Here is a 72,089-nt window from a genome sequence, read left to right on the forward strand (position 1 = left end):
ACCTAAGTTGACAATTTTTAGAAAAGAATAAAAGAGAGAAAAATTGGTGTCAAAAGGGAATAGAACAGAGTGAAAACTTGGTGGAAAAATATTTACGTTATAACTCCTTTTTCATATATTATATAGATATAGGTAGGGATGGCAATCTACCCGTGGGTAATGGATATCCGCGAAAACCCGAACCTATTAGGGTGGGTTTGGATACCATTTAATATCCACGGATAGTTTCGTGGTTGCAATTCACTATCCATTTAGTTCGTGGGTATGGGTTTGGATACTTACTATCCATACCCGCGAAACCCGTTTACCCGCGAAAAATACCCGCCAATTACCCGTCAATTATCCGTGAATTACCCATCAAGTATCCACAAAAAAAATTCATAAAATATGGGCTTTGAATATATATTTTGAGATTATGGGCTAGCATATCATATCTTAAAATAGGCCCAAACAGAAACTGAACTAAAGCCCAAATTCTAATAGTCTAATTTAAATTTGAATTTTGTTGAGCAATTATAGAATTTTGTTGGATTTTATATTTTAGTTGATGAATTTGAATTTAAACATTGTTCTTTGTGGATTTCAACATATGGATTTGAACTATGTTATTTGTGTTGATTTTTTTTTTCTATTAAATTTGTTGTAAATTTATATTTAAATTTTGTTTCGTGAGTATCTGGCGGATAGTAGGTGGCGGGTATCTGGCGGATAGTGGGTATCCGGCGAATAGCGGGTGACGGATACCCATTGAATAGCGAGTTCGTGGATACCCGACGGGTAGCGGGTATCCGCGGGTAGCGGATTTGGATACCATTTGATATCCATGAATAGTTTCGTGGTTAAAAACCACTATCCATTTAATTCGTGGGTATGGGTATGGATAGTCACTATCCGTACTCGTCGTACCCGATTACCATCCCTAGATATAGGAGGAGGTTTAAAAAATATATTTAGATTGAAAATGCGAAAATCATTTTTAGTCATTAGATCGTGAAGATCTATAGTAAGAATATAACACCTAAGTTCAGATCTTATGTGACAAAAATTTAATTTTTTCAGAGCATATAATTTTACGATTAATATTGCGACATTATACGTTCAATCAATGGCGGGGTAATAGAACATAGGTCTTGTACGAATTCTTAAATTTGGGCTCTATATTGATAGTTGGAAAAAATTATAAATAAAATATATTTAACTAAATAATACTTCATCTGTTCATGAAAGAACTTCCTACCTTTTCTTTTTGGGACGTCCACAAAAGAAATTTCTACCTATTTTTGGACTATATCCCACCACTTTTAAATATATCATTTACTCTTACTTTTCACATTTTAACTACTCTCAATACTAATTAAAACATTTCTTTCGTGGACGGAGGGAATACGTCTTTTTGTCAAATTACATAATAAGCACATAAAAATTAAGTCATTCACTTAACAAGTGTTGCTTTGCTTGTAATTTTTGAAATAAAATCATTAACAACAGTTTTATCATTAATTTCTTCCAAAATTGAATCAATTGTTCTACTATTTTATAGTACACTTTTCATATCCATATTGACAATTTCTAATCAATTAAGTTTAAGCACAAATATCAAGTGCACAACTAGATAAAGTGATTAAAAAATAACCAAATACTAAAAAGAAATTGTAGAAAAAAGATCGCACCAATAATCTCATATAAATATTAGTGTCATAGACTCATAGAAATTAGAATTTTTGTCAATTAAAACTATCATCAATAAATCAATAAGCAATGAAAACAAAAATTGAAAATATAAAACATAATTGAAAATTTTAGAGAAATTAGCATGCTATAGACTTAAGAGGCCGTTGTAAAAAACTTAAAAAATAGAAGATGAAAGAGAGAGAGACGTTCGGTTTGACAATTTGACCGTGTAAAAAACAAAGGAGAGGTTGAGGCACAAAGGATTGAGCTTGAGAGCAATTCTTATTTCATAAAAAAATGGAAAGTATTTAGGTCCAAGCTACTAATTGGAAAGTATTTGGACCCTAAACCTTAAACAAAAAAATACTGACAAAAAAATGCAGCCAAGGAGAACTAATCTCGAGTCAAGAAAAAATAATAAACACTTCACCAAATAAAAGGATATTGAACAATAATAGCAATCGACCACTTCGCAAGGCTTAAAAAAGTTATAGTTCTCATAAGAACCAACTATAAACATATTTTGATAGTTATAGTGAGATTTTTATTTGAAGCGGTTAAGTGTGATAGAATTACAGTTTAATAATGACTAGCGATAATTACCAACTAATGTCAAATATTATATAACTGTGGATAGTTTCTCTAAAAAAACTACGGATAAATTGATATTCATATATGACCAACATGTTTATATACTAAGGTTTAAATATCAATCATTAAAAAAATATTGTGCCCAAAAATAACAGCCTTTTGAGGAAAGGAACATAAAATACGAGAATAACACTTGGAACGTAGAACTTTATAATGCATAAGGCACTGACGGTAAACAATGATTGTTGATGATCTTACTTTAGGGTTTTACCTATATTTATAGGCAATAACTACGAATTCTACTAGAAATAAGATTCTATTTAGACTTTGAATAGAATTATAATTATCCATATCTATCTTCATATTTTTCGTGTTGATCTTCTTAAAGTCATTTTGACCCCGATTTCGGTCTTGATTAGCAGCGGCTGTCGAACTCTTTCGATGATGGGTTATGTCTCCAAAGAATAGGGCTCACATTATCGTAGACAATATCATGTGGGCCTCGATCAGAATGGTTTGGAAATCAACGGACTCGGTGGAGTTACGTGGGTCTTTTGTAATTGGGCTTTTGCTTATCCTATGCAGCGGCGTATTGGATTGAGCAGCGCTGCCTTCTTACCATTCATGTTGTTTCTCCTCTGGTTCCTTTCCTATTCCATGCTTTCAGTTTCGGATGTCATGCATGGAGATGCATATTTTTGTCCTCATCACAAAAGTCCTCCAAGTGAAATTATTTCACGACCTTTTCTTTTAAAGAGTGAAAGGTCATCAATAAATGTAAATACACATCCAAAGAGTCCAATAATAACTATTCATTAATTCTACTTTTAGGGGTATTTTTTAATACACATAACTAAACGGAACAACCAAAAATAAAAATTAAGTCACTTGAAGTGGGACAGAAGGAGGACAGAAGGAGTAATATCATAGGCAATTCATCAACTATATATGAAAATCCATAAGCAGACAATAATTTCGTAAGCAAGGATAATATGTGATAACTATTTCAACTTTATTTTAATTTATTGGTGAAGTAAAGTTGAAATAGGATGGAATTCGTCAGCACGATCTGTTTATCTGCGCAAGATTCTACCTATTCGTCAACATTTAGTCACAAACATATTTATATGTTTTCAATAAAAATAAGATAAGTCTATATATTATTGAACTTAATTTGGCCGAATTTTAATTTCACACATTAACTTAAAAAAAATGTCTAGTAATTATTAAACTTTTAAATTCATCTAATTTTGACAACGAGTTAAATTTCTCCCCAATATAATGCTGACACTAAAATCTGAAGTGGCAAAAATAGTTAATGAATACAACAGTTTTATTGTTACTTATCAAAACATCGTCTGTAAATTAATGACATTTTTGTTGTAATTGGGCAAATAAATCGTGAGGAATTATGCTTTCATAAACAAAATCTGATTTAATTAAAAATTTAATATATATAATGCAAATTTTAAATTAACGTGAAAATCAGAATTTAGTGAAAATTAAATAAGTTACAAAATATTGTCCCTAAAAAAATAAATACTTCTTGACTTTGTTGGCTACGAATTGGCGTTCTGAGTTAATCCCATACCATATTACCATATTATATTCCCATGCGTCATTCACAATTACACCATCCAATCACGGACAAATAGTCAACTATCAATTTACACCGTCGATAGTTAACAATCAACGGCTCTGATTTGACAACACATTCCCATTTCTCAACGGCCCATATTTATTGATAAATACCTGAAACAGACATTTTCTTATTTGGTAAAAGTTTTACCCTTTATTTTTCTTTTTACTTTTCACCTACACATAAAATACTACTATCTTAATTTTTGTGTCCAAAAAAAGGTCTCGAGATAGTCGTAAATTCGTGATGGAGGGAGTAAAAAAATTGTCCTATATACTTCATTTGTCTTAATTCATGTTTCTTTATTGGGATGTTCCATTTCAATTAAATGTAATTCACTACAAGAAATCACGCGTTAAACGACCGAAAAATTTGGTCGTTAATTTTTGCGGCCTTAACGACCAATATACGATCGTTTCACGATCAATTTTTTTTTAATTTTTTTAATTTTTTAACGATCAAAAATTCGGTAGCTAATTATTTTTTTAATATTTTAATATTTTATTTTTTTTGACGATCGAATTTTTGGCTGTTAAAATTAGTTTATATTTATTATTATTTTTTTATATTTTAATTTTCGGTCGTTAATATATGTTTTAAATTTTTTTAGTTTTTTTTTAAATTAATTTTTTTAACGACCGAATTATTCGGTCGTTAATATTATTTATTTTTAAAATATTTTTTAATATATATATATATATATATATATATTATATTTTTAAAGACCGAATTTTCCGGTCGTTAAAATTATTATTTTTTATTTTTTTATTTAATTTTATTTATTAACGAAAGAATAATCGATTGTTAATATTATTTTTTCAATTTCTAAAATTTTTAAATTTTATTTTTCAAATATTAATTTTATTAATATTGATTATTTGATTTAATATATTTTCATAATAAATTATTAGATTAATTATAATAAATTATTAGATTCATTATTTTCAAAATATTAATAATTTTATTATTTTTCAAATATTAATTTTAATAATATTGATTATTTGATTTAATTTATTTTCATAAATTATAAAATTTATTAGATTTATTATAATAAATTATTAGATTCATTATTTTCAAAATATTAATAATTTTATTATTTTAAAATAATAAAATTATTTTTCAAATATTAATTTTATTAATATTGATTATTTGATTTAATATTGATTTTATTGTATATTTGATTGTTATTTTTCATACTCATAATTTCTTTTTTTTATTACAATAATATTAATTTTTTATTATTTTAAATTCGATCGTATATTTAACAACATTGTTTCGCCGGCACCACAAGTCTTAGATATCATCTCGACATATTATAAGGTTATGAATGATTAATGATATTGTATATTGAAACAGAGTTTAAATAAATTAATAGGTACTATATATGTTAGGTCCGGAGGGTCACGAATAGGTGTATGGGAGGAGGAGGAATACACCTATAGGCTATTTTTCTCGATGAATTAAAACGAAACTTCAAACACAAACTGACTCAACTTGTTTACTGAAAAGAGTTTTGACCAAAACAGGGTTGACGGCTGATACTGAATACTCTTCAGTAAGGAGTTATCAGTTAAGTCAAAGACGTTAACTGATACACGTAAGGCTTCAGTCGAGTTTGATAAACAAAGATATGTTATGAATCTTACTGACTATCAGAAGATAGATCAGTTAGACTGATAACACACGCAACGGAAAACTTGTTTCGAAATAGCCTGTGTAATTAAACACGTTGTCAGTCGTTAGGTTTCTCTTTGCAATCAATCAATTTTCAGTTTAAGAAGATAAGAGCGTAAGTAAGAATATAAGTACTGAAAGCTGTAAATAACACAGAGATTTTTACGTAGTTCGGAAAACACTTCCTACATCCACGGTCGATTGATCAGACCAACAACTTCACTGAACAAGTGCTTACGGGTGCACTGCAAACCGATGCTAGTGCTTACGGGTGTACAACAAACCTGAACGTGTGCTTGTGGGTGCACACAAACCGAGACGACTGAAGATCCTATCTCCAGTACCAACACACCTGGTTGGATTTCTCACTCTTAGTGCACACTGGGCACTAGGACCTCACGGAGACAGAACACCGGTCTGAACTCCTTTTCGACACAAACACTCAATTCTGTAGGTTGAAGAGAGGTTTGAAAACTTGTCAACTAAACCACAAAGAACAAGTTCTTTGCAGTCAGTTTTACCTAGGCTTTGGATATGCAATATTTGTCTAAGGTCTAAAAGAATGTATGTAAATAGTCGGTAATTACCGAGGATTGGCGTGCCCTCAATAATTTTTCTCGGTATTTGCCCCTTCTTTTTGCAGTGTGTACTGTTTCAATTAAAGAAATGAACAATGAACATAGAGGGTTAATTATATTTTTCCTACTATTCTTCCTAGCTAACGTAATGGAATATGTGTTGATTTATTAACCCGAAAAGATAAATTAACTATATGTAAATATGGGGACTGAAATTAGAAATTTGTCAATTGGGGATGAAATTACTTAAACCTATCAAAATATGTAAGAAAAAATGTCATATCTTTTCATATTTTATTTTCAGAAATAACTTTTTCACTTGGTTTCAACTATAAAAAAGTAAAAAAAAAAACTATATAAGAAAAAGTTCACTTAGTTTCGTTAAATAAAACTTTTTCACTGAACTAAAATAGATATATATATGGATTTAAATAAATTTAGTTGGTAGTTTCGTTAAACCAAAATAAACATTTTTTCATGGAAAACACTAACTAAAAATTGAAAAAAAGAGATAAAATTACCACTTTTATCAAAAAGATTAAAGAAAACAAAAATAGTTATAGGTTTTTAGTACTCGAATGGATAATAGGAGTTAAATTTCTATAATCTTGAACAAGTACAAATATTATCAAAATAGTTTTTATAATCTTGAACAACGAAATTTGGAAATTTAGTTGGGGGCAAAGCATCGCTTTTGCAAAGTTTAGGCAATAAAATACCAAAGTTTTCAACTTATGTAATAAAATGCTAAAATCTGAATAAATTCGGGAGATAAAATGTAATTATTTACATTGAAAATTTAGCAAAATAAAAACAAATTTACAGTCAAAAGCAATTTCATTAAAAAATGAACCAATCTATAAGAACTTTGAAATAAAAGGTCAAAAATGTCGATAATAACAAAAATCGGATTTTGTTTCGGATCTAATTTTCTTTTCCTTCATTTTTCTTCTTCTTTCTCGGATGCTTTTTCAATTTATTTTTTCTTCAAAATTAAATTCTATATAAATTCCGAAAGCTAAACCAGACATTCTGCAAAAAAAACTGCTTTGTATCGTTCTCTCTCTCTCTCTCTCTCTTCACCATATCCATTTTCTCAGCTACTTTCTTCCCATCAATTGATTGCCATTTGACTCTCCCTCTCTCTCTAGCCTGCAACTGAAGAACTTGTAACCTTACTGGTTCTTTAATTTCAGGCTCATTATATACATATATATGCGATATATACATGCTTGTGTATATGTAGATATATATATGTATGATCAATTTAGAGAGACGTAGCAATTCCGCGAAGAAAAAAATCGTTCAAAAATGGCGTATCTAGATCATGCTGATGGCATCGATACAGATAAATTGAGCTACGAAATTTTCTCAATTTTAGAGAGCAAATTCCTTTTCGGCTACGATGATCCCAAGCTCTGGGTGCCGAAGCAGATTCCGGAGCCTAAAAACGGCGTCATCCCCATCGGCGAGGCGGAAATCCACGCGATCAAGAACCAGAGGGGGAAAATCTGCATTCTGAGCGTCGACGGCGGCGGCGGCATGCGAGGCATCATTCTCGGCAAGGCGCTGTCGTATTTGGAGGCTGCGCTGAGGAACAAGTCCGGCGATCCGGACGCCAGAATCGCCGATTACTTCGACGTCGCCGCCGGCACCGGCGTGGGCGGGATATTCACGGCGATGCTCTTCGCCGCTAACGATCAGAGCCGCCCGATTTTCTGCGCCGACGACACGTGGAGATTCCTCGCCGCCGAGGGGAAGAAATTCTACCGTTCGCGGCGCCAGAAAATCGGCTTATTAAAGCGAGTTTTCCGCCGAACCGGGTCCGCCGGTTCGGCCAACACCGGTCTGGAGAAGGCGATGAAGGAGGCGTTCAAGGAAAAAAAGACAGGCCGGAGTTTGACGCTAAAAAATACGCTAAAACCGGTTCTAATCCCTTGCTACGATTTGAACAGTGCGGCACCGTTTCTGTTCTCGAGAGCTGACGCGTTGGAGTCGGATAGCTTCGATTTTAATCTGTGGGAGGTGTGTCTCGCCACGTCAGCTGAACCGGGTTTATTCAGCCCGGTTTGCATGGAGTCGGTAGACCGGGTAACCCGGTGCGTCGGTGTCGACGGCGGGTTGGCGATGAGCAACCCGACGGCGGCGGCGATAACGCACGTGCTGTATAACAAGCAGGAGTTCCCGTTCGTGCGAGGGGTGGAGGACATTTTGGTACTTTCGCTCGGGGCGGGCGGGCAGCTGATGGAGGGCACCTTCGATTACGAGCAGGTTCGGAAGTGGACGGCGGAGGATTGGGCTCGGCCGTTGGCTCGGATTTCCGGCGAGGGGTCGGCGGAGCTGGTCGACCACGCGGTGGCGATGGCGTTCGGCCAATGCCGGAGTAGTAATTATGTCCGGATTCAGGTCACAAATCTTTTCTTAATGACTCTTTTTAGATGGAATTATTTTCTAGTTTTAAAACTATGGATAATAATTAAGTTGAGTCTTGATTGAAAGTGAATTTGCATTTCCCTTGTAGATGTCTGACAAGTCAAAATTCATGAAACAGGTCATGATTCGTGCATTAGACCTTATATTAATTTTTTGATTCCTCAGTCAAAGTATATATGTAGCATGTAGGTAGCGTTAGTTCTTCTTTAAGTTCTAATACTGTAAGTCACACACACATACGATGCATTTGTATTTGTAAAATAAGCCAGGAATAGAATGTCTCAATTTATTTCATTGGTGTAGTATCTATTGTTTCATCATGGGCTCTTATAAATGGGGATATATAGGGCAGGTGGATTTTTGGGGCCATGCAATTTAGTTGTGTCTATATGAAGGGGTGGGTGGGGTGGGGGTGACAGTAATTATATATAATCAATATTCTGACTTTATTTACTTTGTTCTCCACTTTCACTCTTTTTGAGGATGTTTATTATCTGACGAAATGAAATAAATTCTATATACTCTTGTCACCTGCGGAATGTTTCAACCTTTAATATTTCATGCTAATAATGATGTTTTTCCACTTAAAAGGTTAGTTGGATTTTCAAATTTTTTACATGAAAATATACCTGCAGAAATGATTTATTTTGCTTTAAATCCCGTCAAATTTCCGGCAATCCTATTCAATTTTCATATATTAAAAGATTTGTCAAGTAATAGATTTACATGATTTCTCGTAGTTTGGGATATCACTGGCCAAAGATGTTAGAATTGAAAAGTGTGTGATTCTTTGGAATATATTTGAATATTTAACTTTATGTTTTCTATTCCAATTATTTCAAGATTTACTTCATTTTTGTTGATGAGCATGCCTTATATGTATATGCATATTAGATAATCAGTTCTATAGTAGAAGAGAAAAGAAGATTAGACTTGAAATATTGAAAATAATTGGGGTTGGGGACATAATGGTAAGTCTTTTGCAGTTTGCAGTAGGCAGTGTGCATATGTTTTTTTCTTCATTGTTTTCTTGACTGTATGCCATTGCCAACAGGCCACAGTAAAGTCACATGTTTTGACTGTATGCTGTTAAAAGTAGTTTTCACAATATCCATGCATCATTTTACCAGAACTAATAGAAACTGGTCTTCAAATCTCATGGGCCCACATTATATATTTGTATATATATATATATATGCATGTATATCCATGATGCATCTTCTGTCCAGATTACTGGAGTGAGAAAATGATGAGAGAGAAAGGAAATGGCTAAACTGAACACAGCTTGCATTCTTGTCTGTTTTCTAGAGAGATAGTGTGTGAGAGCCCTTTTCTCATGCCTGAACAGGAAATTGATTGCATATACTATAAGTGGGATATAGCAGTGGAGACTGTCGAACCCCCCAAAACAAAAATATAAATAAAAATTGCAATTATTTCCCATAAAAGACAATATTATAACATCATCATTTCATTTTTAGTATTCTTTTGTATCACCTAACGTGGAAGACTATAAAATGTGAATATTTTTGGAGGTTTTGATATACTCCCTCCGTCCCGCGAAACGTGACCCACTTTCCTTTTTGGGTTGTCCCACGAAACTTGACCTGTTTCTAAAAATGGTAAAAAATTTACCCTTTATTCACCTTTTCACTTTTTCACCTACCACACTTAACACACAAAATACTAATTTCTTAATTCCCGTGTCGAAAAGAAATGGGTCACGCTTAATGGGACGGAGGGAGTACATATTTGGGGGATGATTATGATATTTGAGAATTCCCTTGAAACAATGAGTACTGTTGAAGCATATGATTAGTTATGGATGATAATTTAGTTAATTAGGGCCTAGTTGTCTTCTTCAAATCTGTGGCGTGGATATTGGATAATGCTGATTGCTGAGTATAATTTGGAAGTATATTAATGCTAATGATGTGCATCTCAATTGTTGGTTAGTTTTCTTGAAATGTGAGCCACTAGTTGTGTAGGTATTGGTTAGGTATTGATCCCAGCCTAATATATTTTTTATTTTTGTTTCATGAACCAACAGGCGAACGGGTCGAGTTTCAGTAGGTGTGGGCCCCACGTTGATTCGGACCCGAGTCCGAGCAACGTAGACCTACTTACTGGAATAGCAAATGAAACACTGAAACAGAAGAACGTTGAGTCCGTCCTCTTCGGAGGCAAGAGGCTCGGGGAGCAGAGCAACTCCGAGAAGCTTGACTGGTTCGCCGAGCAGCTCGTCCTCGAGCACCAGAGGAGGAGCTGCCGGATAGCTCCGACCGTCGCATTGAAGCAACCCGTCTCGAGACCATCTTGATCGATCACCACAATATGATCTAAAACTAGCCTTTGGGAGCAAGAAAAAGGAAACGGGTAAGCTCTCTCTATTATGATGCATTACAATTAATTAAAATGTCAACTAGCTATTTATGAGAGTAATAATTGCTACATAATGTTTGATTGATATATGGGTTAGTTTCCTAAATGAATCAAGAATTTGTGACGAATCCTTATCGCTAGGACTAGGAGTCTAGAACACACCAATGTTGGTTTGGTCATGGTCCCATGTTGGCCTCCAACGGTGTCGTTTTCGGCATATGCAAAGCAAAGGCAATGGGAAACCTAACAATAACAACTCTTGGTTGTTGAAATAGTTTCACATTGTTGTCTGCCCACCGACACCAGTACTTGGAGGCTTGCAAGGGGCATATTGGTCATTTTAGACGACCAGGTAGGGGGTGGGGAATAATCCCATGTTTGGTTTTTTAACAACCTAATTCTAAATGTTCATGCCTTTCTAAATAGGGTAATTTGTTGGGATCTCGAGTTCAATCATAGCCGTCCGTCCCTCGTATGATACATAACATAGACGTTTCTCATATGTAAACATGTTGTCTAAGCACTTAGCTAGCCTTATGAATGAAGAGTGTCAAACTATATATATATATATATATAAGGGGCGCGCTCTAGTGAGACCCCCTATTTTTCGTGTAACATGAGGACAATGAATAAGACATATTACTAATGAGCAAAATGTATATCTAACGAACAAGATGTATATACTGATGAAAAACAAAATTTAAAAAATTGGTAATGAATAAGACATATATACTGATGAACAAGATAATATATACTATGAATAACAAAATTTAAAATATTCTGCTCCCTCTAGGATTCGAACTCTGTGAAAAAAAATCACCCTCCAAATACAATATCAGCCATAGGATTGATAAAATAAACGCACCAGAGCGTGTATCATGTTACACGAAAATTAGGGGGTCTCATTGGAGCGCGCGACCCCTATATATATAGGAGTGCGCGACCCCCTATTTTTCGTAGGATTGATAAAATAAACGCACCAGATCGTGCCTCATGTTACACGAAAATTAGAGGCTCTCATTGAAGCGGCCCCCTATATATATATATATATTCAAAAAAATGAAGTCCTTTTCTCAAATGGGTCTACCATATTTGTCATTTTGAAAATGTAGGTGGGGGAGTAGGGTTGCCTTGTAAGCTTTGGCAAGTTTCTTGTCCATACAAAACCTTGGCATGAGTTTTGCAGGTTATTAAAGACAACTCTTGCCTATGTTTCAATCTTGTATTTTATTCATCATTGATCAATATATGAATATCTATGTAGCATTGAATTTATAAGTTCATCCACGAAATAGCGTCCCGTTTAAGGATAGACACGAGTTTTAATAAAATTGGTATAAGTAGAACGAAGATGCAATTTATAAGGGTATTATTAGTACAAAAAAGTAGAATAAACGTATAATTTTAGTTTTAAAAAAATAGAATAAAAATACAATTTATAGTTAAATATAAGAGAAATATATGATGTGATAGTTCAAAAAATTATATAAGATTCTTCTATGTGGAAAAAAAGAAAAAGATATTTAACTATATCTCGTGTGAGCAATGAAGCTTCAGATTAGCCTTCCTACTGTATGAGAGCAGTTGGTTGCTCCATTAGTGTCCAAACAAGTATGATCAAATCTTTCCAATAATGCTCTAAAAAGGACAAGACAATTTATGTGAAAATGTGTGCTTGTTCATAAATCATGATATCTAAGAAATTCATATAAGTTCGAAAAAAAGTAAAAGAACATAAGAATGATTAAAATGAAACTGCCCTTGTTTTAGTTCCCTTTCTTGAAAATATTATTGAGTAAAATATTATGCTTCAAATAATCCCCCAAAAAATATTACACTTCAAAACTTTAATTCAATGATCATATTAAATCTTTTATGAAATTTAATAACTTTAGCTCCTTTTTTAACATGTCAATTTGTACCTTTTTATGCAGGTAAAATGTGTATGAAACTAGGTACAAAGTTCCAAAGAAAGAAAAAAGAAAAGAAAAGAAATGGAAGAAGAAAAGTACTGTTTATGATAGTGGCTTGAACTTTTCTCCTTTTTTCCTTTGGGGTGGGGGGAAGTGGGGTAATGTGTGAACAAGAGAGAGAGAGAGAGAGACAAAGTGGTGGATCTTTGTGGGATTCTTTGCCGGCCAGCGCCCGGGATGGTGGCCGCCGCCACCTCTCCCACGGTGGTCAAACAAATCATTATTAACTATTCACTTTATTTGTACTTTGTCTTTGGGGAAAGTGTGATTTCTTCAAATTCTTTTGAGTCTATACTTATTAATATAACCATCGTAGTTGTTCTTATAATTTTAATTAATTAATATTATTATTAATATTACTACTTATTATTGCGCCTTTATGATCTCCAGAGAATATTTTTAATCTATTTACGATAACGTATAACTGAGTAAAGAAAAGAAAAAAAAAAACATAAACTTGGAGGTTTCATTTTAAAATTTTGAAATTCCTTATTAGTACTCCTTCCGTCCCACTTCAATTGGCATTTTTGAGTTGGGCACGAAGATTAAGAATAAAGAGTTAAGAGTGTAAAGTAGGTAGGATTCACTTATTTTATGTGAGTAGAGAAAGTAGGGACTACATACTATTTTAGGAAAGTGTCAATTGAAGTGGGACAAACAAAAAAGGCCAGTGTGCCAATTGAAGTGGGACGGAGGGAGTATATATTTGTCCCCAAAGGGACACCAAGCGGTGCGACCTCCTGTGTGTGAACAGTGAGGTCGTGGGTTTAAACCTCGTTGCTCTCCCTCCCCAACTCCCCAAAGTAAAAAAAAAGAAAAGAAAAGTATTGTTAATTTACATGTGTATTAAATTATATATAAAATATATAAGTGATTACTATTTAACCAATTCATAGGCTTGGCGATAGCAAGTGTAATATGATTCCCTTGGAATTTCTTCCTTGCCAAGTTAACGGAAATGATCGTGGCTTCTCTTGCAGTTGTAAACCCCAAACTTGATCGAAACAAAAATATTCCATCCGTAGGGACGTCATGATTCTGAATGAGCGCCACATATTATTGAGTTGGAAGAAACCCATCTCAAGTATCTCCTCTTCCATTCCAAGCTGCAGTAGGTGTGATACATTCCTTACCGTGCAAAACCCTTATATATGTTCTCGTCAGCATCCTTCAATAAGTCAATGCATCCACCTTATACCCTTTCGATCTTAGTTTTGCATTCAAGAACCAAATAGCTTGCTTTGAGACAATGGAATCTGGATACTGAATAACTCAACACTCTTGTTTTGAATCCCAATCCCCTCTTGCCTTTGGCTTGCACATCGAATCCCATCATCCCACCAAAAACCCTCACATAATTTGTCAATGTCTTCGCAAATTGTATCCGAAAGCATTGCATAGCATATGTAGGAATGACAAACATGGTTTTCGTACATCATTTTCGTGTGAATTATTGTCATTTCCCTTCATGTTTTGCTTATGAATGATTGTTTGTATCTCAATATTGTGCTTTGTTGAGATTTAATGCTTTGGTATGGTTTTGGAGTAATTTCAGAGAAAATCAAAGAAAAATTGGAGGATTATGGAAACATAAAGTTGAAGTACATCTCGAGAGAATCCGTGAGCGCAAATGGCGACGTAATCGGAGCTCGAACGAGGGAGAACGGAGCCGACAAAGTTGGCTACACACAGGACCCCACGACCGCGGTCAATGAGCAGTCGAGTCAATTCGCACCATCGGTCAGGCCACAGCCGCGGCCCCGATTGCGGGCTCCTCCCCCTTCCCCCCTCCCCCATGCATGTTCCATGCTCATAGCATAATAAAAAATGATCTAAATCCAACGACAAAAGATATGAGGGAAGCCAAATGCTTTAAGCACAACATCAACAAAATTCCAATTAAAAGTATCGAAAGTCTTCTTGATGTTCACTTTCAGGGCCATATTCTTGCCCCTAAGCGAACGGTCCATGCAGTTCACACCTTCAGAGGCCAGGAGAATGCATTGATGGATGGATCTACCAGAAATAAACCCAAACTGATTCGGAGAAACGATGGCAGAAGCAATTGTGTTGAGCCGAGAAGTAAGAATCTTAGTGATAACTTTAAGGAGAAAGTTACTCAGAACGATAGGCCTGTAATCCGTGATGCTCATAGCGTCTGTGAAGCAATCATATTTCTCGTGTATTGCACGTGATGCAAATGCTAATATTCGGAATATGAAATATGACGAGTAGTGCAATATTAATTCTTTAATGAAATGAATTAAGATTAATAGTTAATTAAGTTAAATTTAACTTAAGAGAATTAAAGTTCATTAGGAGATTCAAATCCTAATCCTATTAATAATCCATAGCTTAGTCCGAAACTCCTATAAATAGGGAGAGTGGCGCATAAATCAGTTTGAGACTCAGAATTTTCGTCATCCCCTAGTAGAAGATGATCGAAAATTTGTCTTATTTTTTAGTTAATTTAAAATTAGTGATCAAATTCTAGAAGAATTAGATCACATGATTTTATTTGCAATATGTGTTATGTGATGGAAAAAGATCTCCTGCTGTGCACAGCACCCCTACTGTGTAGGAAAATAGGAAGAAAATAAATAATATTAAAAAAAAAACAAATTACCTTGTTTTTGTGCACAGCATGGTGTTGTGCACTATAGAGAATCCTAACCCGTTCTGTGATAGTTTTAAATTAGAATTTGCATGTTGATATTTTGAAATATTACTTCTATCAGATTTTGGCAATAAATTCCTCACCTCTTTCCATCATCTAAACACTTCAAGAGCACGTCTAAATTGCAAATTGATAGAAAGATCATGCAATTAGTTGACAATTACTCCCTTCTTTTTTATTGCTCGAAATTGAATTGTCCTGATATTACTCGAAATTATATTGGCCCGAGATTACATGAGATTATTTTTGTCACAAGAGTTAGGCCAAGGCTCATAAACCATGACTAATCCTACGTGGCACTCTCCCAAGATTAAGTCACAGGCCCTATCTATCAAACCAAATAAAATATAACATTACTAATCTTGTCTAATCTTATTAACCGAACACCCCCTTTCTGGATGTAATCCGAGGATAATCATTTTAATATATCGAAAAGCAAAAAGAAAACACCAAAAATTTAAATCTAATTAGAATGTAAAACTTGAAAGTATCATTGCACACTTTTTTTCCCCACGAGGAAAAAAAAAACTCAGTAGAGCTATTATTTGCTAGTGGGAAGCATTAAAAATAATCAATTTAATGGAGAAAAACAAAACTCAGCCACAAAAGTACACGATTCTTGTATTCAAGGTTCAAAGTAGAAAATTCTTTCACATTATTCGTTTCAAAATTAGCAATAATTATTTTGGGAAATATACCAACTACATTGAAAGTACATACACAATGTTATCACTAAAAACAAAAAAAAAAAGATCAAAGATAGAAGCAGATTACAGACAAGAATTAAATGAACCTCGACCAAAAAAACAGCAGATAGTTTGCCTTCACTCACTTATCTGGATGGCCCAGGATAGAGAACGGGGTCAAATAGGAATAGACTCGTACCAGACAAGTTGAATGAAGAAAAGCCATGGTCGGACTAGCGCATCGAACATATCAATAGAACGAGTCTACTAGCCAACAACGAGGCACCATTATAGGTGAAGCTTTGCCTGTGCGTCTTGGGGATGTTCGAGGGGTTCCTGTAATGCTGGGTTTATTGGGAAAAGATTACACTGTGCGTACTGTGCCATTAATTGATCAACGAGCACCATGGCTACGACTGCTTCCACCATTGGAACGGCTGCATGGCAATTATGAGGCGCATAAGTGGCATGTCATGATGCATAAACGTTTAAAATGAGCTCTAGAGCCGACCGAGACTTTGGCCCAGATAAAAGATTATTAAGGAATTGACATTTAAGTTTATAAACAGTAATTCACATAGAATAGTCAACGGAAGTCGCAAGAGAAGTCATGTTATTATGATAAAAAAGCAATTGAACATAAAAAAGAGGAGCACAAACATCTGTGATTCAGTGGCATACCTCGTGGAACAACACAAGGATCATGACGACCTCGTGCTATGAGCTCTGTGTCGTGTTTGTCTCTAGTTACAGTATTTTGCTTCCTCTGCATAGAAATATGATATGTTTAATAAACATTACATTCCATTTGAACAAATTACACAACATCCATAAGACGACTTGAACTCTCCTGGGCACAAGAACCTTAGAAAAATATTCAAAGAATGGTAAAGGGGGAAAGGAATTGATTGAAAACAGTGATTTGAAAAAGGATTTGTAAATAACTTTCCATTAGAGTATGTGCCAAAACCCACTTTTTAACATGATCCTGACCCTCTACGAGATGAACTTCTTGTACTTCAAGTTCAAGATTTTTAATTTCAGTTGTGAACACAGGAAAAAAAATATCAAGGGCCGGATATAAACTGCATGGATGCCGTAAACCCAAAAAGAAGCTGAAGACAAAAGATAAATGGACATATTTGAGAATTTCACATGGCTGTGATGGTAACTGAGCTAGAATGACCTTACACTTGCATACAAGGTTTGGATAGATAGTTCTTACTAAAACTACCCCTGAGCGATCTGCTCATCTTTGGTTCTGAATAGAGGTTACAGGCATGAAGTTAAGGGACAAGAAGAGAGAAAGAGCACATACGGAAATTGTCGATGTTGGCTTGAAGCCGATTCTCATGTTGATGATTTCTCCATTTGATATTCCACCCTGAAATTGGATATTTGAATCATGAATAATGACGTATTGGAAAATGATGAAAAGGAAGACCTGTCGCTGAAAATTAAAAATCATTACCTGTATCCCACCAGATCGGTTGGTTTTTGTCCTAATTCGACCATCCTTATCCATGTAGAATTCATCATTATGCTCACTACCGGTCATGAATGTACCTGGTTGAGATTTTAATCAACATGAAATTAGAGCTGCAACAGATGTCGATAAGAACTATAACTTGAAAGAAGTTTCCATGTAAACTGTTGACGGTCATGATATGAATGCTAAAGAAGAATTAGAAAGCTTTTGTACCAGCAAATCCACTGCCAAACTCAAAGCCCTTTGTTGCAGGCAATGACATAGCAGCTTTAGCCAACTCTGCTTCTAGTTTATCAAACACTGGAGAACCAAGTCCCTACAAAAATGCAAAATGATTGCTTAGAGACTTTCCCCCCTGAATAGTAAACTGTTAAATAAACTACAAGTATATTGATAAGATAAGCCAAAGGTGGGGGTGAACGGGGCCAGCGGGGAGAAGGGCGGGCATAGAACAGGTGGGTTTACCCTTGGGACATTCCGAACAATGCAAGTGACAACGCCCCCAACAGAATCACCTCTCACCCTGACAGCATCGATAGCAGCAATCATCTTTTCTGCATATTCAGGATTTGGACACCTGACAATGTTGCTTTCTATCTGGAAAAAACATAATCAATAGAGAAAATTAAAAACTAATAAGCCAGATGGATGCCACATAAAATAGAAAAGAAGGAACTTGTAAAAAGAATATGCCTGGTACAAGAAAATAAAAAACCAGCAGGGAAAGAAAAATAGATGATTCGTATATATGGATTAAGTGTGTGGAGCTCAGTTTGGAAACAAGAATTCAGATACACTCAGGTGGCAATTTGACCAGATCACCCAACCCACCATGATCATATGGATCAGCCAAAGCTATACGCCCTATGTTGGAAGTATTTTTAAGTGTTGCACACTGTCTTGTATATTTTTTCTGGGTATGATAGTTACAAATCAGCAACTACTACTAGTCACTATGACATTAGAAACACAGCAAGCAAGGACGTATTTTTAAGTGTTTCACACTGTCTTGTATATTTTTTCTGGGTATGATAGTTACAAATCAGCTACTAGCCACTAGGATAAGAAACACAGCAGGCAAGGAATTGCCCAACTGCTCATTGATTTATGAACCCCCTGCCTTATTTAAGAAAACATCACTTGGAAAGAATGCACAATGATCAACAAGTTTTTATAACAGTATGAGTTAGCAGCTATTGCCAACCAACACATTTCGGCAATATACTTGAGGCATTATTAGTAATAATATGCAGAAGTAAACATGGATCAATGTTATGTTCACCTGATCAAGGGTCACAGTCTCATGATCAACCAGATCTTCAGGAAGGACAACATTGTGCACTTGTGAAACATAAGCAATAATCTGCAATGCGAGCATGAGGATATAAATTAATTGAATTAGAAAACCCGTAACCATGTCAGGGTGAGCATTTTCCATATTATCATGATATAAGATAAGATGTTATCCTTCCCTTTGACTCAAATATCATAGCTGAATCTTTTAGTATGATCATTATCATCCAAAAGCATACAATTCCTCTTTCTTACAACAGCCTAAAAACTTACTTCAGTCCCTGCATATAGCTTTAGAATTTTCTTGGCAACAGCTCCTGCAGCAACTCTCCCGATTGTTTCTCTTGCAGAAGATCTACCACCACCCTGGGTTCCAGAAACAAAGTTAAATAAATCAATAGGTTGATCTTGACGAAAGATGCCCCAACATTTCATGATAATAGTAACCAATCGTGCGGTATGTGAAAGGACCGTATATAGCAGTTAATGTACAAAGATAGTACCTGAACTGATCTAACACCATATTTGAAATCATAGGTTGCATCCGCATGAGATGGCCTATAGGCTTGTGACATTTCAGTGTAGTCCTGGAAAGTTTTCCACAACAAAATATAAACTTTATAAGCACCATATAGCATGCATGCATCTGTTACAATAGTTCTGGAGTGAGCTCACTGACAGAAGTAGACAAGGAGACTAAGGCACTTACATTTCCTCTTTGATCAGTATTGGGCACTTCTACCTTGATTGGAGACCCCGTTGTGAATCCTGGAATGAAGATGACACAACAGCCCACATTAAGAAAATCACAAGGGCCACCAATTGATGTGAAGGTGCAAGACAAGCAAAAGATTCCATTCAGACAAGAAAAAGGTTTGGCTGACCATCAGCAGTCCCTGAAGCAATTTTGCACGTGTCAGTCTCCTTTCTCGGGGTGGTTATTCTGCTCTGGCCTGGCCTCCTAAAAGCAATAAATCATACATTCACATTCAACTAATGCACTGATGGGTGATAACTAACTAATTCATTCAGAAACAACTAACGATTTCAATAGCAAGTTCTGCTCCCAATCTCATTATCAAATCTTTAATCTTGTGAGTGGAAACAGTCTACATTAACCAACACTACCTCTCATAAAAGATAACAGATTCATCCATGTATAGATTGCAGATATATGAAGCTATTAAACAATACAAGAGAGAACAACATAGCAGCTCTGCAAACACCTTCTATCAAGATCTACTTGCATATCAGCTTCTGAGAGGGGAAGTCTGGGAGGGCACCCATCTATTACACAGCCTACGCCTCCACCATGAGATTCTCCAAATGTTGTAACACGGAAGTAGGTTCCATATGTACTGCCAGCAGCCTGTATTTCTGTTCAAAACAAGCATGCAAGTATTCTTAACAACCCCATTTAAGGCATTCAAATATAAATATATATATAAACCTTATTTCCATCATGGACCTTCCTAGACACGATCAGCACAAGTTGGAAATGATATTTATCTTTTCGCATCCCCTGCTGATCGGTATGCTCTAGGTAGTTCAATCAAAAGGACACTAGTGGGATTCGAAACCATTACATTAAGTTAAACACTCCACCAACTAAGCGAGGCATGTTGCAAGAGAAGCTCAAAACATCTCGACAGCCTCAAGCCAAGAATCTACCTATATGCTAATTACAAGAACATAATTATACCAAAAGCTGAAGTAAATATCAAAACTGGAACAACTGTTCAAATTTACTGATAAAAGTGCAACACTCCTCCATCTTGAACACGACGCTTCACATTTCATTTTTATTAGGAATTCACCAACATAATCAAACGCCAACCACAAACAACATTAAGATAAAATCCACCAGCTATAACCACTCCCAGTTCAACCAAAAAAAAACACCAATCCCGCAACTCAAATCACTTAAAATAGAAGAAAGCGAAAATCGGGGGATCCGCACCAAGGCGTTTGACGCGGGATCGGCGAGCAGGCATCTGGAGGCTGGGCGACGGCGGCGACTGGAGAGATCCAAGGCGGGCGGGTCCATCGGAGGACGATGGAGCTCCGAGGAAGTGTTTGGTGTAGAGGCTCGACGCCATTAATCCAACGGTCGCGTCGAACTGGAGTTTGGTGGAATTCTCTCTCTGGTTTGGTGAGTGTAGAGAGAGAGAGAGAGAGAGAGGAAATTTCGGTGGCTCAGCAATTGTAAAATTTGTATATAGATTTTATATATAAAATGTGTGTGGAGAGTAGATGGGTAGTTGGTGTGGGAAAAATAGTTGGGTGTGAAGTGAAGTGGGGCCCGCAACAAGGGTTCGCCACCATGGCACCACCTACCCCTCCTCCGCGCACTCACCCTCACCAATTTTCTTTTCTCTTTTCTTTTTAATAAAAGGCCAAAAGAAAAGAAAAAAATATATCGTTTTTTTAAAAAATTTGTCAAAAAAAGTTCTCTTCTTCAAAAAGTGGCAATGTAATTTTTTCTTTTTTAAGGGAAACGAAGATTGAATTAAACTAAACATCATCAATTACAATCTCCTCTAACCAAGTGACTATGTAATTTAAATATTACCAATTATTCCCTACATATCACTAAAAATGAAATGTAAAAATGACTCATTTCTTTACGAATAAGTTGTCATTGAATTTTTAGTCAAATTTATAGTGAAACCAATCAATTTTCACTTTTCTAAAAATTGTGATTTATGTTTTGACTGCAAGAAATTCAAACTTAGAATTGTGAAAGAATTATATTTAAGAGTCGTTTCGTAGTTTCAAAATTGGCCAGAGTCCATGATTTGTAAAGTTAATTAGCACGAAAAATAAACTTAGGCGTGTTGGCATGTAGATTTGGAATGAGAATTGAATTGTGATTTCTGCACTCATTCTCAATCCTATGATCGTTACGATTTTTGTAATGGAAATTATTGTTCTCGATGAAATGTCTATTCTTATACATATGAGATTAGTCATTCCTCCCCACTCCCATGATTAAGGATGGTAATGTACCCGCAGGAAACGGATATCCGCGAAAACCCGAACCTATTAGGGTGGGTTTGAGAGACATTTGATATCCACGGATAGTTTCGTAGTTGCAATGCACTATCCATTTAGTTCGTGGGTATGAGTTTGGATACTTACTATCCATACTCGCGAAACCCGTTTACCTGCGAACACTACAAAAAAAGTTTCCACTAGTGACATGAGGTTTGGTAGCTATTATATGTGTCATAAAAATTAGTAGCATTTGATGGTGTAACTAATCACTAATAGTTACAATTTTAAATGTCACTAATTTTTATGACACACATGATAGCTACCAAGACTCATGTCACTAGTGAAATTTTTTTTTTGTAGTTGAAAAATATCTGTAAAAATACCCGCCAATTACCCGTGAAATACCCACACAAAAATTCTAAAAATATGGACTTTCAACATGAATGAAGGATGTGGATTTGAACTATGTTATTTGCGTTGATTTTTTTTTTGTATTAAATTTGTTATAAATTTATATTTAAATTCTATTTAGTGGGTGACGGGTATCCGACGGATAGCGGGTGCCGGATACCCGACGGATAGCGAGTTTGGATACCATTTGAAATCCATGGATAATTTCGTGGTTAAAAATCACTATTCATTTAGTTCGCGGGTATGGGTATGGATAGTCACTATCCGTACCCGTCGTACCCGATTGCCATCCCTACCCATGATATTATGTATTTCCACGGATATGATATTATTCTATAATAAAAGTTTATTTTTATATTCAAATAATAATAATAATAAATAATAGTAAAATAATTTAATATTATTAATAATAATAATTGAAAAAAATAAACTCAATAATAATACAATATAATAAAATTAATAATAATAATAATAATAATAACAAATAATAATAGTAGTAGTAAAATAATTTAATATTATTAATATTATAAATAATAATAATTGTAAAATAATAAAACAATTTAATAATAATATAATACTATAATATAATTAATAATAATAAATAAATAATATTAATAGTAAAATAATAAATGATAATAATAGTAAAACAATAATAATAAATGATAATAAATAATTAAAAATATATAAATTAATATAATAATAATAATTTATATTATTATTATTATTATTATTATTATTGTGTTAATTATATTTCATTCATATACATTCATTCCTTGTAAATACCAACAGTAGGAATCCTATATTTCATTCCATTCTATTCTCATTATCATTCCATTCTCTTCTAATTATATTCTTACGTGCCAATCATCAACTAGGGATTAAATAATATTAATCCTTGGTGTTTTCTTTTAATCTAAACGGTTGTCTATTCATCTTTGGAGGCTAACATCATTAAATATTTACCGGAACTATTAATTCAAATGTATCAAATTTCACTTAGGTGATTGGCCGATTGAATTCAATTTCACGCCCCAAAGAAATGTTTTTAGCTATTTTTTCCCTTTTTAAATAAATTTAGTCATAATTTATATTGATTGTTATAGTAGTCATTTTTGTGAATTTCGTCAAAATTAACTCGATCGAGTCTTTTATTAACCAAAACTTGACTGAGTCTTAATAGCATTGGATCAATATCTAATAGTTTACTCAGTATAACTAAGTTTAACCTTTACCTAAATCGGAAAAAAAAAATCCTTTAGGAAAACATAAACTTAATAGCATTGGATCAATATCTAATAGTTTACTCATATAACTAAGTTTAGCCTTTACCTAAATCGAAAAAGAAAAAAAACCTTTAAAAAAACATACTCCCTATGTCCCGCGAATTTTGATACGTATTGTTTTTTGGGTCGTCCCACAAATCTTGACACGTTTCTAAATATAGTAGTAACAATTATTATCTTATATCTCCTACTTTATCACCTTCACCTTCTCTCTCCTACTTTATCACTTTATTATCATCTCTCCTACTTTATCACCTTCCATCTCCTAATTTATCTCATTTATATTTCATTACCTACACACTTAAAACACTAATCTACAACTCCTTAATTCTCGTACCAAAACCAAAAGACAGTATATATTATTGTAGCTTAGAGCATCCACAGTGGGTGACTCGATCATTGCCACTCGAGTCCCCCATTGATCGAGTCCCCCACTGCAGCAAGGGGAGACTCGAGTGAGGCACGATGGACTTAATGCATGGCGCGTGTGTGACACGCACCTAATTAAAAAAAAAAGAGTTGTTTGGCCTACTTAATTTTTTTTTGAAAACTCGGTCATTCGACCATTGTCTCCCTTTTTCTTCTCTTTTCTTTATATACTCAAACACCATTCTTCTTCCTCAAACACCAATCTTCTTCTATCTTCTTCCTCATTATCTCTCAAAATCCCTCAAAAAAAATGGATCCATACAATCCAAACTACTACGATTCAAATTGGGTTCCCGACCTCTCCGGCGATTATCATCCCGATTTTACGAGTTTCAACTTGGAGGAGAAACCTCGTCAAAGCGACGAGAAGGAGGAGGCACCGCCCGCCCACAGTGCATTGAAGCCCAAGAAAAGAGGGCAGCGAAAAGCGATGGCCTTCAAGTAGAAGGCATCGGCTCCTATGCTGGAAGAAGGAAGGACCCCCCATCACACCTATACCCCCCAGGAGACGGACCTTATTGTTCGAATTTGGATAGAGGAGACCAACGACGCCCTCTTGGGTGGAGGCCTATTGGGGACGGATTCTCGACCGGGTGAACCTCCTCATCGACGTCAACCTCAAAATCCGCCAAATAAAGGAACACTTCGCCCGGGTGAGTGCGGATGTGAAGTTATGAGAGAATATTTGGGTGGAGACGTGCGCCAAGTGGCCTTTCGGCCATTCTGACGACATGCTCCAACAGAAGGCCCAAATTATCTTCGCCGCTAGGAGCACTTCCGGCAACTTCACCTACTGGAATGCATGGAAGATGCTCCGAGTCAACCAGAGGTTCAAGTCTATGTACCTCGAGGGAGACGTGCATGACTCCAAGAAGACGAAGACGTCGGAGACGAGCGACTTCACCTCCTCGACGTCGGGTGAGGAAATCACGTCTTCCCGGCCGATTGGAAACAAAGTGGCGAAGGCGAGGTGAGGGCGGCTAAGGGGAAGGGGAAGTCATCGTCATCACAAGCCTCGGAGGCTCCACCCGAGGCCCAGGAGATGTTTGAGAAGTCCGACAGCAAGATCACAGAATCATGGAGATGTACGACAAAAAGAATGCCCTCAAGAGAGAGATCCATGACGATCGGATCATGTTCATGAAGACTTTCGACATGACTCCGGAGCAGCTCGAATGGCACAAGCCACGGGTGACGAAGATCCGAACTCGGCGAAGTGGCGGTGGAAACTAGATAGGTTTTTTTATGTACATAATTGTTAATTATGTCTTTAGATTTTTTTTTAAGTAATTTTTAATTATGTCTTTAGGTTTTTTTTTTTAGTGTTATTTTTAGGTTTTTAATATTAATGCAATTTATTTTTTAAGTAAATTGTGTTATTTAAAATTGTGTAATTAAATTTAAATGAAAAATACAAAAATCTCATTGTGGCATATTGACTCATTGTGGTCCCCTTTCTATCAAGTCAGCTATTAAATCACCGTCACTGTGGATGCTGTTCACTGTGGATGCTGTTATCCATCATTCAATTTTAATGATTTCACAAACTAGTAAAATAAAATTCACAAATTCAAAAAAAATTGACCAAAATAGCAAATATGTATAGAAGGCTTGGATTATATAGTCCGAACTCCGAAATCAATACCAAAATTATTCACTCACAAACAAATTTCGCCTACCATAAAATAAAATTAGATATCAAAGCACGTGTTCCTAATTGTTAACACAACACTACTATTGGATGCTTATTTCTCTCATTTTTAATCAATAATTAGAGCTAAATTTAAGCATTTTGTATAATATAAAAAAAAAATTTAGTTGTCGCCGTTACACAGATTTCACACCTACCACATATCAACCTAAATATGACCAATACAAACGAATCGAATCCAACTAAACAGATTCTTCTTGTTTTTATTTTGTCAAACTTGAAAACTAATGTTGAACTCTATATAAAATTTTGAAACAAAATAGGATCCTCTAATTCCAAATCAAACTAATTTGAGATGGTGTTGGTGCAATCAGGTATACTCGCACTCAGACCCTGATTCGCATCGTCCAAATCATGTAAATGACAATATTCGATTATACAAATGACGTTGTCTGTAATTGATATTATTTTGTTAGACAAATGACACTGCGCATAAATAACACTATAACCTTGTAAATGACATTTTATATAATTGACACTATTCAGAAATATAAATGACATTTCCTGTAATTGATACTATAAGATTGTAAATGATACTAATATTCTAAAGGATTATGGCCAACAAATATACGAACTTTAAAAAAATTGCAATTTTCACCTGAACTTTCAATTAAGCCAAAAAATACATAAATTTATATTTTTGTTGTAATTTTAACCTAAGTTTGATTTTCAACGAAATTAGAGCATAGTTGATAGTCGAAATTAAGTCAAATATATTAATATTTGTCTTCTTAGACCTCCGAACTTCTAAATACTCCTTATCATCAGAAGTTAGACCAACACCAGGTGAACTTCCGACTATCAAACTAAGCTCTAATTTCGCCAAAAGTCAAACTCAGGTGAAAATTATAACAAAAAAATAAATTCATGCATTTTTTGGCTTAATTGAAAGTTTAGGTGAAAATTACAACTCATTTCAAAGTTCGTGTATTTTTTTGTCATAACCCGTATTCTAAATGACACTATAAGATTGAAAATGACACTATAACATCTAAATGTTACAGTGTCATTTGTATAATTGAATAATGTCAATTATAGGCAGTGTCATTTGTATCACTGAATAATGTCATTTACACGATGGGTCAAAGATGCGGGTCAATCCGCTTGTACGGTACACTCGGTTGTACCCAAATTTTTGTGAACTAATATTAGGAGGTAACACTTCGGTACATTTAGATGATTGGTGTATTTTTCTAATTAAATCATAACTTTGATTAATAATTATAATTGAGGATTGATCAACCTTAATTAAATCTAATTAAAGTAATTAAATGCACCAAGTTATTACCTTCTAGCATGTACTCTCTTCGTCCACTTAGCTTGATCAATTTCTTTTTTTTAAGATACTCTAGATTAAGTATTGAGAGAGAAAGCAGTTGAGAATTTCTCATTTTTCATTGTGAAGATTAACTGATTTACAAAGAGAAACTACATGAAAGTTGAATAACAAGAAGGTAACTTGCAGCAACTAATCGGTAACAAACTTTGACCGACGACATCTGACTTGGAGCCAACTGTGGCAGCTGACGTGGAGCTTGTCATAAATACTTAAATACTTTTTGGCACATAATTTAAGAAGTTAGTGTTTAATGTTTAAAGTGTATTTCATGATAAAATGGATAAAGTGAATAAAGTGAACAAGTAATTTCATATATATAAGAAATTGATCAAGTTACTTGCGACGACCCAAAAAGAAATATTGATAATGTTATAGTTGGAACGAGAGGAGTACTATTTATGAACAAGACTTTCAAGATTAACTTTTAATGATCAATCTCAAGTAATTTCGACTCGTTCCTTTATACTGCCTCTGTCCCACTATAATTGGCTCAAAAATTTTCGGTACAGGAATTAATGAGAAAATGTAAATTTGTTAAAAGTGGTAGGACCCACACTTTTTAAAGTGTTAAATTTTTCCATTTTATGGAAATATGTTATAGTGGGACGATCCAAATGAAATACATACCACTTTTAATGGAACGAATGAAGTATATCAAATTCACATTGATACTTAGTTCGAGATTATAGAAGGTAGAACTTCTTCATTTTAAGGCCTTAATTACAACAATTATTATCCTAATACAATTTAGCTTGACTTTCAAATACCTCTTCAAATGAAAGGGCATGGCTGGTATACATGAATGAAATGGTGATTCCTGCGTTCATACCCAATCATATGGTTGGTACGATTTTTATAATGGAAATCGCCATTATCGATGGAATGCTTATTTCTATGAATAAAGGATTAGTCATTCCTCCCCTCCCTAATGGTATTGTGTATTCCCACGGATATGAGATTACTCAAAAATAAAATTTTATTTGTTTTTGTAATAATTTAATATTATTAATATAATAAATAGTAATAATAATAATAGTAAAATAATAATAATAATAATAATAATAATAATAATAATTATTATTATTATTATTATTATTATTATTATTATTATTATTATTATGGCTAATTGCCGCTAAATCCATATATACTTTTTGATTTTTTCCCATGACCAAAAAATTTTACTTGAAAATACATGAATTGAAAAATTAATAGGGAATTTCCCCCGCATTCAATTTTCGGCCACCGCCGAAATGACGCGGATTCATCGTGTCGAAATTTAGTCCAGGTGTTAAGTTAAAAATATTACATGGACGCCACATAAGACCTATTTTTCATCATTAATCCTAAAATCTGAAAACCCTAATTTTAGAGATTGAATTTCTCCTCTGCCCTATTTTCCATCAAAGCATTCGATATTCTCTGCCTTCTCTCTCTCAGTGAATCGTGGCCTTGTAATATGGTGTGAGCTCGGGATCCACCCATTTCTAGAAGCCACAATCGTCCTATAACAAAAGCAAGATATCAACAAACTATTCCAAACAAGAAAGATGAGAAAATCTACTTTTTGCATTTGACAACAGAGGAATCGTCTCTCCCGATTTTTTCCAATGTGAGAGATGCGCAAGCAAGCTGGAATTTCATGGTTACAATGTTCATTCGATTGTTTAGCTGCTGAATTTGAACTTGTGCTCCAGTAAGAATCCATGGATGTGCTCTAAGAACCCTTAATCCCGTTTACAAAGGATGAATTGCAGAGACCCTAATTTTGGGTTAATTTCTGAACATCAACAACTAAAACGACGTCGTTTTAGTTGAATGTCAAACGGCGTCGTTTCAATAATCGGACGATAAACACACGTTGGTTTTTCGACTGCCAGCTCAGTTTTAATTTGGATTCCCTATTAATTTTTCAATTTATGTATTCTCAAGTTGAATTTTTTGGTCATGGGAAAAAACCCAAAATAGAAAAAGTATATGGATTTAGCGGCAATTAATCTTATATGTTGTTGTTGTTGTTGTTATTATTATTATTATTATTATTATTATTATTATTATTATTATTATTATTATTATTATTATTATTATTGTTATTATTATTATTATTTCATTCATATCCGTTCATTCTTTGTAAACACCAATCATGGGGATCCTATGTTTAATTCCATTCATTTTCCAGTATCATTTCATTCCCAAATCTATTCCATTATCTTTTAATTTCATTCATGTATACCAGCCATCACTTATATTAACGACGACTTCCGAGTAATTTAAACTTATTTTTTGAACACCATCAAACTCGTATTAATATTTGTCTCAACTTCTTTTAGCTATTCATACTGCAAACTGCAAAAGTAACAAAGATTGGAGTTTCACTTCAACAATTTTGCTATATCTCCTCCTACAATTCTGAATAGGAATAATAATTTGAAAATAATTGAATTTTGACCAAATTTTGGTTTGCATACCAACTTAAAAATTGATCTCATAATTTTAAAATTTTAAATTCATCTGATTTTGATAACGAGTTGGATTTAAAAAATGACAAGATCAATGGGACAATCCAAAAAGGAAAACAAGACAAGATCAATGGGATGAATGAAGTATCTTATTTCTCGAAAGAAGGAATTAGAGCAATAACTTATATGAATTGCTAATTTATGATTTGACTAGTGAGGAATTGAAAGTACATGCGTCTTTGACTATCTAGGATAAGTTAAGATTTTTTACTATGTTCGTCCGATGAATGAGTATGAATTTTCTATCTATGTTACTTTCTTATGTATTTTGAAATTTAAATGATGTATGAACCTTGAAATAGTAGGTCTAGTACAAATACTGGTGTGGAGTCAAGTTGGATAATCCTCTTCTATTGTAGGTCTAGTACAAATACTGGTGTGGAGTCAATGGGTGAAAATCCAGCCCAGTTATCCCTAATTATGATGTAATAGATTATAACTTGCAGTGACTTGAGATCCTAAAGTTCAACCTTTTTTTCATCATTAATATTTCATTGTTTTCATGATACAGTTTACTTTGAACTCCTTCGGTGGCAACAACTGTCGCAGATTATTAGAAATGGATATTGGGCTTAATCTTCCCTTAAAAGGCCTTGTAAGGGAGAAGTGTTGCCTCACTTTATAAAGTGGCTCATGTCACTATCTCCAACCAATGTGAGACACTTCAACACACCCTCACACACAGACGCCATCTGTTGACAACGATATTGGGAAGCCCATCATTGGATTGGGTTGGCTCTGATACCATGTTAGAAATAGATATTGGGCCCAATCCTCTCTTAAAAATGTAATTAGTTTTGATACTAGTTATTAGTTGCTAGTTAGTTGATTGTTGTTTTAGGTAGAAACGTTTATTTTGTTCAACGTTTTTACTGTAAATTTTCTTATAAATAGTTGTAAGTTCTACATTTGTAATTAGAATTTTTCACTGTGTAATTCCTAAATGAAGATTTCTCAATTTCTCATTCTCTTGTTTTTCGATATGTTTCTCTATACTTTTGTTAGGTCCGGGGGGTCTCGAATAGGTGTATGGGGGGGGGGAGAATACACCTATAGGCTATTTTTATGACTATCTACAAACCTCAATCAGAGGGATCTCAGTCAGAGATAGAGACGAAACTTTACACGCAAACAAGACACCTGTTTAACCGAAATAAGTGTTGACCAACAGGGTTGACGACTGATACTGAAAGCTCTTCAGTAAAGAGTTATCAGTTAAGTCACTGGAACTTAACTGATCCACGTAAGGGCTTCAGTCGTGTTTGCAAAGATGAAGATGATATCTCTCTTCCTTACTATCAGAGGATAGTGAGTCAGATTGATATCATACGCAGCGGAAATTAAACTTAGTTTCGAATAGCCTCGGTGGAGCAGATAGTTGGATTAAGGTTTCTCTTTTCAGTTAGTCAGCATTCAGTTTTATCAATTGAAATAACACAATTATGAATGTAAAACTGAAAGCTGTAAATAACACAGAGACTTTTACGTGGTTCAGAAAAACTCTTTCCTACATCCACGGCTGGTTGATCAGACCAACAATCCACTCCGCAAGTGCTTCCCGGGTGCACTGCAAACCGTGAACTGAAGATAACTCTCTCTTCAGCACCTACACACCTCGCGTAGGGTTTCCCTACCTACACACCTCGCGCAGGATTTCAGCACCTACACAGCTCGCGCAGGATTTCCTTGCTAAGCACAACTCGTGCTCAGACTTCCCTATCAGAGTTCAGAACACCTTTCTGAAACTCCGAGTCACTCAAACACTCTTATGGGGGAGAGGTTTAAACGAGTGCCAACTATACTTACAAAGAACGAGTTCTTTGAAGCAAGTTTGACCTTTGGCTTCTGGGTATACAGAATATATGCCTAGGGTCTAAGAGAATGTATGTAATCAGCAGTGACTGATTTTGGCTTTGGAATTCTCTTCTTCGATTCAAGCTTTGGGCGGTTTAAGCTTTAGGCTGAGTAGCTATTTCGGCAGAGCTTCAGCTTGTGTCGTTGAATCGGTTAAGGTTGAAGTGATCCTCGAGCGCTATTTGTAGGAGAACTCTTGAATAGATCTGTTGGCGTAAATCGTCCTCAAGATTTCTTCCGTTGGAGAGCAATTCGAATTTGGGCTGAGGCTTCAATCTTCGAGGTTCCTTGTCTGTGTGGAAACGGCTCTCTTTGATGGACAGGAGATGTGACATCTCTGAAAAGTAACCACCAGATAGGAATGACCTCTGCAGAGATAAGATATTGAGATATCTCTGCATTTAATGCGGCTGTACTTGAGCGTACGTGGCTTCCTCTGAACGTTGGAAGATCAGTCCTAGGAGGAATGTTCAACTGATACTTGACTTTAGTATCAGTCCATGGCGCGCATTAAATAATCAGTCTTCAACTGATTCTTCAACTGATACTTCAGTTGGTAACTGCAGTCTTCAGTCTTCAGTCTTCGTTCTTCAGTCTTCAGTCTTCAGTCTTCAGTCTTCGACACCGCAACTAAACTAGAAACGAACTCTAACACTTGAGTTCAAAAACGATTCTAGTCTATTACATTTAAGTCCTATGAATTTTGGTATCATCAAAACAAGGGTTAGGATATTCCACAAGGTTCCCAACAATTTCCCCCTTTTTGATGATGCCAAAACCACACAGCAGTTCTAGACAGCAAAAAGACTGAGCTCACAGTACAAGTTCTAGACAAGGGGTGAAAGTTGTTCCCCCTTAACAACAGAACCTAAATAACTTGTACTCAGAGCAAGAACGAAAACAGTTCTAAACACAGAACAGTAAGAAGACAGAAAAACCATAAATCAGAGCCTGGACAAAGAGTTATTGTCTTCAGGGTGAGATCAATAAGAAGTTCATTTCATTAATCGGACTGATAAGCCATCAGTCTAGGTACAGAGCAAGACTTACATTGGAGTAATAAGTAAAACAAAAACATCATGGATAAACCATGGACTCCAGCAGTCTGCTTGGCTGCGCCTTGAACTTCTTGATCTTCATCTTCTGTCTTCGTGTCTTCAATGTTCCTAAGCTTGTTCCACTCTCACTTGTTTTCCGTTGAATTGAGGTCTCTTCTGAAACGTCATCCTTCTGGTGATCCATAGCTATCCCATCTACAGTCAAGAAATAGGGACAAGAGTAATCTTCACAAACAGATTACTCACTGACTCTTACTTTCCCAACTTTCCCCCTTTTTGGCAACATCAAAAAGAGAGAGATGACCATGGAAGCTGAAAATCAAATGAGATAACAACTCCAATTCTCAAGTCGTGAAAACGTCTTGAGAAGATGAGAGGTCCCGAGAATGCAGAAGGAGGAGGACGTCAGGAGTGGGTGGAGAAGAAAGAAAAAAAATGACGGAGAAGGCGGGGAGACAGAGAAATGATGGGAAGCAGTTTGAAGGAAGGGAAAGTATGCATAGCATCGTTAGAGATAATCATGAGATGTAGCTATACATACTATCCGAAGAGCGAGGAGACAGACGAGAAGAGAAGAATTAGAAGTGCGAGAGGAGGGGAGGAGAAATGAAGGAAATATATGACGAGGCGTTCATGAAAGAATTAGATCAGAACATGCCTTCGTCATACATGGGAGAGAAGAAGATGTGAAGATGGAGAATCGAATCAGTGACAGTCGTGAGGACTAGCACTGTCGATTTTGCGCCGGATGGCAATGAGCTTTTGCGCATTGCTGTTGCACCACATAGAGTCTTCACCAAAAGGTGAGAAGTTTCCAGAGAAACAGGTGAAGTCTGTCCATATTCTAGACAGGAACTTCCAATCCATGTGCCGGGCATGAGGATGGAAGACGCTCGCTTCGCTGGATACAAGTGAGGGTAGAGCAAACTTTGACGCCGGAGAGACATTGTGATCCAGTGGAAGGGTCCGGTGAAGACCAAGACTATGAGCGTCATTCTTCCACTCCATGACTTTGCAGTCATAGATTTCTCCTTTAGTCGGAACAATTTTTCTGCAACTTTGAAAACAATTGAAACTTTTTCTCACAGTGAAAGTTGTGGAGAGTTGTTAGTTGATGCAGAAACACTATGAAGACAACATGGTTTAAATAGACAAGATGTGAACCATGTAGAAGATGAAAAGGTTTTTCGAAAACTGTGCCTTAAATGCAATTTGAAGAAAAATTTCGCGTCCGCCGTCACTGCGACGAAAGGCATCATTACATATGTCATGTCAATGAGCGTTTCAAGAAATTTTATTGCAGAGGCAAAAAGGTTGGAAGGATTTTTGGCAAAAAGATCTGGACAAGTTCAATCAAAACAGATTTTCACTTTATAAAAATCTTGTCCATTTTCGGATATTCCAATTCCAACAATTCCAATAATCAGTTAAAGTTTTTGAAAGAAACTGATCAGTTAGAGAAAAGATTTTGAACTAAAAACTTAAAGCTCTAAACTGAAATAACTGATTTTGAAAAGGTAAGCATTTTAAAATACTTACTGATCAACTGAACATAGTAGTCAGTTGATACCACGTGATCCTGGATGATTCATCAGGATGACTTCCTCTTCAGATGAGCACTCGGACTTCATTGCTTTTTACGTCGACGAACGTAGAAGCAGCAGTTGGTTGACCACCAGTCAGCATGACTGTTCGAGAAGATCTTCAAACACAGCATCACTCTTCAGGGTTGATGAGGCCAATCTTTGCACAAAGATCGTTGAACCTCTCTTCTGGAAGAGCCTTGGTCAGCAGGTCCGCTCTCTGAATAGTAGTGGGAATCCATTCCACAGAGACATTCTTCTTTTCGACATGATCACGAATGAAGTGATGTCGAATCTCAATATGTTTGACTCTGGTGTGATGAACTGGATTCTGGGAGATTGCAATAGCACTGGAGCTGTCGCAATAGATAGGAACTTCCTTTTCCTCGATCCCATAGTCCTTTAGTTGATGGACTAACCACAGGATTTGTGAGCAGCAGCTTCCGGCAGCAACATATTCAGCTTCAGTTGTAGAGGTGGCGACTGAAGTCTGTTTCTTAGAAAACCAAGAGATGAGCTTGTTGCCTAGGAATTGACATGTTCCGGAGGTTGATTTGCGATCAAGCTTGCATCCACCGAAGTCGGAGTCTGAAAATCCGGTGAGCTTGATGTCGTCCTCTGCTGGGTACCACAATCCTAAATTGGGTGTGCCCTTGAGATATCTCAGAATCCGCTTAGCTGCATCTAAATGAGCTTCCTTAGGATCTGATTGATATCTTGCACAAACCCCGACTGCAAATGCGATATCTGGTCTGCTCGCAGTCAAATACAGCAAAGATCCAATGATTTCTCTGTACTTCTTCGAAGAGACAGAGCTTCCTTCTGAACCTGGATCAACTTTCCAGTTTGTGTTCATTGGGATCTTGACTGACTTCATGTGCTGAATACCGAACATAGCTATCAGCTCCTTCGCATACTTGGACTGGCTGATCAGTATTCCTTCTTTGGTCTGCTTGACTTGCAATCCGAGAAAGAAATTCATTTCTCCCATCATGGACATTTGGAATTTGTTCTTCATGATGTCAGCAAACTTATTGCACATGTGTTCGGATTTGGATCCGAAGATTATGTCATCGACATAAATTTGAACAAGCAAGAGATCTTCTCCTTCTTTGAGAATGAACAGCGTTCTGTCCACAGATTCCTTTTTGAAGCCTTGTTCAACTAGATACTCCGAGAGAGTATCATACCACGCTCTTGGTGCTTGCTTCAACCCATAGAGCGCTTTGTTCAGCTTGTACACCTTTTCTGGTCCAGCAGCCTCGAATCCTGGAGGTTGTTCTACATAGACTTCATCTGTGAGCACTCCATTGAGAAATGCACACTTGACATCCATTTGGTGTACCTTGAAACCTTTGTGAGCTGCAAAAGCTAAGAAGAGTCTGACTGCTTCCAATCTGGCAACTGGGGCAAATGTCTCGTCGTAGTCGATTCCTTCTTCTTGACCGTATCCTTTAGCCACAAGCCTTGCTTTGTTTCTCACAACGTTTCCTTCTTCGTCTTTCTTGTTCTTGAAAATCCATTTCAAGCCAATCACCTTTGCATCGTCTGGCCGATCCACAAGCTCCCAAACAGAATTTCGGTTGAATTCATTGAGTTCTTCTAGCATTGCGATGACCCATTCTGTGGACTTCAGAGCTTCTTCAATATCCTTCGGCTCTGTAGTTGATAAGAAACAGCTGAAATTCTTATCTTCGTTGATGCAGTTCTGGTTGATGTCGAAGACGAGGTTGCACATAGATCTCCGAGTCTTGACGCCATCTGATGGTTCTCCAATGATGTTCTCCTTAGAGTGGAGTTCAAACCATCTTCGATATTTCTTGATTTCTTCAGGAGATGGTGGAGCTTCTTCAGTTAGAATAGCTCTGGGATGTTGAGCACTTTCTGGAGCAGGGAGAGTTGAGCTGGGGCGGCTTCTGCGCGTTCAACTTGAATTTCAGCAACTGGAGTTCCCCCTTGACTGTTGCCATCTGCATTGGCTCCAGTTTGAACTTCAGACCGTTGGTTGATCTTCTGATACTGAAGCATCTCAGTATCTTCATCCTTGCCAGGTCCCCATACCAAGACAGTAGAGGGCTCGTCAGTATGGATTTCAGCTTTGGAACCTTCAGTGATCTGAACATTCTTTTCAGCATCTTGTTCCCTGAAACCATCTGTAGACTCATCAAAGATCACATGAGGTGTTTCTTCTACACATAGAGTTTGAGTATTGAACACTCGATAGGCTTTGCTTGAACGTTCTGTTCCGGAGTATCCAAGGAAGACTCCTGGATCAGCCTTGCAATCGAAGGTGTTCAACCTCTTCTTATCGTTGTTGTGTATGAAACACTTAGAACCGAAAGCATGAAAGTAGGCAATCGATGGCTTTCTGTTCTTCCATAACTCGTATGGAGTTCTTCCATGTCTCTGAGTGAGGAAGGAGCGATTCTGCGTGTAGCATGCGTTGTTGACTGCTTCGGCCCAAAACTTCAAGGGGAGTTTTGATTCGGCTAGCATCGTCCTTGCTGCTTCCTTTAGAGACCGGTTTCTTCTTTCTGCAACTCCATTCTGCTGTGGAGTTCTTGCTGCAGAAGTTTGATGACTGATTCCTTGTTCATCACAATACTCACGAATGACAGTATTGAGGAACTCAGTCCCACGATCTGATCTGATGCTGATGATGTTGACTTCCTTTTCAACGCTCAGTTTCTTCAACAGCTTTGGCAGTTCCTCCAATGTCTCTTTCTTTTTGAAAAGAAAGATAACCCAGGTATATCGTGAATAATCATCCACAACTACCAAGGTGTACTTCCTACCGTTGTAGCTTCTTGGAGTGATCGGGCCAAACAGATCCATGTGAAGTAGATGCAGAATCCTTTCAGAGGAGTGTCCTGTCTCTGACTTGAAGGATGTCCGCGTCTGCTTTCCTCTGAGGCATGCTTCACATTCTTGCTTCTTCTGGAACACAATAGAAGGGAGTCCTTCTACCAGTTGATGTTTAGCAAGTTTGTTGATCGTCTTGAAGTTGAGATGGTTGAGTCTCTTGTGCCATAGCCAATTGAGCTCTGAGTTGCTTTTACTGATGAGGCACGTTTCTGGTGGGCTGTCTTCCCAAGAAACGACGTAGAGACTTCCTTGTCTGAATCCTTTCAGAACCACCTTCTTCTGATTGTTTCTAACAGTGAATTCATCCTTTTTGATTTTCATTGTGAAACCACTGTCACAAAATTGACTCACAGACAACAGATTATGTTTAAGACCAGAAACAAAGCTAACATTACTGATACTGGCGTTACCCATGTTGAGCACACCATAGCCTTTTGTTTCTCCAATCGAGTTGTCTCCGAATGCAACTTTGGATCCAGCTTTCTCAACATACTGGGATAGATATTCTTTGTAGCCCGTCATATGCTTCGAGCAGCCACTGTCCAGATACCACGTTCTGATTGAAGCTTTGGCCTCTTCCTTCTTTTTATGTTTCCTGACATTGACCTGCAAGAAAGAGTTGCTTCAGGCACCCAATCAAGCTTTGGGTCCTTCAATGTTAGTTCGAGTTCCCTTTGGAACCCAAATCTGCTTCAGAATTGGTCTGGCTGATTTCTTGCGCATTGTTGGATGTCTGATCGGTGTCGTTGGCGCTTCAGGTGGCATATGAGCATTCTTCCGTTGAGAAATCCTTTTGAAGGCCTCACTCTTGTAGCAGTTCTGTCTGATGAGTGGTTGAGGTCTTCTTTGCTCGCCGAAGTATCTTCCGTGAGATACTTTAGTCTTTGCAGACTTATGGAGATTTGTCTGACGTCCAGTGGCTTGTCGTCGAGGAAGTGGCATGGCTCGACTGGACTCAGCATTGCTTGATCTCCATGGATGTTGTTCTTTCTGAAACTGAACTGAGGATGTCAGTTTCTGACTGATGTGGCCTTTCTTTCCCCTGGGTTGATGAGAAAGATTCTTCTTGGCTCCTGATGTTCCTTCCCGAATCTTTGACTGAAATCTGCTTTCCAGCCTTTTCAATAAGATGATCTGGTTGGGAGCCTCCTTAGCTCATCTGTAGCTTCGTGGAGGTGGAACATTTGATCTGGCCATCAGTCTGCGCTTGTGAATTTCATCCATATCATGATCTCTTGATTCTTCTGAGGTTGTGATTTCAGAAGGATCATTCTTAGAGATGATCATGATATCCTTTCCTTTGGCAGCTGCAACCTTTCCTCCGATGCTGTTGACCAGTCCTTTCGATGGAAAGTTGCTCATCATGGGAGACTGCATCATGCAGTACCTGACTGTTTCTTCCAGCTTGTGATTAAGCCTTTTGATTTCATGAGAAGCTCTTTCACATTCTGAGTTGGAGATTCTGAGCTCTTCTTCCAGTCGGCTGTTCTCCATGATTAGCTGATCAAGACATGTTTCATCCGGAAAGTAGATGATTGTCTGATGTTTAGCTCGTTCATCATCGATCTCCTTGTCCTTTTTCTGATTCTGCTTGAGGAGATCTTCGAACATTTTCCTCAGCTGACAGTGATCAGTCAGGAGCTGATCAAACTCGTCAGTTTCAACGGATGAGCTATCTCCAGATTCTGAGTGGTTTCCTGAAAGCATCAGGAAGTTATCAGTATATGGAGTTTTCGTGAGAGATTTTACCTCTGGGCCATTCATTCCATTGTCGTAGCTGTTGTCAGCTACACTTTCTGATTCGTTGGCCATCAGGGCTCGGCTCTCATCATCTGAGCTGGAACTGTCGAAGTCGGATGATTCTGATGTGTCGTTGGAAGAGTCAGCATCATCAGCAACCATCGCTTTCTTCTTCAAGGATCTGCGATCTTTCTTTGCTTTCAGTTCCCTGCGCTCAGCTGGAGTCAAATCAGGACATTCATGCTTGAAGTGTCCTTTCTTTCTACATCCATAACATTCCAATTCTTTGATGTCGTAAGCGGCTGACTTCCTTTCTCCGCTTCGATCTGTGGAATGTCTGGAGTCCCTTTCTCTTTCTTTTCCCTTGTAGTGCTGCTTGTGGAACCTTCTGTACTTCCGGAACTTGGACTCCATCTTGTTGAATCTGTCAGTCAACAAGGCATATTGACTGAAGAAGTCCTCAGGGTTGAGTTCCGTTGGCTCCTTGATCTGCTTCTTGCCTTCTCTGGTTGAGGCCTTCAGTGCAACTCCTCTTGAGGTTGATGGACCATCTTCGTCTGATCCTCCAGCCTTCTTGTTACCAAGATTTCTCAGAAGATCGAACTCATTTGCCATGAGATCGGAGAAGAGCTTGTTTGTCGGGAGCTGACTGAATCCTGGCTTATGCTGATGAGCGACTGAGTAGATCTGCCATTCTCCTCGTGGCAGTGCTCGAAGAATCTTCAAGTTGATTTCTCGTTGAGTGTATTTGTCTTTGGAAATGGATTGGACTTCATTCAATATGAGATTGAATCTTTGTTCCATTTCCTCGACAGATTCATTCTTGAGCATGAGGAAGGAGTCGAATTTCTGACAAGCTATGGAAAGCTTATTCTCCTTGATTTCCTCAGAACCTACGCACATTCTTTCCAGAATATCTCACATCTCCTTTGCTGTCCTGCACTTGATGATCTTCATGACATACTTGTCAGGAACGGTGCCGGAGATGATGCTTTTGGCGAGGTTGTCTAGCTCATCTTGCTTCCTTTCTTCTGTGGTGAAGTCTGCCTTTGACTTGGGCTGGTCCTCATCGTAAGGTTCCTGATGGATGTTAGTAGGAACCCTTTTTACAGTTTCGGTGATAATGATTGGACCGCTGGTGATGACTTCCCACATTCTACAATGTTGGGCAACGAGGAAGCTTTCAAGCCGAAACTTCCATATGTCGTATTTTTCAATACAAAACATAGGTAGAGAAGATAATCTGCTGTGGTTAGTCTCCATCAAAAAAGAGAGAACAGGTAACAGCAGATAAAGCAAGTAGCAAGCACAAAACAATAAGAAAGAGTAAAACTTTTTCGAGACCTTTAATAAGGATCTAGTTCAAGTAGAACTAGTCAGAGACAGATAGTTCTTGCGAACAACCTGCTCTGATACCAATTGTTAGGTCCGGGGGGTCTCGAATAGGTGTATGGGGGGGAATACACCTATAGGCTATTTTTATGACTATCTACAAACCTCAATCAGAGGGATCTCAGTCAGAGATAGAGACGAAACTTTACACGCAAACAAGACACCTGTTTAACCGAAATAAGTGTTGACCAACAGGGTTGACGACTGATACTGAAAGCTCTTCAGTAAAGAGTTATCAGTTAAGTCATATCTCTCTTCCTTACTATCAGAGGATAGTGAGTCAGATTGATATCATACGCAGCGGAAATTAAACTTAGTTTCGAATAGCCTCGGTGGAGCAGATAGTTGGATTAGGGTTTCTCTTTTCAGTTAGTCAGCATTCAGTTTTATCAATTGAAATAACACAATTATGAATGTAAAACTGAAAGCTGTAAATAACACAGAGACTTTTACGTGGTTCAGAAAAACTCTTTCCTACATCCACGGCTGGTTGATCAGACCAACAATCCACTCCGCAAGTGCTTCCCGGGTGCACTGCAAACCGTGAACTGAAGATAACTCTCTCTTCAGCACCTACACACCTCGCGTAGGGTTTCCCTACCTACACACCTCGCGCAGGATTTCAGCACCTACACAGCTCGCGCAGGATTTCCTTGCTAAGCACAACTCGTGCTCAGACTTCCCTATCAGAGTTCAGAACACCTTTCTGAAACTCCGAGTCACTCAAACACTCTTATGGGGGAGAGGTTTAAACGAGTGCCAACTATACTTACAAAGAACGAGTTCTTTGAAGCAAGTTTGACCTTTGGCTTCTGGGTATACAGAATATATGCCTAGGGTCTAAGAGAATGTATGTAATCAGCAGTGACTGATTTTGGCTTTGGAATTCTCTTCTTCGATTCAAGCTTTGGGCGGTTTAAGCTTTAGGCTGAGTAGCTATTTCGGCAGAGCTTCAGCTTGTGTCGTTGAATCGGTTAAGGTTGAAGTGATCCTCGAGCGCTATTTGTAGGAGAACTCTTGAATAGATCTGTTGGCGTAAATCGTCCTCAAGATTTCTTCCGTTGGAGAGCAATTCGAATTTGGGCTGAGGCTTCAATCTTCGAGGTTCCTTGTCTGTGTGGAAACGACTCTCTTTGATGGACAGGAGATGTGACATCTCTGAAAAGTAACCACCAGATAGGAATGACCTCTGCAGAGATAAGATATTGAGATATCTCTGCATTTAATGCGGCTGTACTTGAGCGTACGTGGCTTCCTCTGAACGTTGGAAGATCAGTCCTAGGAGGAATGTTCAACTGATACTTGACTTTAGTATCAGTCCATGGCGCGCATTAAATAATCAGTCTTCAACTGATTCTTCAACTGATACTTCAGTTGGTAACTGCAGTCTTCAGTCTTCAGTCTTCGTTCTTCAGTCTTCAGTCTTCAGTCTTCAGTCTTCGACACCGCAACTAAACTAGAAACGAACTCTAACACTTGAGTTCAAAAACGATTCTAGTCTATTACATTTAAGTCCTATGAATTTTGGTATCATCAAAACAAGGGTTAGGATATTCCACAAGGTTCCCAACAACTTTTTCAATATGGTATCAGAGCCAACCCAATCCAATGATGGGCCCCCCAATATCGTTGTCAACAGATGGTGTTTGAGATAGTCCACGTTGCGCTTGGGGGGTGTGTTGAAGTGTCCCACATTGGTTGGAGATAGTGGCATGAGCCACTTTATATGATGAGGCAACCCTTCTCCCTTACAAAGCCTATTAAGGGAAGATTGGACCCAATATCCATTTCTAATATGGTATCAGAGCAATGAACTTCCGCTGCATGATTCAATCTTCATCTTCTCTGCCTTTGAAGTCAGGTTCTCATCATCAACATAAACATCTTAATGAATTTCTCTAACCGATTAAATTCAGCTGTTTTTTCTTTCCTTTGAAGTGAGGTTCTCAACGATCTAAGATCATCAAAATCTAGATCGAAATTCTCTCTGTTTTCACCCATTCAAATAAGTTAATTCAATAAAATTTGATTTCTCATTTTCTTCGGTTTCTACCAATTGAAGAAATGTCTCAGTCTTCTAAGTATTGAAGAAATCTCCACTCAGGCGTTGCATTATTGCGACCCTTGCTTCTCCAAACTTCTCCATGGTAAATTCAGGTAAGATCTAAGATCATCAATATCTGAATCTTATCAATTCTCACACAAGTCTCTTTCATCTCTTTCTTATCTTTTTTTTGTTTCCACCGATTAAATCAGTTGTTAGTCTTTTTCTGAGTAAAATCGATTCTCATGATCTAAGATCATCAAAATCTAGATCAATTTTACTCTTTGTGTCTCTCACCGATTATTCGGTTGATACTCTATTTCTCGCCGATAAATTCGGTCCAAAATGGCCTTTCAAAACAAACTAAATTGTAATGTTGGAAAAGCACTGAGCTTCAAATATATTAGGTAAACTAGCAATTGACATAAGTTATTGCTTCTCCTACATCTATATGTAGATCAAGATATTAAGTTTCCCTTCATAGATAAAGATAAATAATTTTGTGTCCATTGTAATACTTGTCTAGGGCCATTATATGTTGAATGCTGTGATTCCTAGATTGGTATTATTGTCTAATTATTTTTTCTTTCTTTCTTTTGTAGAATACCACTCAGAGATTGAATTATTGTGTGAATCGTTTAATCAGGCTTATTGTGAAACGTTTTGACAATCCTGATGGTGATGACCAACATTATTTTTGTTTCCTTAAGGCTAGTTTCAATTTCAATTCCCTTCTATCATCTACATCTACGTCTATTGTAGATGTAAATCAAAACCTTATGTTTCCTTTTTTAGCTCAAAACATATATATATTTTTCTTTTTTTGTCTATTGTAGTACCTGTCTGGGGCTTTTATAAGTTAAAGGTTGTGGTATTTGCAATCTAGAAACCAAGGAATTTAAATTCTTTTCTGAGCCTACTATGCGATGCAGACCAAGCTTGACTCCAATGTTTGGTAGTGGTTTTAGTTATGATGTTAAATCTCGTGACTTCAAAGTTTTACACGCAAAGTCTAAAAATTTTGAGATATTAGAGCTTAACAGTAGAATTAGGTTAGATTCCAAAATATATATATATATATATATATATATATATAGGGAGAGGTTCAAATAAAAACCACTAATAAAATAAGAACGGAGAACCATTTTAAGCCATTCGATCATCAAGATCTACGGTGGATGCATCGTCTTGGTGGATGGATGCATGTGCTGGGTTCGAATCCTGAAGGGAGCAAAAAAATTATTTTTTTCGGATGCATTAAATTTAATAGCATATGCATTAATTTGTATAGCAGATGCAGTAATTTTATTGGTTCTTATGTTCTCACCATAATTGTGGTTTTCACTATAACCGCACCCTATATAGGGAGAGGTTCAAATAAGAACCAGTAAATAAAATTAGAACAGAGAACCATTTTAAACCATTCGATCATCAAGATCTACGGTGGATGCATCATTTTGGTGGATGAATGCAGATCCTGGGTTCGAATCCTGAAGGGAGCAAAACAATTATTATTTTCGGATGCATTAAATTTAATAGCGAATGCATTAATTTATATAGTAGATGCATTGATTTTAATGGTTCTTATGTTCTCACAATAAGTGTGGTTCTCACTATAACCGCACCCTATATATATATATAGTAGAATTAGGTTGTGGTCACATTTGGCCTAATTCAACATATATGGGCGTAATTCGGTCCAAAATAGTCTAATTCTGAAAATGTTTCAAAACAAAGTAAAATGTAACGTTGGAAAAACACTGAGTTTCAAACATATTATAAAAACTAGCAATTGATATAGGTTATTGCTTCTCCTACATCTATTGTAGATGTAGATCAAGACCTCATGTTTTCCTTCATAGGTAAAGATAAATAATTTTGTGTCCCTTGTAGTACTTACTTAGGGCAATTATATGTTGAAGATTGTGATCCTAAATTCACGAACTCAATTTGATCATTCTTTGTTACTATGTATCTGAGAACTAATCTATATATTTGAGTGTATAGGAAACCAACTCAAGAAAATTAGTATTCTCTCTATCCCACTCTAATAGGCTCGTTTTTTTTTTTTGGACGCCCACTAGAATAGATTCGTTTTTCATTTTGAATAAAAAAATATACTTAATTGGTGTGGACCACACCACTTTCCTCCTAAAAAGTAAGTTTCTTAATCTTGTGCTCAAAAGAAATGAGTATATTAGAGTGAGACGGATGGAGTATTAAGAAAGACAACAATTGTTCATTGCCACTTGCAGGGTTGTGAATTTTTTTCACAAGAAAAGATAAATATCACTTCAAACCTTAAACATGCTCATTTTATCAAAAATATCACGAACAATAAGACATAGTTTTTTTTTTAGGAGAAAAGGGAAACATTCATTAAATCAAAGCAGAAAGGTTCCCAGCAAAGGGTGAGACATCAAAAATAGTGAAAACAGCTCTACAAGAAAGAGCAAACTTTGCTAAGCTATCAGCATTTGCGTTGCCTCCCCGTGGAGTCCAGCTAAAAGCACAAAACCGAAAATCAGACAATAAGAGATGTATCCCCGCAAGAGTATCATCAAAATAAGAGGGATCAGGTTCTCCCTTGACAAGACGCCAGTAAAGGAACTGCCAATCAGTTTCAACAATCACGTCTTCATGGCCCCGACCACGACAATGCTTTAGTGTAATAGCCCCACCTTATCTATGTAATCTATTTATTATTATATGAAAACACAGTTGTATGACAATTTTTTAACCGCCAAATTTATGGCAAAACAGTAATTAAATATATTAATTTAGGGTATAAGTTATACACCTCAGCAGATCAACTAGCTAACCTATTCAATCGTGGGGCACTTTTAATTTAACTAACCATGTTTTTAAATTAAACAACCCACTACATATTTATACTAAATAGAATAGAATATGGAGTAACTTTTTTTGATAAAAGAATATAGAGTAACTAATAACAAAACCTACGAATAATGTGAGAATACAATTTATAATACCAATTTTATCTTTCTTTTCCAATTTTCCCACTAACTGTGCTCTTCTTTTCTAATTTATTTCAGAAAATCTTTTACTTCAATTCATAAAAAATATTCAATATGGATGTTAGATTAAAGATTACGAGAAGATCTTTAGTTCGATGTAAAAATTATATCAAATAAATAAATTTTAAATGAAATTATTATCGTTTAAAGTGTGAAAATTAGCGCTTCAAAAAAAAGTGTGAAAATTAATTTTTGTTTACACTCATTTGTCTATAATGTTGAACTCACTCTTTTTACATTTTATTTTCATTTGTCGGTGATAAAAATAAGTAAATGACATTTTTTTCTTTTAAAAATTTTACATGATTGTTTAATTATAGTTCTTTTATATTTATATATTTTTAAATTATAGTAGTTTTTAATGAAATTAAGGAGAAGAAAGTTTGTATTAATTTAATATGAATTTATAAATAAAAAAATTAGTTATATATCCTAAAATTATAATTTAAAATAATATATAGATTTATTTAATTTTGTGTACAAATTACTTATTTATTTATATAAACATATTTGTTGTTATATTTTTCTTCTTACGTTATTCATATTTTCCTAATTTTTTAATTAGTTTTGGGCTATTTAAATATGAACTTTTAATAATAATAAAATTTCAATTTTTAAGACCTCAAAATTGTTATACTAAATGGAAATTATTAATTTTTTTTAGTGATGAGATTGACTTAAATTATTTGCTTTACAGTCTATAAATTCCATTTATTATTATACGTATTTAATTATTATTATTGTTCAATACTTATTAATAAGTTGATAATATTTTTATTACACACTATTTTAAATAAAATACTAATATTTATATTAACATAATTTTTTTGTTATTAATTGATTTAACCCATAAATAATAATATTTTAACATTTACATAATTTAAAATTTAAAAAATAAATAAATACATCGAAGTTTGTGCATCGCACGGGAGGGCGTAATAGCTTGTTAGAGGAAGAAGCCAAGTCTAATATTATTATTTGGGTAGATTTTACTATAGATAGTCATCAATAAAAGCCATTATTAAGTTGAGATATTAGATTTTACTATAGATAGTCATCAAATAGAGGATTGTAGTGATCCAATTTCTATATGGATTTAGTTGATTAAGTAAGAAATATAGATCCAATTATTTATATTTTTAGGAAGCCCAATAATCTTTTTAAGTGGGACTAATAGTTTGTTAGAGGAAGAAGCCAAGTCTAATATTATTGTTTGGGCATCCCAATCTCTATATATAAATTTAGCTTCAGCATAAACCTAATAGTGTTATTATTTGGGCCTATGATTTTATTTGGTGACAAAGCCCAATCTTGTATATAAATTCAGTTTTAGATGAGCCCAATAGCTGTTATTGGCCTAAGTGTGATGAGAAGCCCAATTCCATATATTATTTGTTAGCGTCCAAATTTTTGAATGGTCAGTTGACAGAGATCATTTCTGACTTGAGACTCAACACTCCCTTAACGACTCAAAACAGTATAAGGAAAGGAGAGCTAAGCGTGAAACAATTTTTTCCTCATTCTGCAAATAGGAGTGGTAATTTGATTTTGGTTAATCGGTTATAACCGTAATCGAACCGAAAAAATCGGTTATCGGTTAACCAAAAATCAGTTTTTTCCGGTTATTAGTTTTTAAATATATCGGTTATTCGGTTTAACCAGTAATCGACCAGTTAAACCGAATTAACCGATTTTTGTAAATAAGTAATTTAAAATATGTATTTTATTATTAATTTTATTTCAAAAGTTAATTATAATAGCCAAATAGGGCTATCTCCAGCAACCAAAACCAAATTGAGATTCTCGTTCTCGGTTTCCCTCCCAGCCTCCCAGCGACGACGCCTCCCCTCCCCTCCCATCGGCGCCCCCGGAGGCAAGGATGGCGGGCGGCAGTTGGAAGCAAGCGCGATGAGCGCAAGTGGGGCAAAGGCGGCAAGTTACAGTAGGCCTGGAGAAAAAAGGAAGACGCGCTTTGGCGGCTGGGCCTGAGCGGATATGGTCTGTCTGGAGAAGGCAGCGGTGCTGTGGTGAGGAGTGGGCGGCGAGGATAGTTGGCGGTGGAGGGAAGTGGGCTGTTGAGGGCGGCTGGAGTGAGATGAGTGGCTGAATTAGGGCTCCACTTTGATTCACGATTTTCACCTTCCGCCGGCAGCAGGGGTTTTAGGCTGCTTACCAGAAATGGGATTCGAATGGATTTTTTGGATTTAAAGGGTATGTGGAGATGAGGGAAGAAAGACGAGGAGTGAGGGTGAGAGGTGCTGGAAGAATGTTTAACTGATACTTGACTTTAGTATCAGTTCGCTGAATCCACATGGCGCGCATTAAGTAATCAGTCAAAACTGATTCTTCGATTGATAAGTCAAATATTAGTATTTCACTTTGCCTTAATCGTCACATCAGTCGGCATCTTCAGTTTTCAGTCCTTCGTTCTTTAGCCTTCAGAACAGCAACTAAATTAGAAAAAGAACTCTAACACTTGAGTTCGAACAGTTCTAGTATATTACAAGTGAAATGTATTGATTTTGGTATCATCAAAACTAGGATTATGATATTTCATTAAGTTCCCAACATAAAAGTATAAAAAATCAAAGGGTATTATTATCTTTTAAGCTTAAAATGGTTGTTTAACTTATGTATTATAAAGTGGGGCTATAAAACTTATGTTTTTATGGAAAATGGTTATATGTGATCATTCCCACATGATTTTTTTAATATAATTATAATAATAATATTGATGATGTTTTGGCAAAAAAAATTAAACAATTAATTTAGCTTATATATATGTGTGTGTATTCTTATTGTATGTGAACTTGTAAAATACAATACAACACTTCCCAAAGAAAAGAAACTTGTTCCTTCAAACAAAAAAAAAAAGAAAAAAGAAGAAAAAAAAAGCAACTAAAAGAATAATCTTACTTACCTCTTTTGTTTGTCCACAAAAAAGAGTCTCATTTAACTTTTTGAACCATTATACTTCCTCCGTCCCAATAAAAGTGGCCACCTTTCCATTTTGGTTTGTCCCATTAAAAGTGGTCACTTTCTTAAAATAGAAATATTTACTTTAATTAAATCTAATTAATTAATTTAATTAAAATTACTAATAGAACCTAAACCCTAATTAAATAAAGGCACACCCACAAAAGAATCACACAAAACACACACTCAGCCCCCCCACCCTGACCCCCGTCGCTCGCCGGATGACAGCAGCACCGGCCTCTGCTCTCTCTCTCTCGCCACCCCCATGATCTCTCTCTCTCTCCTCCTCCCCATCCCTCGCCATCACCCCTAAAACTCCACCCTCTCTCTCCCCACATCTCTCTTCCTCCCTGTCACCACGCCGCTTCAGGGTCGAGAGATTCAGAGGGATTCGGGCGAAATCGACGAGAGCTTGATGGATCTGTGCGCTGTAGGGTCGAGAGATTCAGAGGGATTAGGGCAAAATCGACGAGATCTTGGTGGATCTGTGTGCGGTATGGTCGAGAGATTCAGAGGGATTCGGACGAGAGTTTGATTTTATGAGCTTGATTGGTTTTTTGTGTAAGTCTTACACATTTGACCGATTTGACAGCTATCAGTCATAAAAGTCAACGATTTGACAGCTATCAGTCAAGAATATATATGACCGGTGGGTGGTTGGATCATGTGTACGGCCAAGCGGACACATGATTTCACCGGCTGGACACATGATCTAGCCACCCAGATCATATATCCGGCAGGTGAAATCATGTGTCCGCCCCGCCGAACACATGATCTAGTCACCCCATCGGTCATATGTATTCTTGACTGATAGATGTCAAATCGTTGACTTTTATGACTGATGGTTGTCAAATCGGTCAAATGTGTAAGACTTTCACAAAAAAACCAAGCAAACTCATCAACATCAAAGGGTAAAATAGGTACTTCATATAATTAGAGCATAAAATGCTTAAGTTTATAAAATAGAACATTTTTCATATACAACATAAGAAATATGACATTTTTGCCTATTAACACTAAATTATACTCCCTACATCCCACTCTGATAGGCTCACTTATTTTGGGCATAGAGATTAAGAGGGTGTTTGTTTGGCTGAGCTTATAAGCTTTTTAAAACAACTTATAAGTTGTTTAGGTGCTTATAAACTTCTTTAAAGTGTTTGGCAAAATAAGCTCTTAAAAGAGCTTATAAACTGTAAAAATAAGCTCTAAGAGCTTATAAGCTTCTCAAAAAACAAGTTCCCCTACCCCCAACTTATTTTCTCATTATATAAGCAACTCTTATTTTACAAAAATAATTCAACTATAATTTTTTATTATATCATATATCATTCTAATTTCATTTTTCTTCAATTTTCTCTTTCTAACAAAGATTTTATCTCACTAACTAAAAAATTTCTCTTTAGCTTATAAGATCAATTACATAAACACTTTGATAACTTATAAGCTCTTAAGAAACTACATCTTATAAGCTCTTAAAATAAGTTTAGTCAAACACCCTCTAAAATATTTACTTTTTAAGAAGAAAGTGGTGTGGTCCACACTAATTAAATACTACTCCCTCCGTCCCGCCCAAGATGCTACATATTCTTTTTTGGGCCGTCCCAACGAAGATGCTACATTTCTATATTTGGCAAAAATAAGGAATTTTAAACACTTAATTAACACTAATTAAATATTTCTTTATTACATTCTCTCCTACTTTATCACTTTATTATCTTCTCTTTCTTACTTTATCATTTTCTCTCTCCTACTTTATCACTTTATTATCTTCTCTTTCTTACTTTATCACTTTCTCTCTCTTACTTTATCACTTTATCATTACACACTTAAAACATTAATCTACAACTCCTTAAATTCCGTGCCGAAAGGTAAATCTAGCGTCTTGGCCGGGACAGAGGGAGTATATATTTTTTATTTAAAATGAAAAATGAGTCTACTTTAATGAGACGTCCGAAAAAAAACTAACCTGTTAAATTAGAAGGGAGGACTTATAATAATTTTTAATAATTTTATTGAAATTTATGTTCATCCTTATCGTAAGCAGGAGTAGTATTTTTTTTATCAAAAAACACAAGATTTATACCAAACGTTCCAAATTATTTAGTGAAGCTTCCTTCGTACATGAGACAAGCATGTAATGTTACTTTTATTAAAAATGTATAGTTAGTTACTAACATAAACATTACTAAAATACACCCACTTTATTCAATTTCATAGCACAATTTCATATAGCAATACTTTTACATCATGATGTCATATCACCTTAAACTCTTTGTCTCTGAAAAAGCTGCTTTGTCCTTGATTTACTCACTTTATAAAAAGAAATAGGAAAAATAAGAAAGTTATTTTAGTTTTTTTTTTCGATGAAAGTAAGTTTACCAAGGTTTTAATATATAGATAATAATAATGATTACAAAAAATCCAAGGTTTGACTCATGATTATGTACCTATGACTTGCGAGTTGGCATCTGATGAGGAGTAATATGTGTAGAATAGAGAAGGGGCATAAATCAGAAGAATCATGCGGAAAAAGAACCATTGCCAAAGAAGCCATCACCACCAGAGGAGTCATCCTCATCAGAGGAGTCATCTTCATCAGAGGAAGCATCCCAGTTAGAAAGCATATCTTCGCCAGAGAGGTCACTACCGCCAGAGGAGACGCCCTTGCCAGAGAAGACGTGTCCACCAGAGATGTCAACATCACCAGAGAGGACGCCTTTGTCAGAAAAGACATTTCCATCAGAGGAGCCAACAAATGCGTGGGAAGGTCTCCCGCATATATAGATAATAATAATGATTACAAAAAATCCAAGGTTTGACTCATGATTATGTACCTATGACTTGCGAGTTGGCATCATTTCTCACACTATTTCTTTCTTTCTTTTTATTTCTTGTCGCACCAACTTCTTTGACTTCTATGTAATAATCCCCCACTTACTTTACTTTTTTATATTACATGCGTGCTTATTTATTATTCTCTATCTCCCTAAAAATTATAATTCAAAAAAAATGACACGAATTTTAAACAAAAAGTATAATAATTATATTTGAGTGATGATTGTCAATTTCATAATTTTTTTAGTCAATCGTAAGAAGAAAATTTATAAGATTATTTTCAAATAAAGAAATATCAGAATTTTCAAAGACATACCAATATAGTAATAAGGTCACAATTTTTATGGACGAATGAAGTATTTCATTCATCCCAATTCAATAAGTCACATAGCTTAAATACGAATATTAAAAAATGAATAGTTTAAAAAAAGAAAAGAAAAAAGAAATAACTTTTTTAAAGAGATATTTATCCAAAAAGCAGGAGAGAGAAATAAAGAAGATATAATGATGTGTGAATAATGAATAATGAATTATGTATTAACTTTTCATTTTAAAATATGACCTATTGAAATTAGACGCCCAAATAAGAAATGATGGCCTATTGAATTGGAACGAATGGAGTATATGAATTAATTTATCTATATATATAATTCATGATTTCTTTGTTATGATTTAAATTTAAAATGTCCACGTCTATTAAATTCATATAAAAAATTTCATTTTTTATAAATATAAATATTTTGTGTTTAAACTAATTAAATTATTTTTACTGTGTCGATCATTATTATATTTGGAAAACAACGTTTTATACAAACCAATACATCAGATCATTTGGTAGCGTAGATAGATGACCGAGACGATTAAAAGTCCATTTAACCGTTCGGATGGCCAGATCATTTGGTCTGGTGGCTAGATCATCTATCCACCTAGCCAAATGATCTGACGGTTAGATGATCAGGTCTAGTCACTGGATAGATGAACTTTTGATTGATCACTGTCAAATTATTGTCTTTTTTATATTTTTCTTACAAATTTCTAACACAACTGTAATTGTGTAAGACCTTTCACAGAAAATCAAGTAAAACTATCAACGTCTAAGGATATTTAACTTGGTTCACTTATTTGAGCATAAAATATATCTATATAATATATAAAAGATGAGTTCTTTTCCTCAATTTTTTCTCTCTCTTCTCCCATTAATTTTTTTTATTTGTATATCTGTTTTTTATATAACTTAATTATTTTCTAAACATCGTCAAATTTGATTTATGAAAAAATAAATAATATGCAATTAAATATAAATTTGTGATAAAATAATTAATATGGTATAAAAATCATCAAAAATGAATTTAAAACGAATAAGTTATGAAAACTTTAAAATATTTTATTTTCTCTCTTCATTAAAATTTCACAACTTTTTATTTATGTTTGAGTATGAAAATATTTATTTATTTATTATGCCGTGTAATAACTTTTAATATTCATTATCAAATAATTTAAAATTATTTAATAACTATAATTATCATTATATTTTATAGAAAATTAAAAATTTACGTTTTCAAATTCAAAATTTTATTGAGGAATTGGTGTGTTTATTCTATTTTTAAAATATATTTTGCAATTATTTATATTTAAATTCTATTTAATATTTATACTTATTTACTTAAATATGTCGTTTAATTTTGATGTTCGTCGTGCATAGCACGGATGGGCATACTAGTATGTTTATTAAAAGATGACATTTTTCATATAAAACTTAAAGATTAGCATTTTTACCTATTACTACGTTTCTTATTCCCTCCATCCATCAAAATTATGATATTTTTGTTATTTCTAGGGTCTATAAAAAGTATGATACTTTCTTTTTAGGAATATGACTCCACATTTAGTGCTTTTTTTTTTTACAAATATTCCGTATTTATAAAAGAAATCACCTATGACCTATACTTAATTCAATCTCAATCACTCGTTTCATATAATAATGAGACAATTTTCTCACTATATAAAATTCACCTAATATTGTATGAAAACATGTGCCAGAGCAAATTATCATAGTTTCCATAGGCAAAGAGAGTATATTTTTATATATATTATACTATTATCCATTCACAATACATCACGTATTATATAATTATAATTATAATTATTGACTAGCCTTTGAGAAATGTTGCAAAAATAAGTATGATCTTTGAAATATTGCAAATATATATATATATATATATATATATATATATATATATAATTTGACGTTTGGAAGTGAATTGTAAATATAGTTTGAGCATATGTTTTCGGATTGAAAATTATGACGTGGAAGCTCTGCATCTGAAGTGAATATCATATTTAATTTTATAAATTATGTGAAAATATTTTTTTCATTCCAACATCATCAAAACGAAGTCAAAATGCATATTTTGATAAATTAAATAGATGCATAACATAATATTGCCGTGAATTGCGATATGTAAAATGAAAATGTAACTAACATCTGAACCGACCGGCAACAATATATGCGCGTGTTACATTTTTAATATATATTGGTAAAAATATACTGTTATTGTTATGATTGCAAGAAATAATGTAAAATCATAAGTTCTTATGTTGGTTCTTGTAGCTTCAGTGTGACTGAAATTAGTGGAAGTCCAAATTTCATCAAATAATATCGAAGTTACAATCCTACAGGCTTTTATGAATTATGACTACTCTCCAAACTACAAATAGAGATTTTTTTAAATATGAAATTCCAAATTTTATTATTAATGTAGTGGAATAATACGTAATGAATTTAATGTTCGTGAATCTAAATTTGTCAAACGCCTTTTAGTTTTCGAATTTGTTGTACACGATTTGTTAATTTAATACAAACATAAATTATTTGAATTACTCAAAAAACACCAAATGGAAAATTAACTATATGAATTTTTCATCGTTAAAAAACTCTGAATATATTACTGGTGCTATATATATTAGTGTTAATAGGTTTAATTTCACTTTTAATAGTTAATTATAATTTTAAATTGATTTTTTTACAGTTACAATTATCACATACCCACACTCACAAACTAAAGGATTAATTCGAATCACGCTTCATTGGTAGGAAGAGAAATTAAATAGAGAAAATTGCATGTAAATAAACAAACTTTGCTCAAAATCTATATTTGACATGAAGTTAGGATTTTACAATTAAATACATCAACTTTGTAAGTTGTTCAATTTTGATGCCGCTTTCATTTCTGATTATCGAAAAAAACTAACGTAAAATTAGGATTTCATTTCATTTTGTTATTTGTCCGGCGAACTAAAAAGCGTGTGCCGGCAAGCCACGTAGGAGCTACGTCATTTTAAAATTTGGGGAAAATGAAATTAGCGTTAAAATTGAACAACTTACAAAGTTGATGTATTTAATTGTAAAATTATAACTTCACGTCAAATATAAATTTTGCTCAGCAAAATTTATGTATTTACATGCAATTTTCCCAATTAAATAGTATCATGTGACATGTGTTATATATCAACTGAGTCGTGACTATATTTATTTTTGTTACAACTTTTTTTTATAATATTTCAAAATGTATTATACTTGTGCATCTTTTCTGTTGTGATTAGTATTATTGTTGTTACAACTTTTCTTTATAATATTTCAAACAATAATGTATTTGTGCATCTTTTCATGCATGGAAACGGGACACGAAAACTTTCGTAAACATAATGATGGTTTCTTCTGAATTCCTGCAACTGCTATAATGATACCTATTTTTCACTATTCCATCATTATTATGTCGTAGAAAATGCAGTTAATCTATTTAGAAAACTATTTTTTAATTAGTTAGACATTGGTTATATATTCAATGTATGATACGTATATGAGTTAGCTGGTTATTGGTTATTCAGATTAATCGAATTATATTATTCGGACATTAAATCAAACTTTAACTTATATAGATTTTAGAGCTCCAATTTTATTTATATTTTATTTTATTTTTTGAGCGAATCTGACTAAAATTTAAAGTGTTGGAGTGATGAATATATACGTATCTATGTTTAAATATATAAAAATGAGTTTTTTTTTTCTTTTTTCTTTTTTCTAAATTACAAGAAATATCTACTATATGATCAAATAAGCAATCTGCACGCAGGCCGGACCTATACACCACACAAAGGTAGAAAGATAGTCGCACGCAGGTGGAACCACTACCCACACAAAAGTGGGAAAACCACCCGCAAGTAAGCAAAATTGAACCCAAGACCTCTCATAAAGGAGAGTCTTTAAGTGTCTTATATTTTCCACTTGAGCTAGGCCTCATTGACATGAAAATGAGTATTTTACCTTCAATAATCAATATTTTTTTTCTCTTCTCTCGCCAATTTTTTTTCAACATTTTTCTCTCTTTTGTACTTTTATTTTTTAAACATATCGTCAAATTAGCTTCATGAAAAAATTATTTAATATGCGTTTTAAATTTAAGTTCGTAACAAGATTTTTAACATGAATTAAAAATCACCAAAAATGAATTTAAAAGGGAAAATTGCACCTAAATACACAAAGTTTGCCGAAAATCCATATTTGACGCGAAAATCCATACATGAATTTAATAAGTTGTTTAATTTTGATGAAATTTTCATCTCCCCCAATTTAATATCCGACGTGGATCCTACGTGTGTACCCGGCACATGCCATTCCGTTCGTCGGACTAAAGAAAAAACGGCGTCATTTTTTCATGCTCAAAACTACGCCGTTTCATAGGTGATTGTGTTTAATCCCAACCTAATTCAAAATCATCCTCCCCTAAATAGAAATTCTGAACCTTACTTCCATCCCCAATGAGTCTAAACGGCGGTGGTTAGCCCAGCTAGCTGCTGCGGCCGCCAGACTTCGGAGCCAGGTGGCGGCGGGGTTGTGAGGGAGCGGTCAAGGTGGCGCCTTTCATTGATTGGAGACGACGTGGAGGCGAGTTCGCCGGAGACTGAAAGGGAGGGAGAAAATTGGGGGTTGGTGATGGTAGTGGCTCGCCGCTGTTAGCGACAGCCTTGTTTTTTCCGGCCGAGGCCGGGGTGATCGCCTGATGGGTTCTGAGATTGGGGATCTAGGCGATGATAGAGAGAGAGGAGGCGACACGAGCGTCATCGTGGTGGCTGGGTGAGACACAGGTGGTTTGTTGGGTGGATTCTTCGCCATTTGAAGGCGGAGGAAGCAGCGTCGGCTTGTGATAGGTGAGAGAAAGAGGGAGTCAGGCAGAGTTTTAGAAGGGGGACGACAGAGTCTAAACGGCGTCGTTTTATTTAAATTAAAGCATATTTTGATTCAGTTGTTACACGTCAGCCAAAACGGTGTCGTTTCTATTCCACGTGGATAAGTCGTAAGACACGTAAGTGCCACATCATAAATGGCGGTCACCGGAGATGAAAATTTCGTCAAAATTGAACAACTTATTAAATTCATGTATTAAAATGTAACTTTCTAAGTTCGCGTGAAATATGGATTTTCGGCAAACTTTGTGTATTTAGGTGCAATTTTCCCAATTTAAAACGAATAAGTTATGAAATTTGAAATTTGAAATTTAAAATATTTTATTTTCTCTCTAATTCATTAAAAGTTTTCAATTTTTTTGTTTATGTTTATGTATGAAAATATTTATTTATTTGTTATGATGTGTAATACTCTATAATAAATAATGATAACTTTTATTACCAAATAATTTAAATTTATTTTAATAGCTATAATTTTCATTATACTTTATAAAAGTTGAAAATTTTTACGTTTTGAAATTCACGGTTTAATTGAGTAATTGATGTGGATTATTTTATTTTAAAACATAGTATTTTGTATTTACTTATATTTTAATTATGTTTAGATTTATTTATTTAAACATGTGGTTAAATTTCGATGTTTCCTGTGCATCTTACATGATAACATTTAGCCAATTTCGCAAATATTTAGTTAATTAAGCAGTTACTGTATTGTTACTAAATTAAAGTTTAACTGTATATATTAGTATTAATAATGATTGTGGATTAATTCCGGTCAAACTTTAGTTTTACCAAGTCCTGTAATAATTTATTGGTAAATGAGATCTTAATAGACATGTTTGGATGTTAATTGAGAGAAGAAACAACAAATTAAGACCAGAAAAAGACGATTTCAAACCAAAATAGTAAGAGTAGGACATTACATGGACAATATTACAACCTATTCCTTCTCGTTTGGATATCCGTTTATTTGTTGGTGCGATATCATCAATGTTTCCTTCAATTCCCTTTATATTACTCTTACCATTTTACGTTATACTCTTTGCGCTAATAATCTCTCTCTTCTTTTTTCCAAACCCTACAAATTAAGCAAACAAAAATCATCATCACCAAACAAACCCTTTTCTTCTGTGTTGTTTCTGTGTGTTTCTTCTTCTTTTTTCAAAATGGGTGTTGATGATGATTTTTATCTGTGACTTTTTTCAATTGGCCCATTTTTACCCTTACATCTTCATTTTGTTCGACTATATATATACTTGTGTTTATTCAAGTCGGAGCACCATCCTCTCTCTCTTTCATCTATATATCTTCTTCCTCAAATGTAACAATTCAACTAGTATTGCATGTAGCTAGCTTGTCTTGTGATCTCTCTCTCTCTCTCTTTCATCTATATATCTTCTTCCTCAAATGTCACAATTCAACTAGTATTGCATGTAGCTAGCTTGTCTTGTGATCTCTCTCTCTCTCTCTCACACACACACACATACATAGACGAAACTGCTAGTAATGAAGCAAATTAATGAAGGTGCATATATGTTGAATGATGATCATTTACACACTCGTAAACGAATCAATATGCCTGGCTCCCTGTATGCCATCTGCAGAGCTGGTCGGAGAAAATCGACAGCCCTTCGTAGATGGCGTATGAGGAGCCACGCATATCCATACATAGTATATGTGTGCAAACTAGGTAGGAACTTTTTGTTAGAGAAATAGCTTCATCTTATCTCATTAGTGAAGCACGAGGTAAGCGTACTGATTCATTCATGTACATCAACATGAGATCCTCTTATCCATTTTTTTTGGTGTATATCGCCCGTCACATATTTTTCATTTTCTTTTCTTTGATTTTATTATATGTTAGTTATGATTGATAATGATTATACCCAAAATTAGGATATGTAGTTATTTTTTAGCATTTAATTACAAGTATTAGTTAAAAATTGACAACTTCAATTCATAATTGCGATATATACATTTTAAATTCAATTTTTAGTAATTTATGTAATACATAAAACCGCAGTGTTATTTAATGATACTACAATTTTACTGCCATTTTTTTCTCTTCATAACTATCCAGTAAATTAACGTCGGCGGAGGCATCTCACGAAAATGTGATAACTTACGAGAAGGTGAAGGATGCTGCAAATATTTGACGAGAGGGTAACAATAATCAGTTATGAAGGCTCAAGTTTACTTTTATGTAGCAAATTAGTTTTACTTTTGTGCCATTCATGGTGATATCCATTTAGTTAAAATTAATAGTAAAAAAATAATTTTTAATGTTTATTCGAATTGGGGATATTATCCAATATTTTTATTAAAAAATAAAATTCATCAATTCATTATATTAAAATAACTCTAATTAACAAAAAAATGAATTCATTTTATAGTTCGAGATGTATCAAATCAATGACCAAGATCTTGACCACACGTTTTTATTTTTTAATTATTTTTTATAGATCATATTTTACAACATAATTTTATGGGGTTAGTTTATTGTAAATTCACATACTATTAATTATGAATTTCGTTATTTTTTCAATTCTATAAAATTGTAGTGTAAATACATAAACTTTAGTCAATTCTAGAATTGGCCTTGAATTTCAAATTATCCAAATCAACAATTGGCGTAGCAAAATTAAAGCTAATATAATATACACAATATTAGAGTATATTGTCAATTATGCAGACAATTTTTTTTGTCCACAGTGCTTTATGAGCTACAAATGTCTCAATGAGTAAAATTGTGGAACGGTCTCCTTAGAAGGACATCGTTAAATTTTTTGTGAGTAAAATATTTTCTATATTAGCGTGAAATCCATGGAAATTTGACGGGAATCACTTAATATAGTAATTATAGTGTAAGTTGTTTATGATCATAGCATATCAAATGGTCTTTATATAAATTATTTTTTAATTAATTTTATTTGACCAAAATTAAATTGGTGGTACAATTCAAACTATAATAATTTCAACATTCGTAAGTTATATTTTAATTTTTTGTTGAGAATTAGAATAGACCGCCTCATTTGATAAAATTTCATAAAAAGTTGATGTGAATTGGGGATTTTAAAAAAATAAGAAGAAAAAGAATATATATAAATTTGACATAGGATATGATGGAGGATTGATATATCATATATATCTCTTGTTAATTGAATATAGAAAAGATTTAATTACTAATTTTAAATGAGTATAATTTTTAAAAATTGACAGGTAAAATTTAAAATCACATCTTATATGTGAGCATCATCTCATTCGAACTTTACAAATTTTTTGAGCATTATCTTGTCTGTAACTCGAAATATCTCATTTCGAACTTCTAATCATCATCTTGTCTCTGAAGCTTGAAATATGACATTTGCTTATAAGTGTCACCATCTGAAGCTTGAAAGAATATAACTAACTTTTGAGCATCATCGCATATGCAGTTTGAAAGATAAGAACTGACTTGTGAGTAGCATCTCATCGAGAGCTCGTTAGACCAAAACATATGAGCATCATCTTCTATGGAGCTTGAAGGACCATATAATTGACTTGTGAGCATCATCTCGTTCATAGTTTGATAAATCGAAGCGTGCCATTCATTTGGAGCTTGAAAAGACCGGAGTTGAGTATTAAACATCATCTCATTTGGAACTTAAAATGTCATAACTAAGTTATGAGCATCATCTCGTTTGGAGTTTGACAAGCTTCTTCAAACTTGTAAGCATTATATTGTTTGGAGTAGGGGTGTAATCGAACCGAGCCGAACCGAATAGTGGTGTGCTCAAGTTTGGTTTGTTAAGTATCGAATCGAATCCCGAACTTTACTTACCGAATACTTTGAGGCTCACGAGCCTAATCGAGCCTATACGAACTTTCTAAATTATATTTATATTCAAAATATTGATTATTTTATTTTAAAAATAAATTATTTTATTTAAAATAATAAATATATTATTTATTTTCTTATAACAAACATAATTAATTAGAGATTTAATACAATTATTATTAATTTTAGTGGATAGATATAAGTTATGTCTACTAATAATTTATATTTTTCAAGCTGAATCACTTGACGAACATGTTCACGAGCTAACGAGCCGAATACTACAAAGCTCAAGTTTGATTTGTTTATTTTACGAGCTTCTCTAAACGAACTTGAACGAGCTTTTTTCGAGCCGAGCTCCGAATAATTCGCGAGCGGCTTGGTTTGTTTACAGCCCTAGTTTGGAGTAGAGATGACAATGGGCCGAATTTGGACCGAGTCTTGCTTAGTTCAGATCCAGATACATATTTTCTTACTCAGGTCCGGATTCGGTCCTGATCCATTGAATTCGAAAAAAATGAGATTCAGGTCCAGATTCATAAAATCTACAGGGTCTCATGTCAAGACCCTAATCCATATATTTTTTGTCTTTTTTTAATATAAATTAATTTTTTTAAAATTAACTAAAAATAAAATCATAATTATTATCTAAAGTTTCAACAATTATTCAAAAATAAATAAACACCAAAATCCATAAAAAAAATATTATAAAAAAATAAAATAAGTAAGAACATAATAATTAAGTAATAAATAACATACTAGTAGTAGAATAATGAGATACACACTTATTTCAATTGTATAGGTACAAAAGGGAAGAAAATTAACCATATTATTAAAATGAAATTTATCTTTATCCTCATCACAATATTCAATAAATGTAGAACAATGTGTCTTCTATTTTACATTGAAAAAAGAAAAATAATTATCAATACAAAAGAAAGATGATGATGATAATAATAATAATAATAATAATAATAATAATAAAGATAAAAGTAAAATATTATCTTTAATAGAATATTAGTATTTATTAAAAGAGATGTATAGATTAGTTATAGATCTTTAGGGTAGAGTTAGATTAAAATAAAATAAAATTATACTCCCTCCGCCCCGCCGAGCTTGAGGCGTTTCTTTTTAGCACGAGATTTAATTGGATCTGCGGGCCGGATTTGGACCGGATCAGTGTCTCCAGATCCACATTCGAAAATCTTAGAAATAAATTCAGATTCGGTCCAAATCCATCGGGTCCATTTCTTACAAGGTCCAGATCCTAAAAAAATGATCTGGATATGTGGATCCGAACCAGGTCTTAGATCCACTGCTATCCCTAATTTGGAGCCAAAACTGAGTTTTGAGTACATCTCGTACAGAGCTTGATAGACCACCTTTGACTTTTTAACATTATCTCGTATGGAGTTTGAAAAATCACAACTGAATTTTGAGAATCATCTCGTCTAGAGTTATAAAGAAGCATATACTTATCAAAAATACTTATCAATTAGTTGACCAATTTGTCTTGTCATTAATTTAATACAAACGATAGTTTTGCCACATTAAACAAATAAAACTCTTGTAGACATGTCAATATGAATTAGTTTTAAATATAGTAAGCCAAACTTTATTACTATATTTTATATATAAACATTAGTGTTTTAGAAAATCATCTTATGTTTACTAGATAATTTGAATTTACAGCTTTCTCAATGTTGGTACCGTGGTAAAATCGACATTTAAAAAAAAAATGGAATTAGATAACTTAAAATTAGAGTTTTTACATCTACACTAAACTAAATTTTCCTCGAACCAACATCAAATAATTGAATTTTTCAATTCGATTATTTGTTAATCCAGTTAAATCAAGTAACATTTTTAGTTCTAAAAAAATAGTAATAATTCGTACTGAAGTTGGTTAATTTGATTTTATAAGAAATAACAAAGAATTACTTAATTAACTATTTTAAATAAATTAACAATGTGGTATCCAATTAATCTAATAATTTATTTATTTATTTTGACTTGGGGGAGTTGGGGATGAGGAGCAGTGGGGTTTGAACCCGGGACCTCACTGTTCACACACAGGAGGTCGCACCGTTTGGTGTCCCGTTGAGGACATCTAATAAAATATTTAATCTACCATTTTTAAAACGAAGTGAAAAATAAATAAATGGATGTGAGATTCCAATTGATAAAGTCTCATAAAAACATTATTATGAAATTCAAATTTTATTTTTAAAAAATTAAAGCCAATATATTACTATCAACAAATACATGTGAATATAAAGAAGCTAATATTTGAATTTAAAAAGCTAATGAAATATAAGTCTTACACATGTGTTAGTAATTACCGATTCTTAAATTCCCTTAATTTTCCTCCACTAGTTTTAAAACTTTCTTCTTCATGTTTCCAACGAACTCATCTTTAACCTACCACCTCTTTTTTCGATATTCACTGAACTTCGCCATAAACCACCATCATAGCCCCCATATCTATCGACCCCTCAATCTTCTATCAAAATTTCATTATCCACCGTACCATAACCACAATATATATTCGACTCATTACTTGAAAACTCGTTGGTGGTTGTCGCCGCCACCACCACTGCAGCACATCAGCTATCATTGTCTACCGCTACGCCGCAACATATTGCGCAACTTAACAGGAGGAAGATGAGGCGAAATAATAAAAAGAAGATGAGAAGACGAAATCATGTAAAGGGGTGAATAGTAGTCACTATGATCAAGAAGATAGATTGATGAGATTTAGTTCTACATACTAGGTACGGAAAGAGATTCATTCTATATGATATCTTCCCAATATGTATAGATATTGAATTCAAATATAAGGGGCTTGTATAATTTGATGCATTAATATGATCTATATTTTATTTGATTGAGTAGATATAATTTAATACTCAATCTTGAAAAATTAACACTTAGAATTAGTGTTATTTTGTTAATGAGGTATTGCTCTAGTAGTAAAGTTGAGACATCTGAAGACTCTTATTTATGAGAGGTCTTGGGTTCAATCCCGCCTCCCGTGCAGTGATATATTTCCATTTTAGGTGGTGGTGTATTACCGTTTGCGTGCAATGTTGTATTGTTTGGTGTTGGGATCCCACAAGCAGAGCGTTTTGGCCTGCGTGCGATGATATTTTTCTACCATTTGGGTGATGGTGAAGTCCCCAAAGACTCTCCTTTGTGAGAGGTTTTGAATTCAATCCCGCCTACCGTGTGATGATATTTTTCCACTTTAAGTGGTGTTGTATTCTCGTGTGCGTGCAGTGTTGTATTGTTTGGTGTTGAGATCTCACACACATGGTGTTTTTCGTCTGCATGCAGTGATATTTTCCCACTATTTGGATGGTGGTGAAGTCCAGCATGCGTGCAAGTTGCATAATTGATTATTTTCGTATATATATTGTAATTTCAAAAAAAAGAATTAGTGTATTTTATGAGTATATTAATAAATCGCGACTCAGAGTGTTTGACACAAGAATGGCCAAACTTGTAGTTGACATAAGTAAATTTGTAGCATTGAAAGTTTTATGAGTGGTAGATATGTCATATGAACTTCATTTCATCCAAAGCCAATAACTCAAAAAATCATCCATGCCTCCATTTCCCACATAAAATCAACCTCAATTTCCCCCAAATTCTGCGCCTGAATGTTTTCGGCGGTACCCTCGCCGTCCGCCGTTCTATGCCATGCAGGAGCCCCACCTAGAGGCAGGAACAATCAGCTCAGCAAAAATGACCAAAAATTGCGCAGGAACGCCGGTGCGCTGGGGAACGTGTTGGAAGTCGTGCAGAAGGATGTGAAGTTTTTGGGAGATGGTTTGAGCAAAGGATTGGAATGGGCGAACAAGGCGTTTCGGATTCCTGACCTTTCCAAGTCCGTGGAGGATTTTGTGTGGCTGCGGAATGCGGAGGATCCGCAGGCGGCGGCGCTCCGGTTTCCGTCGTGGCCGCAGCCCTGCTATCCAGGTAGTTGATGGTGTTTCAATTGTTTTTAAAATTCGCCGAGAGGTGAGAGGAAGTTAATAATTTTTTGCTGTTCAGTAGGAGTGGCGGGAGATAGTGTGTTATCGTAGTGTTTGCAGTAGTAGAATTTGATGGGTAAAGTAAAGTGCTGGTTTCAGGAAATCGAACTAGATATAGTTTTCATCATTATTTAGTCATTATCATTGAATGAGCGGGATGACTTGCTTGAGTGTGGATGCAAGTGTGTGACGAGGACATGCAATTGAACTTTTGTGAGTACTGAATGTATATTGCTCCCTTGTTTTCTAGTTTAGGATTAATCGTCATCAGCTTCTGTTTTGGTGATTTTATTTAATACGAAGATTAGATGGGATTTTAGCATCCCTTGTGCAGTGTGTATTACTTTCTTATCCCTTTGGATACTGAATCGAAATGTTATTCTAACACTTCCCTATGTTGACATTGATGTATGTGTAGTGTAAGCTTATATTTGAATGATGAGTCGCCTACTGCCTACCTTGCTTGAGTTGGTTGCATTATCTTGTTGCATGTATATGTATGATAAACAAGTCAGGCAATGACTGTTCTAGCTGAACATAGCTTGTGTGAACCCATGCCAAGCTCTTTTCTGAAAGCACGACTTTCAGAGGCCTGAGCTTCTTGACAATTGGTGAATGAGTATATTGATAAAACTGAAAACGCATGAACCAACTTATTACATCAAACAAATTGAATGGGCATGAAAGCACTAGTATATTTAGTATGTAGTGAAACCATGCTAAGCTCTCATCTGAAAGTAGGACTTTCAGAGGCCTGGGTTTTTATTCCATTCTGATTCTTTTTCTGTGTTCCTACAGAGCTCACTGGTGCTGATTTGTTTCTGGCGGACCTCAAGGCCGTGGAGGTGTATGGATGGTATCTTTACTATTTATCCAAGATGTGGACAAAGCCTCTTCCTGAAACGTACGATGCAGAGAAAGTTACAGAGTATTTCATCTTGAGGCCTCATGTGGTGACCCTCCGGCTTCTTGAGGTAATAAAAAGTTTCGTGCCTGTGTTGGCCACTTGGCCTAGTGGTAGAGTGGTTAATGCCTGAGGCCAAAGGTCTCAGGTTCGACTCCACCGTCATGCAGTATTTTAAATTATTTGTTTCTCCTACCAAAAAAGGTGATGAAAAAAACTTTGAAGGATCTTTTTGTTTGAGTTGAGGATTGTGTTCTTCTGTGCTTTTGTCATACTTGGCGTCAAAATCTTCAACTTATTTGAGAGGACAAGATCCTTGAACTGAAACTTGTGAATTGATCCTTTAGAGATTCTGTATGCTTAACAAACACATGCTTTTTTCTTTTGCTGACTCTATTTTTATCATTCAGCGCTTTGGTAATGCTCTTTTCGTATGTATTGTTGAAAGTTCTTGGTGATGACTCTTTTGAATCAATAGCAACCCGAAGTTAGATCTATTCATCAAACTGCATCCTGACTCGTTCTTATCTTGTGGAAGGTCCTTACTGCCTTTCTTTCCGCTACAATCAAATCCAGAATCTCTAGGATCAGTTGTGGCGCAGAGGAGGATGCTCGCACAAGTGTATCTGATTACAATTTTGGGATAATTTTAAAAGACACTATGCTGAATTTGGGTCCAACTTTTATAAAAGGTAATGCAGGTTCTACGTCATTATAACAAAGCTGGACTGAAAAATAGTTATAGAGCTTGCAGCAATATTTACATGTTTATTGGACTGCAACTTTCCAAATAGATATTAATATTTTCATCTTTTACCCAATTTCTAATGCAATGCTTTATCTGTGTGCAGTTGGTCAATCCTTATCTACAAGGCCAGACATAATTGGTCCTGAAGTCTCAACGGTATGAAACTGAACCATCTATAGACTATATCTTTTGAAATGTTGTGTGCTAGAAGCATCTTTAAATTGAACTAGATAATCTCTAATTTACAACTTGTACAATTTGGGTGTTTCGCCCAAGATTTTGCACCGTTGCATACTTGCATGATACAAAGGCATTTTTTGTTAATGCATCAGCTGAACTTGGTTTTCTATCTTCTCCAATCCATTTAGACGTCCCAGATGTACAGAAACAATGTTCAGCATCTTTATTACTAAACCAGACATATTTGTTCTCAAGAAAAGGAGAGGACACATATGATTGAATATATAGTCTATGCTTCAGTGACAATCCAACACTATCAATCCTAATGCGAACTAATTATATTCGGAGCAGAAGAACTTTGTTGTTACTGAGGACAACTGCATGATTTATTTGCATTGAATTTATTTTGGTTAAGTTCATTCAGTCGGAAACTTTCCTGATCTTCCCCTTATCCTTGTATTATTTGTAAATTGAAATACAGTTTCTGAGTGAGAGTGAGTTCTAAGCAAGTGCAGCTTTTGATCACTGGGTTGAAGAAATGGTAAAGAAGAAAATAGCACACCCAATAATTGGAACTTTGAAGTAGTAACTGTTTCTACTGCAAGTGTATATCTCCTATGAATCAGTCCGACTAACATATCTGTTTAGCTTCTCTTCCTGCTGAAAGAAGGGAGAAAGAAACTCATTTGCTAGTCCTTTGTGCTAATACCGAATAGACAAAATTGATAATTCCTGTGTGCTGGCTATATGCAGAAGATAATTCATATTTCATTTTTCATTTTCTTGGTGAAGTTATGATTGCAGGCATTGTCAGAACTGCATGATCAAATCCCTCCTTTCCCACGGGCTGAAGCAATGAAGATTATAGAAGAAGAATTAGGTTCTCCCGTGGACATGCATTTTAGTTATGTCTCTGAGGATCCAGTAGCTGCAGCTTCATTTGGGCAGGTATAGAAGGTTTCTGTGTTATATTATGGGCTTGGGAAATTAAGAAATTAATATCATTAAAGTAAAAGCTTAAACTAAAGAGATATTTGTTTATGTATGTTAAACTTATACTTTTCTGATGCACTTGTTGACATATTTTACAGGTTTACAAGGCAAGAACCCATGATGGATTTGATGTTGCTGTGAAAGTTCAGCGTCCTAACTTACGCCACATTGTTGTTCGTGATATTTATATTCTTCGTACAGGGGTTTGTCTCAGTCACTAGCATGGTATTTTTCTTTCAAAATAATTTAAGATGCCGAACTAACACTGAACATTTTTTTAGCTAGGACTTCTGCAGAAAATAGCTCAACGAAAAAGTGACCTTCGTCTGTATGCGGATGAACTAGGAAAAGGTTTGATAGGGGAGTTAGATTACAACTTGGAGGCAGCTAATGCTTTAGAGTTCATGGTAATTTTCTTTTACAAACTTTATTTGGTGGTTTCTCATGCAACGATTTCCCCTCCAAATAGGTTTAGGAAGTTTTCTTTATTCATATTGAGCAAGATAACTGCTACCTTGTTGTTATTGTTTGCTTTCTATTTTCACTACGCTGCAATTGCACGGTGTAATTGTACTAGTGGTGAGCAAGGTCGTATTCCACGAGGATTAGTGTTTTAAACATGTGATTAATATTAATTCGTTATCCTAAATCTATGTAGACTAATTATTATCAAGAGGAGTTGTTTCACTATCTATGTTACTTCAGCAATAAATTTCAAGAAACTAAATAAAAGCAAAGGTGAATGAGAGAATTAACGAAGTGGAAGCTATTCTGGAGACTCAACATTAATGCGTAGTAAATGGACTTCAATCTATATTAACTAACTCTTGAATGAACCCTAACTATCTTGGGCAATCTCTAGACTAGCCTTAGCTCCCTCTTGGACGACTAAAATGGTATAGTACGGGTTATAATTGTCGTCCCTGGTCAATTGTTAACCTATAACTCCAGAAAGCACCAAAGATCAACAAACACCCTCACCCAAACTCTCGACCTCCCGGTTTATTGAGAGGCGTGCCTCAAGCTCCTATTCTTGTGTCGAATCTTCTCTCCCGAGTTCAAATCAACACAGTATAAATGCCCAAATGATGGCCAATCATTCAAACAAGAAATAAAGCTTGGGCTCAAGGAGATAAAGACATTCAAACAAGAGTTATATTCAAAATAAACATCAATGCATTACAAACCCATCTAGTCTAATCCCTTGAACAAAGGGATTTAGTCAATCATTCTCATGGAAAATGAAACACCCAAATCAATAGGAAACATAGTTAAAGATACAAGAGTTTAAGGGACAAATTGTATAAACTTTGGCCTCCAATCTCGCTTCCTTGATTGCTTCTTCAAAAATCCTAAAGAATGCTTCTTCTTCAAATGGTGGATGAGATGGAACTGGAAGAGAGGTGGAAGAGTGTGAAATGGAGGCTAGGGTTCAGGATGTGGTGAAGAACTCCTTTGAAAGTACTCTTGGGGTGTATTTATATTGATGGGTAATAAATGAAGTGAGGGGGCCATAATTTGGGTTAAAAATCGGAAGAAAAATGAGGAAACACATTTTTTAGGAACAGGGGGTGTTGCTTGTGGCCCTACCAGCGATGCTGGCTCACCCACTGCGCACGGGCGTGAAAAACGCGCACGGCAGCGGTTGATGCAGCGGGTGCTGGCTCCTGCACGCGTCACCCATTTTGCCTCGTTCTCTCTCGTCCGGTCTCTGAATTGCTCCCCGATTTTTCCTATGTCCTCGTATCGAGCTCCTCTTTGATATTATGCAATCCTTTCATTCCAAATTTGTCTCCATTTTTCTGCACGTTTCCAAGAAAGCAGAACAAAGTATCAATGTTCAACAAAACATCAGATTTGCTGAAGTATTCGTTATAAACATGATTTTCTTACGTGAAACGGCATCAAAAGCATCCTAGGAAGAGTGCAAAAACCATGTTTATCAATTATACATGTAACTGCAGCAGAGATGTATAGCATAAGTTGTTCACATGAAACCATAAAAGAGACTTTTCCCCATCTAGTATGCGGACACTATTAGAACAGTATAGCTATGGCTATTTCACTTTTTAAAAATAGTTTTTGACTGCTATTTCATTCAATTTTCTTGCAGGAAGCTCATTCTCAGTTCACATTTATTTGTTTGCCAAAAGTATATGAGCATTTGACCAGGAAACGAGTTTTAACTATGGAATGGATGGCTGGTGAGAGTCCGACTGAGTTGCTATCTGTTTCTTCTGAGGAGTCTAACCAAAAGCTTCTAGATCTGGTATGCGAATAACTTGATACTATCTCTGCTCAAATTCCTAGATTGTACATAATATGCATCTATTGATTTTAAGAAAGTAGTTAGAACTTCCTGTTTGGTCTATAATGTGTTTGCATGTCTAACCTAGGAACTATTGTAGAAACAAATGAATGTTAGACAGTCTTAATTATAGATAGACAGGATTGACAAGTGGTAGCAAGAGCTACAAAGGATATCCTCAAATTTATACGTCGCACACATGATAGAGATAGTGTCCTGATATTGCAGTATAATCTAGACTTTGCATTTTAACTTATTACAGGAAATGAGTAACGTCAAATCTGCTTGTCCCATTATATTTCTTGATTTAGCTGTATTCTTGTATCATTTTTTAAAGCTCACAGATACTGCTATCCTCCTTTAGGTTAACAAAGGTGTGGAGGCATCATTAATACAACTACTTGAGACTGGCCTAATGCATGCTGATCCTCATCCAGGAAATTTGCGTTACACGTCGTCTGGGAAGCTTGGGTATTAACCTGTTCATAAATAGATAATTAATAGGCACGCACGCTTTAGATACAATTTCAATTCTAAAAATAAGTTTAAACATTGATTTATTATAGTATGACGTCTTAATACCTGGATCCTCTTTAAAATTTTAATGGAATAGGTTTCTTGATTTTGGTTTGCTCTGTCGGATGGAGAAGAAGCACCAGTTTGCGATGCTTGGTGCCGTTGTTCACATTGTAAATGGTGATTGGGCATCTCTTGTGTATGATTTGACGGAAATGGATGTTATTAGACCTGGGACCAACATAAGGCGTTTCACCATGGTAGTATCTATATCATTGATAATTTGGTCCTTCCATGAGTATTCTTGTGTTTTTCTTATTCTCGACTTTCTTTGACTCAATTTTAAACTACTCTCGCATGTGGTTCTTAATTCCATCTTCTGGTCAGTGTTTGCCTCGAAATTTTGCATCAGCTTATCAAATTTCGTAATAATGCAGGACCTGGAAGATGCCCTAGGGGAGTTGGAATTTACCAATGGAATACCAGATGTCAAGTTTAGTCGGGTGAGAATCATGTAAATGTTAGGGAACACTGTTGTCTGTCTATAACACAATCTTTAAATTCGATAAGTAAATCAATAGATACTGCTAATATACTCTCAAATTAAGTTTTATGAAGAGAGATTTGATCTGAGTCTGCTTTTCAGTTAGTATGTGGTCCTATACTAATTTTGGGTTTTCTAATTGTGAAGGTACTGGGTAAAATATGGTCTGTTGCTCTAAAGTATCACTGCCGCATGCCGCCATATTATGTTCTTGTCTTGCGGTCTCTGGCATCTCTGGAAGGTAACTTTTCTGTCTATCCTAAACCAGGAGTGCAAATTCATAACACTTTGTGTGTGCATGCCTCTGTTATAACGCTAGTCTACAACCTATGAATGTTGAAGATGTCGTTGAACATTTTCCTCTGCAGAACCTTGAACAGTTTGAATGATACCGTCACTGTTGGTTATGGCACTAACAAGTACATACACGTGGACTTGAATTCTTCTTTTTCTTACATGAGTTCTCTAGCTGTAAGGATAGCCAACTCAGTTGGGAAGGGACATCATGGAATGTGGATAAAGTTTCCATTTGTCCATGTTTTTCAGCTGCCTTACTTTTCATCTTCAAACTGCACATCTAGTTGTATGCACAAAGATAATTCTTGAAACTATTATTTGAATCCATCTTCTGTTCTGTAGGATTGGCAGTAGCTGCGAATCCAACGTTTAAGACGTTTGAAGCTGCATATCCGTATGTTGTTCAGAAGCTTCTTGTTGACAATTCTTCTGCTACGAGGAGAATCTTATACTCGGTACCATATGGATGATAAAATTTGATTTTATCTTTTCACCTAGCTAACGTCTTCCTTTCTTGTTATGTTATTATTTTCTGGCAAATATCTTTGTATTGGTTGAATGAATGATCGTGAGCATGCATAAATCAAACTTTTACCATCTAATAGACGTCGAGCATTTGGCTATTGTCTATATTCGGAATCGGAATGTATTACCACAGCTTCTGAAATCTTTTTCCCATTATTTTTAATTACTTTGGTTCAAATTTTCAGGTTGTCTTCAACAGAAGAAGAGAATTTCAATGGCAAAAGCTTGCTGTTTTCTTAAGAGTTGGAGCAACCAGGTAAAATAACTACTGGCTTTTCTTCTCAGAGTTCGACATCATAGACATGTCTCTTGCCCTCTAGTTTTGGCGAGTGATGAGAACAAATCATGGCTCTCTATATAAGCTGTTTCTCTTTCAGAAACATTTTATGCTTCTTCTTTTTGTTCTTCCTTTTTACTTTTTTCTTTTTCTGTTTGTTTTGGGAAGAACAGATGCTATCTCCATTGCATTTGATTTAATCTATAACTAGCTTACCATTTGGATCCAGGAAAGGGCTGCAATCATTGGTGCCACAAAATAGTCGTACTTCTCTTGTGCAATCTGCAAATGGAATCTCGCCTGAAGTGAATCTCACAAATCTGGCTTTGAAAATTCTACCATCCAAAAATGGCCTTGTTTTAAGAAGACTCTTGATGACTGCAGTAAGCGTCTATTGCTTGAACCCATTTTTTTTGTTGATTTTTTATCAACATAATCGAACGAGCAGTTATATTGCCTATCATGAAATCACCCCACTAATTCATAATTGTACACCGTGCTCTCTTGTTTCTTTTGTTCCTTTAGATAAACTTCACTTCCTA

General features: G+C 35.2%; 3 protein-coding genes and 1 long non-coding RNA gene across 6 annotated transcripts in view; 3 read left to right on the plus strand and 1 right to left on the minus strand.

Moving 5' to 3' along the window:
- Positions 1–7,045: 7,045 nt before the first annotated feature.
- Positions 7,046–15,200, plus strand: LOC131001947 (patatin-like protein 6). Of its 2 annotated transcripts, none has more exons than XM_057928595.1 (3): positions 7,046–8,559; positions 10,637–10,962; positions 12,903–13,307. In XM_057928595.1, the coding sequence occupies exons 1-2, from the start codon at positions 7,465–7,467 to the stop codon at positions 10,904–10,906; spliced, it is 1,365 nt and encodes a 454-aa protein (XP_057784578.1). In that variant the 5' UTR covers positions 7,046–7,464; the 3' UTR covers positions 10,907–10,962; positions 12,903–13,307. The 2 variants fall into 2 exon arrangements, with proteins under 2 accessions (XP_057784578.1, XP_057784579.1); XM_057928596.1 differs by lacking the exon at positions 12,903–13,307 and adding an exon at positions 14,497–15,200 and having other exon boundaries at positions 7,048–8,559.
- Positions 15,201–16,214: 1,014 nt separating this feature from the next.
- LOC131001948 (chorismate synthase 1, chloroplastic-like) lies at positions 16,215–21,435 on the minus strand. The gene is made up of 13 exons (XM_057928598.1): positions 21,047–21,435; positions 20,313–20,463; positions 19,971–20,047; positions 19,796–19,854; positions 19,590–19,673; positions 19,360–19,452; positions 19,076–19,156; positions 18,259–18,390; positions 18,007–18,109; positions 17,776–17,870; positions 17,623–17,688; positions 16,986–17,070; positions 16,215–16,741 (listed from the first exon to the last, which is right to left on the minus strand). Exons 1-13 carry the CDS (start codon positions 21,183–21,185, stop codon positions 16,593–16,595), a joined length of 1,314 nt encoding a protein of 437 aa, XP_057784581.1. The 5' UTR covers positions 21,186–21,435; the 3' UTR covers positions 16,215–16,592.
- Positions 21,436–57,464: 36,029 nt separating this feature from the next.
- On the plus strand, positions 57,465–58,693 carry LOC131001950 (uncharacterized). Of its 2 annotated transcripts, none has more exons than XR_009094084.1 (2): positions 57,465–57,725; positions 58,485–58,693. It is a non-coding gene; the product is annotated as an uncharacterized LOC131001950 (long non-coding RNA). The 2 variants fall into 2 exon arrangements; XR_009094085.1 differs by lacking the exon at positions 57,465–57,725 and adding an exon at positions 57,783–57,929.
- A 5,016-nt stretch (positions 58,694–63,709) lies between these two features.
- The window catches only part of LOC131001949 (uncharacterized), a 9,507-nt gene continuing 1,127 nt past the window's right edge, over positions 63,710–72,089 (plus strand). The window contains exons 1-15 of the mRNA XM_057928599.1: positions 63,710–64,199; positions 65,054–65,229; positions 65,698–65,851; positions 66,011–66,063; positions 66,892–67,035; positions 67,179–67,283; positions 67,362–67,487; positions 69,194–69,349; positions 69,753–69,859; positions 70,002–70,164; positions 70,342–70,407; positions 70,596–70,689; positions 71,088–71,200; positions 71,456–71,526; positions 71,777–71,930. Coding sequence (XP_057784582.1) covers positions 63,881–64,199; positions 65,054–65,229; positions 65,698–65,851; positions 66,011–66,063; positions 66,892–67,035; positions 67,179–67,283; positions 67,362–67,487; positions 69,194–69,349; positions 69,753–69,859; positions 70,002–70,164; positions 70,342–70,407; positions 70,596–70,689; positions 71,088–71,200; positions 71,456–71,526; positions 71,777–71,930 — 2,001 coding nt within the window. The 5' untranslated portion in view covers positions 63,710–63,880. The remainder of the gene's footprint in view (positions 64,200–65,053; positions 65,230–65,697; positions 65,852–66,010; positions 66,064–66,891; positions 67,036–67,178; positions 67,284–67,361; positions 67,488–69,193; positions 69,350–69,752; positions 69,860–70,001; positions 70,165–70,341; positions 70,408–70,595; positions 70,690–71,087; positions 71,201–71,455; positions 71,527–71,776; positions 71,931–72,089) is intronic.

This window comes from Salvia miltiorrhiza, chromosome 8, assembly GCF_028751815.1.
Source record: "Salvia miltiorrhiza cultivar Shanhuang (shh) chromosome 8, IMPLAD_Smil_shh, whole genome shotgun sequence".
Lineage (NCBI taxonomy): Eukaryota > Viridiplantae > Streptophyta > Magnoliopsida > Lamiales > Lamiaceae > Salvia > Salvia miltiorrhiza.

Bases quoted from the DNA above. Each gene is read 5' to 3' on its own strand.
- LOC131001947 (XM_057928595.1), top strand. From the start codon at position 7,465: ATGGCGTATCTAGATCATGCTGATGGCATCGATACAGATAAATTGAGC. The intron at 8,560-10,636 runs GTCACAAATCTT...ATGAACCAACAG, and splicing joins GTAATTATGTCCGGATTCAG to GCGAACGGGTCGAGTTTCAG.
- LOC131001948 (XM_057928598.1), bottom strand. From the start codon at position 21,185: ATGGCGTCGAGCCTCTACACCAAACACTTCCTCGGAGCTCCATCGTCC. The intron at 20,464-21,046 runs GTGCGGATCCCC...TGTTTTGAACAG, and splicing joins ATCCCGCGTCAAACGCCTTG to AAATACAGGCTGCTGGCAGT. The intron at 17,689-17,775 runs GTAATGATTTTT...ATCCAATTTCAG, and splicing joins ACCGATCTGGTGGGATACAG to GGTGGAATATCAAATGGAGA.